A 72,089-nucleotide genomic window follows, 5' to 3' on the forward strand; every position below is an offset into this window, starting at 1 on the left:
TATGGGATTCTGACAACTAAATAGAAAATTATGAATCTCCATGATGTACAATGATAGCAAAAATAGATGCTGCAGTGTGGGCAGAGAGGAGGGAAATCTAATCCATACTTGGCATGTCCAAGAAAATCTCAAGAGGAAGTGACATTTAAATAAAATCTTGAAGATTTAACATAAAAATAATAATAAAAGTACAAATGAAAAACAAGTTATGATTCATGTCAGATGGAAAACACATGCAAATTCCTGGAGGTAAGAACAAACGTGGTTCATTTCAAAACTTGATAAGCATGAGGAGAGGAGGGCAATGTGACAAGAGATGATGCTACAGGAACAAAAGAAGGCTGTATTTCGAAGCTTGGCTGATAAACTACTGGGAGGTTTTAAGCAAAGAAATGACCTCATGAGATCTTCAGTTTGGAAAAATTATATTGGCTTTGATGTGCAGGACAAAATAGACAGGACAAGGAGAGGAATCTAGGGTCCTGTGAAGAGCTGCTGTAAAAATCAGTATAAGAAACCATAATCCTGACTGGCAGTGATAATGAAAAAGGAAGGGAAACAGGCTCCAAGAGTAACCCCAGAAGCCCACAGAATGGGATATGACTGGAAGTGAGGGGAGAGAAAGTGAAGTGGGGAGGGGTCTCTGCCTCAGCATTTCTGTTTTCCCAGAGGACTAGGGGAACTTGGATCATCCCTTGGTCTCTGAGATGATCCCAAGGATGGGGCAAGCAGGAGTGGGGAGTTTTCATATACAGGTTTGAGGACAGCAGGGAATGTTTGGTAGTGTCACCATGATGAATGCGATTGGGGACTCACCAGGAAAACATTAACAGGCCACAACTTAAAATTGATTGCCCAATTGTGATTAAACATGGAGAATGGAATTCATAGTGGAACAAAGAAAGGGCGTATATGCTCTTTGTGTTTTCTGTGTATTCATCTTTTTAACCCTAGGAAACGTGTTCCTCTTTCTTTAGTGACTCTTTTTAAATTTTTTTAACTGGCAAAGAAAATTGTATATATTTATGGCATACAACACAATGTTTTGATATGCCATATGTGTACACTGGGGAATAACTAAATCAAACTAATTAAAATATGCATTACCTCACATACTTGACATTTTGTGGTGGTGATAATTAAAATCCACTTCTCCTGGCATCTTTCAAATATATGATACATTATTATTAACTATATTCACCATGTTATACAATAAATCTCTTGAACTTATTCCTCCAAATTTTGTATCCTTTGACCAAAAGCACCCCAATTCTGTCCCCAAAAGGGACATACAAGGACACTATGCATACCACAGGAGAGTGCCTTCCCTGGATTTTGAAGAATGGTTTGAACATAGACAGCTATGCCTGGGTTTGCATATCATATCATCTCAGTCTTTGGGAGCGTTTTGATGAATTTTATTCATTAATCTCCTCAAGTGCCTTCTATGTGAGAGATATATTGCTTTATTAAGAGAATCCAAATATAAGTAAGTCACTGTTCCTGTCATCAGTCTTGGTGGAGAGTTAGCTGCAAAGAGAAAATTCTTAGACACACAGCAAAAATATTACAAAAGAAAAAGGTATGGGGTGCCAAGAGACCCCAGGAAGAGGAACACTGAAGTGGAGTTAAGATATGTTCTCTAGTAATATATTGTCTAAATTGAATCATAAATCATTAGTATTTCATAACTTTTATCATGCATCCCTTGCATGAAAAATATGTATTTATAGTTTGTAGGCATGCACTGCTATCCACATTGAATAGATAATAAAACACAAATTGCACACAAAAAGTGAGGCCTACTGTTAAGACTACTCTGTGTATAATGAGGATAAAAGAGTGATGAATGCATATGCTACAATTCTGCAAGTAGTGTAGGACTGGCACTCTAATCCAAGTCATCTCTTGGTTGGAAGAAAATACGAATGTTCACACCTATCTTGTTTTTCCACACTAAATGCAACATTACTCCCACATCCTGAGACACACACAAAAAGGTTAAAATGACACATTTTAAATAAAAAACCACATTGTGGGTAGAATTCTATTTTAATCTTCCTAAAAACTTATGATTTTTTTGGCTAATGTTTCATCTCTTTGTCTTCATTCCATGTGACTGAGAAAAGCTCGACCCGACTGTGTTCTTTCCTTGTCCTTTGCACTTTCAGTGGTGGTATTAAATTACTGTTAGTCTTGGGCTTCCATTAAGGACATTTTTATGGCCATGGCCCATTTTTTGAGGATCATTTTGAGTGAGTATGACCCACCAATCCACTTAACTGGGAGTAAATAAACTGCAAAATGTTTCACCATGCAGTATGCAAATAGGAGCAAGTCTTCTCCTCTGTCCTCTCCTCATTGTGGAACTGCCTCTCCTTTTCAAAAGCCCTGGAGGACATCAAAGGCAAATTTGTAACGTTTTACTTTTTCCTACTTTGTGGCTAGAAATGAATAAATAAAAGTTGTAGAATTTTCTTCCACTTTTAAATGGATCATCCTTTGAAAACCCTAGGATGTATAATATGCCAACCCATTTTAGAGACCAATACAGTACAATTTAGCCAGGCCTTGGACAGAGAAAGCAATGTGTGCAAAGGTCCTTAGGCAAGAAAGAACAGAGTTTCCTTGGAGAAGTACTATACTATGTATTTTGGAGGCAGAGTTCCTAGGCTTGGTTTTAGCTATGACTATTTTTTATTTATTTTGTATTTATATATGACAGTGGAATGCATTATACTATACCTATAGAGCACAATTTTTCATGTCTCTGGTTGTATACAAAGATTATTCATACCAATTCGGGTCTTCATACATGTACTTCGGATAATGATGTCCATCACATTCCACCATCATTTCTAACCCCATGCCCCTTCCCTTCCCCTCTAACCCCTCTGCCCTATCTAGAATTCATCTATTCCTCCCATGCTCCCCCCTCTCTACCCCACCATGAATCAGCCTCCTTATATCAGAAAACATTTAGCATTTGGTTTTGGGGGATTGGCAAACTTCACTTAGCTTTATCCTCTCCAACTCTATCCATTTACCTGCAAATGCCATGATTTTATTCTCTTTTATTGCTGAGTAATTTTCCATTGTGTATATATGCCACTTTTTGTTGTTGTTGTTGTTTGTTTGTTTTTATCCATTCATCTACTGAAGGGCATCTAGGTTGGTTCCACAGTTTTGCTATTGTGAATTGTGCTACTATAAAGGTGTTTGCATTATCTCTGTGTTACTTTTTTTATTAATGAAGGCATTTGATAACATTATGTTTAAATTCCATAATATACATCATAAGAATACATTAGGATATTAATTTATGTTATTTTCTTTTCCCTACATCCTTTTAATTGAATTTTCTTCCAAGATGTAAAAAAGTTTCACCATCACTTTAGGGGAAAATAAGATTGTTATAGTGAGTTTAAAAATAATCAAGACCTAATTGGTGCTTGATTTATTTTATTTTTAGCCCTAGAAACTTTTAGAATATTTTTTTAAAGAAGCTCTTCACAGCCAAAACAATAAATTTGGAAAGCGATGAGAGGGAGAATTAGATCATTTCACTCACACCTCCTTGGAGAAATAGAGGTGAGTCACTGCATTGATAGGGAAAGGTTGTGAATGAGGTGTTGTTACTGAGAGACCTGAATCTGAGACAAGGAGGTAGAGAGGAGCGGAGTCTGCATACAGAAACTCAACAACAATTTGGTAGGCAAAGGAAAGCCCAGCCAATACCAGAAAACACTAATGCTCACTCAGTATAACCATGACAGCTTTACCTGTATCCCAGGAGTGTGGGCCTCCATTCAAGAGCTGCCTATGAGAGAGGTTGCTGAGCTCCATGCAGGTGAAGCTCTTTGAAGATCCAGATTGTTCTAAGATTCCTCAAATATAACATGGAGATCCCTGATATACAGGAAAAAAAAGGGAATGTCGTAGAAGGAAAAATCCCAGCACTTGGGTCAACTGGAAATGATCATAACAATAATGGCCAATGTTTTACAGAGCACTGACCATATTGTCAGGCACTGTACTAATAAACACATTATGTACTTCTCATCATTTAACCAGAGTCTTGATCTCTACACTTCACAGCTGTTAAGATTTACACTTCCCTACCTCCCAGGCAAGATGAGACTATATATTTAAAGTGTCTAAATCTGTGTCTGAAGTATATATTACTTGTTTTTTATTATAACTTCAATATCATTGAAGAAGAAGGGAGAAATGGGGAACAGGTTGGCTACCTCCTGTAATAACAAATGGGTAAAGATTGCATCTGAAACTTCAAAGGTTCAGATCTCAAAGTTCAGAGAACTTGTTTCATTTTTGCCAGATGATATGAGTTCTTTTTTTAATTCACAGATAGTTCAGTCTTCATATTTCATGTCTGAACATAAGGAGGCAGATCTGGAATTCAGAGATTCTTTGCTTGCTCAATGGTCCTTGTTTTTAATCTAGTAAAAAGACAGTAGATGAGTACTGAGGTTTAGTATTCTCACCGGGTTTACTTCCTCTGTCTACAAGATCTCTTGAATCATCTTTCTACCCTTCCTCTGAATTTTCCCTTTTAAGGTATTTCTCTCTTCAGAGATACCCATTGACTGGAGGTAATTTTAATTTATCTTTGCTCCCAAGTAGGGACTGGACAATAAATTGGCAAGTAAAGTCAGTGGTATAAAGCTGAGAAATTAGCCTGCTATGGCCAAACATCTAAGCCATGTCCTACAATTTGTATCTGACTTTTGGGTGTATCTCTCAAGTAATTTCAAAGTGGGGAGGGAAAGAAGATGTTATTTATAGTTTACAAAAATCATATGATATATGCCCAGCAATAAAAAGGAAAATGCCAGAAGTATTTGTTTTAATGTTTCAAAATTACAATAAAATATTACAAAATTATATTAATAATGTAAAATAGTTCTATAAAGTAGTAATGGTGGTGGTATGAATTTCTGCAGTTCTGGAGCTTGGGGTCTAGTAGAAGAGACAGCTATCAAATAGTCAAAAGTAAATGTGAAACTTCAATGACACCATTCATTAAAGACCATGACTTGAGCTCATCAACAAAGCCAGGTTCTTCTTTTCAAAGAAAGTGGAAGCTGGGTTTACATCTGATGGAAATCTTTCCAGTTGAGAAATTGAGCATGTATTCAATACCTACATCATATTCCTGCTTAACTCATTTCAAAGCTATGCTCACTCTCCTTATAAATAAATGTGTGAAAAATGGAAATAAAAATACAGATCTACAAATATAGATTGCACTGAACTTCAAAGTCCCTTTCCAAAGTAGCTAGCAGGGCAAAATGTTTAATCCCAAAGCTAGTTAGGAAAAATCTTGCTCAAAATATCACCATCAATAGCAAAATAAAAGATTGACAGCCTGGATGTGCAGGAGTTAGAATTGAGGGTTAAAAAAGCAAAACAATGCTGTAGCTAGCAAGAGGGATATGGAAAACATTAAAGAAATTGTTTGACTAATTTCTATATTTCTGACATATGTGTGTGCTTCTGAATTCTAAACTGTTCTTTGTGTTTGGCATAGCCTTAAAGAATGTTTTCATTAACTTCTGCAGAGTTACCTTGGCACATAAATGCTAAGCTCTGGTTATTTTCTAAGATGAAACAATTCCTGCATCTGCATATGCAGCTGTACCCAGCAAATTGCTGAACCCTAAAGCAAACTGAAGAAAAGAAAAAAAAAATCACCTATGTAGAACAAAGCTGGAATCTTTTTCAATGCTTACAAAAACAACTTCTAAAATAAGTGTTAAATATGCCAGAAGGGCACCATGGTTCAATTGTGGTATTTATTTGATCTTTTAAGGTATTGTTAATGTTCTTACTTCTGAACTCCCCATATAATTGCAAGATTTTGATTATATAATAATTTATAAATGCAATAAAATGCTATTTTGAAAGTATTGTGCCTCCTGCCTGTTATTACTCCCCAAAGCATCTAAATAAACTTGATCAGCGAGCATTTGCTCCAATTGCTATTTACCAAATGAGAAACTTGAGCTAGAAAAGAAAGTTTAATAAAGTCAAATTAAAAATTGCTGTGCTGCATTCTATGCAAACATGACATTTAAATTAATAGCATCTCTCCCCATCCCTTAGGACATATAGTGTAATTTATAAAACTACAGATGGTATATATTCATTTCTGTCTTTCTTTTTCTGATTCAAACACATTGTTATTGAGAATTTAAAAGTGTTCTTAAAGTTGTTGTAATTCATAACCACCATGTTGAATTTAAAAATTAATAGGAATTTAGTAAAAAGCTTCTTATAACTGTAAGGATATCAAGCATAAAAACAGATGCCACATTATCTTTACTCCATGAACAAATAATGCCTTTGATGCTCTTCTCTTCTAAACTAGTTTGGATCATATAAGAGAGGCATATGTAACATATTTTTCACCACTGTCAAAAAGTATCTCAGTTTCTGGGATACTCTGTGAGCTTCATGAACAAGAAAAATATTGCATATAAATGATATCACATTCTATGCTTTAGCTGGCTATTCCTCAATCCTTTATTGATTGTAGGCCATACAACTTTAGGCAGACAAAAGAAAAATAATACCTATCATGTTGAATGCCAGTCTGTGGTGTTTATGAGTACCTCCCGCTGTGTTAAATGACTCACACATCTGTCAGGTGTGCTGCATTATAGCCACAGGAAAACCTCAGTACAGGTTGTGTGCCAGGCAAAATGCTTTGTCTCAGACCTTGTCAGTCCTGCTGATGGATGAGTTCAGTATTCAAATGAATAAGATTCTAAATATGTTTATACTTTGCCAGATCTCCAAATCACATCAGGAGGCACAAAGCTCAGGCAATTGGAAGGAATAAGATCATCAAAGGACAGTGCTTCTCCTGACTCATACAAATATGTGGGTTTTAAACTATCCTGGTGAGATGGTATCCTATCCCTTTGTAATCCTTTTTTTATAAGCTTCATTTAACAGACTAATTTCCGTTTACTCAAAACAAATTAATTCCAAACAATTTGCAAAGGCTACTATACTTTTTGAAGAGCTTTACTTACTGTTAGCTTTACATTTTGCATAGCACAATGTCTACAATCAAAGGGTTCAAAGACATATTATTTAGAGAATTATATTTTAAGCTGTGCTAACAGTGACTAAATCAGATGAAATTGTTTTAGTAGTTTGGTATATATATGCTCCATTTAAATAACATATCAGTGATAAATCCAACCACTTTCCTCATGACCTTTCATGTTCTAATTTTAAAACTAATGGTTTTTGAAATTAGTTTTGGGATGAATATTATAGCAAATATATCCTCTATTATATATCAACTACTTGCCTTAATAATTATATAATATTCATTTTATATTTATATAAAGGTATAAGTCCTGTCCCCATAACAATATTGTAAAAATGTTTCATACAATTGACACTCAAAGTTGACTGTTTTTAAACTCTACATAATAGCTAACACTCGAATCCTAGTAAATTATATTCCAAATAAGGCTAAAAACACATCAATAATGGGGAATACTGAAATGAACAAACAATGAAATTATGAAGCATCAGTTAGAAAATACAAATCAATCTCTCCTCTATACGACATTGGGAAAAAATCACAAGCAATATAATTTTTTTCCAACAAGACAATAATCATCTCAGTTAATACCCTGCAAAATCACAAAACATGTATTTAGTCTTCACAATTAAACCAACAGTGTTGTGAGGCTAATGACTTAGTAATGCCCCCAAAATAAAAATTCTAACAGCACCTGTGGATAGTAGGCATGGCATCAGTCATATAATCATGAAAGGAGCTTTCTCTGAGACATTTATTTATTCATCCATTTATTCATTTATTCATACTATGATAAACACTGGCGAAAGCATGCTGAGTATGACAGTCTCTTGTCATTTTAAAATTTCTAAATCTCTAATCAAATTTTACCATTTTCTGGTTAACACAATTCGTGAGTCAAAATGTATGCATTTCAACACATATCAGCAAAAAATATTTATGTCATGATGGGACTAGTTTTTAAAGGATTTTTACTAATTATTTTTACACACATACTCAACTCACTGTAGAACTTTTAGGGGAAAAAGGTACAGATAGAAATTACAAGTATCCATAATTCATAATCCCACCCCTGCCACTTCACTGCAGAATCCTAAATCAGGTGTCATGTATATGTACTTCATATCTGATCTTTGTATTCTCTATGACTAGTAGAAACATGAACAAAGAACTTGATGAACCACTCCAGAAGAGAGTCTATGTTCATGGACGTTACATACATGAAACGGTGGCCAACTTCATTATTCATTCGACAAATAAAAATTTAAATGACGTAATATTCTCCAGAACAGCTAAAATAAAAAAATAAAAGAGAACAACAAACATTGGCAATGACTAAGATAAACTAAAACTTGCCTACTTTGCTAGTGGCAATAAATATTGCTACCATCACTCTAAAAACTATTAGAGTAACCTAAAGCTGACTATTTGCACGCCCTATCATTCAACAATTTTCCTTAGAGTATAAATATACCCAATAAAAATAAGGTATACATGTTCACCAAAACAAATATATGAGAAAATACACAGCAATACTGTTCTTAATATATCCAAACTAGAAACATTTCAACTAACCAGTAATAGAAGAGATAAGTAAATAGCAATATATTGTAAATGAAATTCTCTTCAACAACAGTAATGAACAAACTATATATAGAACATCATGTAATTTAATAGCAAGAAATAAATAACCCAACTCAAAATGTCCAAATAACCTGAATAGACTTTTTTCAAAAGAGAATATACAAATGGTCAGTGGGTAAATAAAAAGATGATCAATATCACTAATTGTCAGGTAAATGTTAATCAAAATCAAAAGGAGATAGTACCAGACACCTGCTAGCCTGGCCACTATCAAAACCCCAAAACACAAGTGATGGTGATAAGGATGGAAAGGGAAGCCTGGTGCACTCAGTATTGGGTTCTGAATTCTGTTAGACCCTTGGAGTTGAGCCAGGTGCCACCCAGTCAGCACCATGAAGACATCTGCAAGGAGAAAAAGAAGCCCTGCATCTCTTCCACGTGCATGAGTCCAGCAAGACACAAGAAGTCAAGCAAATCAAATATCATGCACAGAGGGGCAGCAAGGATAAGAAGAAGCTTAGGACCGGTGGATCTAATCACCACGGATGGCTCATGAAATCTACCCTGGATGGGTGAAGTCTCCACACCATCTTCACCACATGGTGCCAAGCTAAGGAGCCCTGAAAATGCTCTGTCCTAGGTTTATATGCAGCAAATATCTCATCATGAACAATGCAAACCAGAAAGCAATACAGTTTCATCTTCACTGTGATGAAAGAAAAAAAAAAAACATGTTATGCAAGAATTCTATACTCTGAAAATCTACTTGAGAAATACGAACATTTAGGGAAAGTAAAAACAGAATTCATTGCCAACTGATCTTTGTTATAACAAATGTTAAAGGAAATGTTCCAGGCAGAAGAAATATGTACCAGAAAGAAACTTGGATCCACCTGAAGAAATAAAAAAACACTGAAATGGCATAAAGGTGATATGAAATTCATTTGACCTGTTTTAAATTACTCTAAAAGATAAATTACTAACTACAACAAAACAAGGATGCTATATTATCTATAGCATCTGTACAAGAATTAGGCAGCTATACCACAATAATAATAGCACAAAGAGAGAGAGGAAGAAATTCAGAGTCTCTAATGGACATATTCTCTAACAACAATGGGTCAAAATTAGAAATTGATAGGAAAAGCACAGCCTGAAAATTCCCCCAGATATTTGAAAGTTAAAATAACACAGTTATAATGGGTCATGAGGATGAAAGAGTCTACAACAGGAAATTTTAATACATTTGAAATTTAACGAAAATGAAAACAGTGTATCAAAATTTCTATGATGCCATTAAAGTGGTTCTTTGAGGCAAACTTATATTTTAAATTTATATTAAATGCTCATATTAGCTAGTATGAGAAAATATTTCAAATCTATATTGTAAATTTCTACTTTAAGTATCAAAAATAAAAGAGAAAAGTAAATCCGAAAAGAATAGAAGAAAGAAAATAATAAAAATAAATCAACGAAATTAAATGTACACACACACACAGAGAAGAGAACTAAATGAAGCAAAAAGTGTTCCTTGAAAAAAATCAATAACACGCTGGGGCTGTAGCTCAGTAATAGTGCAGTTCTCCAGTATGTGTAAAGCCCTGGATTTCATCCCCATCACTGAAAAAAACAATCAATAAAACTGATAAGCCAGGTGAACTAAGAAAACAGAAAGTACAGAAATTAAAAATATAAGAAACAATGTGGTAGACAACTGTACACACAAATATTTAACAACTTTTAAAAAAATGTCAAATTCTTTGAAGTATCCAAACTCCCAAAGTACACTGAAGAAGAAATAGATAAACTTTGAGTATTTCCAAATCTATTAAAGAATTAAATTTATACTTTAAAAATCTCCAACAAAGTCAACAATGATCTTAAATGGCTTATTGTTAATTTTATCAAACACTTAAGGAAGATATGATAATTTTTCAAAACTTCTTCCAGAATATAGAAGAGAAAAAAAACATTCCCCTAACTCATTTTAAGAAACTGATTTCAAAACAGGACAGAAAAACTTACAAAAAAAAAAGAAGATATCCCTTGTGACTATATATACGAAAATTCTAAACAAAGTACAAATGCATTAAATATAACACTACGTTAAAAGATTAATAATTATTACCAAAGGAGGTTTATTTTAAGAATTTTTCTACATTCAAAAGTCAATCATTTTACATCCAATTCTCATTCATACTCTTTATGTTCTGGAGTCTCATGGAACCCTATACTGGAAAATGCTGAATCTTTGCTCCTAGGGAAATACTGGGTTAGGTTTCTGTCAGCCTCTGGTCACATTTTCAACAACTGATCAATATATAATATTGTACTGTGTTTCTGACTTAAGACATCTTATTTAACATATATTATTGATTCATGAGCTAAACCATGTGCAGTTGCATATGCATACCTATAATCCCAGTGACATCAGAGGCTGAGGTAGGAAGATCACAAGAACAAGGCAAGTCTCAGCAATTTAGCAAGATGCTAACAACTTACTGAGGCCAAGACTCTTACAAAAAAAAAAAAAAAAAAGGCAGGGGTGGGGGACTGTGATATGGCCCAATGGTCAGTGGTTGAACATTTCCAGTACAGGAAGGAGAAGCAGGAGGAGGAAGAAGGGGAGGAGTAGAAAGAGTGGTGGTGGTGAAAGGAAAGGGGAAGAACCATTCTGTTTAATAAGAATAATCAGTGGTCAGCTATCAGAAGTGATGGTCCCCAATTGAGATCTTATTCAAATACAAAGACCCTGCCTTGAGGCTCCTCAGTGGGAACTCCTCCGGCCATCTCCTTTGTCCCAGTGGCAGGAAAACTGAAAGTGGGGGTGAACCCAGATCAGAGTTACAGGAAGGATTAAAATTGAGGCTAAAGGACACAACCAGCAAGCTTGATACTTTTTAAATTCCTATTTAACACATTTTGCTTCATGCTCTACCCAAAACCATATATAAGCCCCTAAGCTAGCACGCCAAAATGGGTTTTTCTGCTATCAGGCCCCCTCCCACATGGCAGGAGTTCTCTCTCTTCTCACTTACATAAATCCTACTCCCTGTCATTCTTCCCATCTGTTATTATCTGTGGATTTTATTCTTCAAATTTGTGAGGCAAGAACCTAGAAGGAAATTGGCAAAGCAGGAAATCCAGTCTCATCCCAACACTCTGGTTTCCCCCATTATCTCTTAGGAGGCAAAAAGCTGTTTGACAACTTCCCCTTTCTTTCCAGATAAAGTTCTCAGCAAGCTAATAATAAGGGGTCATCAAGTTGATAAAGGGCATCTGCAAAAATAAACAAATAAAGCACAGCTTTATACATAATAGAAAAAACTAAATATATTCCTCCTGTATGACCAGCAAAAATGCAGAAATTTCTTTTCTCACCACTGCTATGCAACATATTCAGGTTGTCTTAGCCAAAGGAATAAAGCAAAACCAAAAATGAATAATACAGATTGAAGAAATAAAATTGTTCTTATTACTAGAGAATAAGACTGTCTAATAATAAATCCTGAAGAATATTTATATTTTATATATACTTATATATTATAATATGTTTATATATACTTAGTTTATATATTTTTCTTTAATCATGTATATTCATGTATATTTCTGTATTTTCTATTTTTAAGCAACTAAAACTAAAATATAAGTTTATCAAGGTTTCAAGACACAAGTACAGTATGTAAATACCAATTTTGTTCTGTGTAGTAGCCATAAACAATTGAAAAATGAAAATTGTCAGTTACAATGATATCAACTACTCTTATAACAGATTTAAATTTATAGACTCTCTATAAGATCTTTATATATAAAATTATAAAACACTAACAAAAGAAATCAAAGAAGGCCTAAGTTAATTGATCAATATATACCATGTTCTTGATTTGAAAGATTCAATATTGGTAATATATCAGTTTTCCCCAAACTGATATACAATGTAATTCCAATAAAATTTTTAGCTGTTCTATTTTAGGAATTTGTCAAGCTGGTTCTAAAAATCTACATGTAAAGTGAAAGGAAAAAGAATAACCAAAACAATTCCAAGAAAGAGCAACACATTTCAATGATTTACACAATTGATGTCTATAGTTACCACAAAGGTGCAAACAGTAGAAAAGGTAATATAGTCTTAGAGGGAAAGAGATAGACATAAACACCAAGGGAGAATGACACATATATGGCTTATTAATTTCTACAGAGTTGCAAAGTCAATCCAGTGCAATAAGTTCTTTTTCCGGCATGTGGTTCCCACAGAAGCCAAAGACTGAATCTCCATTCCCACCTCATGCCTTACACAAAACGTTTATTCAAAATGGAGTAAAACTTATAGTCCTAACTAAAAACCTACAACCATGACACTACAAAACTTTACCATACCAAATAAGATTAGTCAAAAACTTTTCCTTATTAAGTCCTTTCTGATTCTTCGTTCTGAAACTCTTCTATTAATATGGATGTGCTAAAATCTCCAATGACTCTTTCTCCAGTAAGTGTGCCAGTTTTGCCTCATATATTCTGAATCTCTATTTTAGGTGCATATATAAATTATTATAACTTTCAATGTATTGACCCTCTGATCATGAGGAAATGTCCCTTTTCATCTCTTATAACCCTTCTTATTTTTTTTTCACATTACTATATGCACTCCAGCTTTCCTATCTTATTATTTTCATAGTATATTTTTCCACTAATTATAGCCATCCTCTTTGTGTCTTTGCATCAAATTCTATAGACAGCATATGGCTGCTTCTGGGTCTTGTTTTTCAGCCATTCTGAAAAATCTATCTTTTGATTGTAACTTTCATCCATTTTACTTGAATATTATTATTATTATTATGGTTTTATATTACTATGATTTTATGTAGGTCTGTCATATGAAGTTTGTTTCCTATATTTGCCTTATTTATTTGTTCTCCTTTCTTGCCTTGTTTTATGTTAATACAAATTGTTTTTCATAAGTATTTTGTTATAATTACTCTCTTAGCTTCCTAGCTCTATTTCTTTGCATAAAATCTAATGTTTGCCAGAATTATAATATCCATCTTTAATTATCACATTTTTGTCTTAGGGCTAATGTTCACATTAGACAAAATACTGAAAATTTGCCGCAGTATATCTATAGTTATCCTCCATTCCTTAAGTGATTGTTTCTTCATATATATGTATTATAAACCCAATAGTTGAGTGATACAATTTTTGCTTTAAGCCACCATGTCTTTTAAAGAATTTAAATTAGAAAAAAACTGTAATCTTTTATATTTACCCAAGTATTTATTGTTTCCTGTGCACTTTGTATTTTCCTATAGAACTGAGTTTATCTACATTCTTTTTTTGCAGCCTAAATAGCTTCTTTTTTTTCTAAATAGCTTCTTATAAAGATGCTATGCTACATTCATTATTTATTCTTTTAACAATTTGAGTGTGTCGCTGTAATATCTTCTTTGCTTCTTACAAAAAATCAATCATCAATTTTACTGATATTTCATCAAATTTGATATTCTTTTTGTCTGCTTTTAAAACTTTTCTTCATCTTTAACTTTTAGTAGTTTGAATAAAATGGACATGTGATTTTGTTTTGTTTTTATCTTATTTGAGATTTCATTAAAAATTCTTTGACCTGAAATTTACTTGTTTTTTAACCAAATTTTAGAAGACTTCAACCATTATGTTTCAAATACTTTTTTGCATCTTTCTCTCAGCTCTCTGAAGCTCTGTTCCTTTAAAAAAATAATAATAATAATCCTTCCTCCCTGTATTCCTTCATAGGTGATTTCTATTGATCTAATCTCAAGTTGCTCTTTTTTTCTTCCACCTCTAATAAATTTTTGAGCCTATCTCTGAATTTGCCCTTTTTCTTATTGTGCTTTTCAACTCCGAAATGTTTTACTGCAATAGCTTCAGTTTTTCTGTTCATTTGCACTTTTTCACTCAGAAGACCAATTTTCCTTTAGTTATTTGAACAATATTTCCCTTTAAATTTTTGAGCAGACTCATAATAGAAGTTTGCATATCTTAATCAGCTAAATTCATTTTCTGAACCCACTCAGATTCAATTTCTATTGATTGCTCTTTTTTTTTTTTTTTTAAGAGTAGGTCAGGTCACACTTTGCTACTTCTTGACAGGACTAGTGATTTTTAGTTGAAAACAAGACACTATGAATATTGCAGTATGTTGTGTTCTGAGGACTTTTGTTGCTCTTATTGTTATTGATATCTTTTCTATTTTCTGTGGTGGTGATTGTTCTAGTAAACAATTTCCTCGTCCATATTCCAAGTACAAACTTTGACTACCCTGTATTTTGCAACAGCTGGTATCTCTGCTTGGATTTTAAAACTTCCCAATATTCCATTTCTTAGCCTGGCTCCCTGAGAATCCTCTGTTCATCTATTCAATAGCTGAGCAGTTAAACAAGTATTTGCACAGAAATATATACACAGATTTGGGAGCATGTCCTCTCTAAGATCACACTATTGTTGGAAATTTTCTCCCTAAATTTCAGCTGCTTTGCCAGCTTCAAATTCCATCCTCGGATGCCTCAGGCCAATAAAACTTCAGTAGTCTGCAACCAAACTATGCCCAGTTTGGGAAATGCACTCAGTTAAAATAGTAGCAAACTTACAAATCTCACCCAGCGCAGCTCTCACTTTCAAGATGAGCTCCTCTCTGATCTCTGCCTGTTTCAGGATCATCCCTCCAGGTTCTTCACTGAGCATCTATCTGTAGTTCAGCTGTCAGAGATTTAGGCAACTTGTATTCAATAGTTCCCTGGCAGGACTTCCTTCTAAAAATTTCCAGCCATAATTTCAGCTTGAGTTTTCTCGTTGTTGCTTATTTGGGTGTTTTTGTTTGTTTGTTTTTGTTTTTGTCCTCTGCAGCTGGTAAGTCTATAGTTGTCTGCTTCCATAGACATAGTGACCGTGGAGACCCCACAGGTAAAGCAACAGCAGACTCACAATTTTCACCTTCTACAGTTAAAGTTTCTCAATATCACAATTTCCTCCAGCTTTTATCTAATTTTTGATGCTTTCTAATACCTTTATTTGGTTTTTAAAATATGCTTTGTACTGATTTTAAAATTGTTACCTGTCAAAGAGCTTGCATTAACAGTTCATTCGGGCTGGGGATGTGGCTCAAGCGGTAGCACGCTCGCCTGGCATGCGTGTGGCCTGGGTTCGATCCTCAGCACCACATACAAACAAAGATGTTGTGTCCACTGAAAACTAAAAATAAATAAATAAATATTAAAAAAAAAACCAGTTCATTCTACTGACAATACTATAAGTTCGATTTAGACCTTGATTTTTTTTCAATAAAGCTCATCGTGTTTTTATTTGCAATCACATAAGTAAAACATAGAAATATTAAGAAACAATAAGAAAATATGACAAAATTTATGCCCCAAAGTGACCTCCTAGACAACTGACAAAATGCCTTGAAAGATACAAATCACCTAAATCCCCAAATTTGTGGAGAGAAGAATGAATCATTTTTAACCACTTAAAAAAACTAATTATATGTCTGGAGTTTAGGATACCATTCAGTACTAGGTTTATAGATTTGGGAGTTTCTGTAGCTAGGTAAGACTAGAAAAATAGAGATCATATCCTGTTGGGCCTTGTACAAGGAATGACAGAATTGTCTTTATTCTCAGGACAATGGAGATCACCACTGCTTTTAACCAAAGGGGTAGCATGAGGTTTGACTGTTGAAAAGCTCTAACTGCACTGCAAAGAACTGATTGGAGCAGAGAGAAGAGGGATGCAGGGAAATAGGTTCAACGACTATTTTAGTACTTCAGATGAAAATGATGGTAACTCGTACTCCAGTGAATTTCATGAAAAAAGTAGGAAAATGCATAAGCTATTGAGGAATTAAAATCAAGAAGCCTTATTGATGGATTTTTCATTTAGAATGTAAAAGCAGTTTCTTCTGCCTGAGCAACTAACACATGAGCTTTTCATTCCTTGCAGTAAGGAATTTGCACGTTGTACATTCATCAATTTTTAATTCATTTGTCTCCTTGAGAGGTGTGTAAGTTGAGAGAAATTTTTCTTCTACATTTGAAACACTTGATCTCAAAATTAGCATGAGTATCATATTTAGATACAAAAAAATTGACAAAAGCACTTCACATGTCTAATCATATCACACTATTTAAATTATGATTACAAGAAGCATGCTAATATTGTCACACCTGTATCACCTCAAATTTTTCCACTGTAAAATGTCAGCAAAAGTTCAGCATCAGGTACATAACCCACTCTGTTTCCGGTTCTTATCTTTTTGGCATTTTACAATCTCTCTCAGCTTCTCTTGTCTCTAAGAGAACATTTTTGGGGAGGGAGGGATTGCCAGTGATTGAACTCAGGGGCACTGGACCACTAAGCCATATCCCCAGCCCTATTTTGTATTTTATTTAGAGACAGGTCTCACTGAGTTGCTTAGTGTCTTACTTTTGCTGAGGCTGGCTTTGAACTTATAGTCCTCCTGGCTCTGCCTCCCAAGCCACTGGGATTACAGGTGTATACCACCATGCCCGGTGGAGAACACTTTATCTTTACTGCTTCTTCCACAATTTCTCTAACAGCATTCACATGTTAATAGATGAAATATCATGCCAAGTAATAACCTTTTGCTATAAGAAGAGAAATTTTTAAAAATATGACTTTCTAGTATATAAATAATCATAACAAAGACAGACCATAAAAAACATTTAGCATAAGACCCTGGCCAAATTTATCTATCTTCTCTTTAAACATTGATAGCATTCTGTGATTGTTGCTTTGTGTTAACTGATATTTAAGATACTATTTGCTTTTGTTGCTTTTCCTTCAAAAATAAATGTATTCATTCTAAAAGGAATCATAATACAAATATTTTGCAAAATGTCTAATTCTAACAATTAATTCATACAGTAATTTTAAAATGAAAAGACTAAAAAAAGACAAATTCTGAGCCTTTAAATTTAAAGGTAACCATTTAGTTAAATTACAAAATTCAAGAAATGCTAAGCCTACTAAATGTGAACTTTAGATTACATACTAGTGTCAACCACATTTTACCATGTGATATATCTCACACATGTGTATTTTCAGTGCTACATAAAGGAAATATCATTCATTACCTCAAAAATATGTTCTATTTAGAAAACCAGGAGCCTTCCCAGATACAAATTTGAATTAAACAACAACAACAATAAAACATTTCTAAGAATCTTAGAAGAAATAAAAGATGCACCAACATAATTGCACAGTAATTTCAGATTGTACTTAAACTGAGATTCACAAATTTCACTTATTCATTCAAGTTATAATATTATATTATAAAGCTCTTTACAGACTGACCAATTCAGCCTGTCCTTGTTAATCATTTTATTCTAGAGGTTGAGAAGTTTGGGGAAAACTATTTATTTTATAAAAAAAAAAAAGGGGGGGGGGGGACTTGTTCTGTCCATTTATACACAAATATAAAATGCAAAAAATGCCACCAGATTTCAGAATGAGGACAGTTAATAGCCACAATCGGGGAAGACTCAACGTGAGAATTCCAGGTTTAGGAAGACAAGTGACATTTTTAAATAAATCATCAAAAGAGAAGAGGACAGGAGCCATTAATAAATTAAAAAAAAAACAGTCCTTTTAGAAATCAGCAAGATCGCCTAAGTTCCTGTAACTCAGTACATGTGTGTACAAAGAGCAAGCAATGCAGTGAAAGGAAGGAAAAGCAACAAGGGAAAGGCAGGAATCATTAAGGCCAATGCAAGTTGAATGTAAGGCCCTGGTTGGCAAGTCACAGGTTATGGACTTGCTTTTTTTCTGAGCATGTATATGAAAGTCTTAGAAAAATTGATCTATCAGCAGTCTGACAGATGAGGGCCAAAACAGAAACAGAAACACAGTAGAAAACCATTTGATACCTTCATTTGATAATCTTAAAACTAAACTTGATTGAAAGAAGTCCAATTCACTCCATCTGATTTTAAATATGAGTTTTAAATATGAGAATATAACTACTTCAAATGGGCAGGAAAAAAGATAAAATGCAAACTGTTATAGATTGAGAGGTTGTTGTTTTTTTAGATCATCTGTCAAAAATTGAGCCTTTTGACCTACCCAAATTGAACCAAGAGGATACAGATAACCCCCACATTGAACCAAGAGAATATAGATAACCTAAAAAAGACTAACAGCAAGTGAGATTGAAGCATTAATTAAAAGCCATCCAACAGAGAAAAGCCCAAATCAGATATTATCAGCTGAGTGCTACCAGAATTTTAAAGAACAAATGCCGATCCTCCTCAAATTATTCCGTGAAATAGAAAGGGAAGGAACACGAGTATTACCCTGATAGCAAAATCAGACAAGGAAACTTCAAGGAGAGAAAACTACAAACCAATATTCTGGATGAACACAGATTCAATTATATTAAATAAAATATTAACATTTGTATTCAAAAACACGTGAAGATGATTATACACTGTGTTTCGAGTTGATTTCATCCCAAGGATCCAAGGTTGTTTCAGCACATGCAAATCAATAAATGTTATTTATCATGTAAGTGGAATTAAGGACAAACTATGTGGTTATGTCAATACAGGCAGGAAAAAAAACCTATAACTAAAGCCATAATCTATTCATGTTTAAAACATTGAAGAAACTAGGGATTGAAGGAATTTGTCTCAGCATCATAAAGGCTATAACCAACCTAAAGCCAACATCATACTGAATGGAGAAAAATTAAAACCATTTTCTCTAAAATCAGAAACAGGAAAAGGATGTCCACTCTTGCCACTTCTTCTCAATATTTTATTTTTAAAAAAATCTAGCCAGAGCACTGAGGAAAGAGAAGAAAATTATAAAGATACAAACAGAATAAGAATTCAAATTATCTCTGCTGAAGACATGGTCCTATACTTATAAGACCCAAAAAACTCCATCTGGAAACTTCTAGAACTGATAAACAAACTCAGCAAACTAACAGAATGAAAGATCAACACACGAAATCAATAGCTTTCCTGTACACTAGTAATGAACCTACTGAGAAAGAAATCATGAAAAAATTCCATTCACAAATGCTTAAAAAGAATGAAAGAAAGAAAAAAGAGAAAGGTGATGGGGGGGGGGGATAAATTTAACCAAGGAAGCAAAAGAGTCCACAATGAATATTTTTAAAAGATTGAAGAAATTGAAGACGTTAGAAGGTGGAAAGACTTCCCATGTTCTTTAATAGGCAGAATTCATCTTATCAAAATGGCCATATTGCCAAGGCAATTTATAGATTCAGTGCGTTCCTTATAAAAAATCAATAACATTCTTCACAGAACCAGTAAAAAATTCCTAAAATTCCTATGAAAGATCCAGAATGAATAGTTAAAGCAATTCTGAGCAACAACAGCAATGCTGTTCCATCATAACATGCAATCTCAAATTATACTACAGAGTGATAGAAAAAAAAAAAGCATAGTACTGGCATAAAAACAGACATGAAGACCAGTGGAATAGAAGATACAGAGGCAAATCCACATAGAAACAGTCATCTGATCTTTGACAAAGGTGCAAAAATATGTGTGGTGGAAAAGACAGCCGTTTTAACAAATGGTGCTAGGAAAACTGTATATCCATATGTAGAAGAATGAAATTAGATGTGTATCTCTTATCCTGCACAAAAATCAACTCAAAGTGGATTAAAGACTTAGAAATTGGACCAGAAACATTGCAACTGCTAGAAGAAAACATAAGGTCAACACTCCAACATATTGGCATAGTCACTGACTAACTCCTTAGCAAGACCACTAAAGCTCAAGAAATAAAACCCAGAATCAAATGGTTGCTTTGAATGGGACAGCATCAGATTTAAAATCATCTGCAAAAGAGACTATTAAGAGTATGCAAAGAGACTCTACAGAGTGGGAGAAAATCTTTGCCAGCTACTTTTCTGACAGGGAATTAATATCCAAAATACATAAAGGATTCAATAAAATTAACACAAGAAAGACAAATAACACAATCAGTAAATGAGCAAAAGATCAAAACAGCCATTTCTCAAAGAAGAAGTTCAGATGACGAGCAAATATAGTTTAAAATTTTTCAACATCAGCCATCAGGGAAATGAACATCAAAACTACACTAAGATGTCATGTCCCTCCAGTTAGAATGGTAATTGTCAAGAATACAAATAACAAATTTTTATATTCAGTATGCATAGTTGGCTTTGGGTTTGTTATAGCCTTTATGATGTTGAGGCAAATAACAATAAATACAAAAACTATGGAAATCGGTATGGACGTTTCTTAAAAGAGGAAGAATGGATACACCCTATGCTCCACTTATTTTGCTCCTGGGTATTTATCCAAAAGAACTAAAATCAGCATATAATGGTTATTGAGACATGATATTGATGCTTATTGAAATACAATTCACAATAACCAAGTTATGGAACCAGCCCAGATGTCCATCAACAAATGAATGGATAAAGAAAATGTGCAATATATACAAATGGAGTTTTACTCAGCTGTAAAAAAGAATGAAATTATGTCATTTGCTGGTAAATAGATGGAACTGAAAACATAATACTATGTGAAATAAGCCAGGTTCAGAAAGTCAAGTGTTGTATGTTTTCTCTCACATATAGAAGCTAAAGAGAAAAAAAAATAAAAGGAATTTAACAAGGGGGATCACATAAAATTAGAAGGGAGAACAATAGAGTAGAGAAAGGAAACAGAGGGAGGGGGAGGGAGAACAGGAGGGAGAGCAGGAGGAAGTGCTGAGGAATACAATGTACGAAATTATACAAAGTCCATATGTGAATATGCCACAATGGATCTCACTTTCACATACAATTATAAAGCACTATTTAAAATAATAATTATAATAGAAGGGATATCAGTAGATTAAAATGGTCAAGGGGAAGGAAGGAGTGATAAGGAAAGATAAAGGGAAATGAGACAGTTCACACTATGTTATGTGCATGTACAAACATGGAAAAAGGAATCCTACTATTATGATTATAATGCACCAGTTAAAAATCAATTCTTTCTTATTAAAGGGCCTAATTCACCAACTGTATCATAGTAAAACAGAAGAGTAAAAATAGCTTTTAGGACAGAAGAAAGGAACATGAAGAGAAAGAAATGACCAAGTGGTAATAGACCCCAGCAATATGAGCAAAGTCTGTTTTTTGGAAAGAAAGGGGGGAAAATGCAAGTAGGAGATGAATGAGATCAGTGTAGTTCAATACCCGTGAGGGCATTCTGTCTGCAAGAAAGAGTCTAGACTAAACAGTGTACAATAATACATTAGGATGCATGTATTATGGAAAGAGAGAGTTCATGAAAAAGGTGAAATTAAGCTATAGGAATTTATAACAAGAAAAGTAAAGCACCAATAACTGATTATCTAAATCTCAAGGAAACTGGAAGATTAGCCTGTTTTCTTCCTGAAGTCCCCAGGTATACAACGCAAGGACCACAGCACTGAGGGCATATGAGCAGAAATAAAATACATCCGGAAATAAACTATTTCCCCAAATGCTAGTGAGCTATATACACTGAATTGCAATATTTGACTTAAATACTACATAAGTCTGAACATAATTTTGTCTCACATTATTCATTCTTGTGTTGAATTTCAAAGATATTGTTTTGCTATTTCCTAAGAAATTTTCATATGATTTAAAGGGAAAATGTCTCAATCTGTCAGTGCTCCACCAAATATGCCTGAACTTGTGCTGGTGTTTAGTTCAGATCATACATATTTGATTGAGCCTCTATCCTCTAAGAAGCAAAGGAAAGAAAGGGGATTTCTACCTGATTGGCATCCTGAAAAAGATGGTAATATAAAATATATATGTCATGTGTTGTTCTGCCATACGCACTTCTAACTGGCATACATTATAAGATCAAAATTTTTCAATCACTTCCTAACTCAGAACATCCAAGTATAATGACCACAGTCTCTGGTCCATCACTTCGTAGTACTCATGCATTGCTATACTTATTTTTAAGAGGAATCACTTGTTAAGAAGCACATATTAACAATGTTAGCCAATTTCTTGCTCTGTTTTGTGCTGTCATAACAGAATCTCTGAAACTTGATAATTTTTAAAGAACAAAATTTATTGGCTCACAGTTCTCAAGGCTGTGGAATCGAAGATAAAGGCCTTGGCATCTGGCATTTGGTAAGAGCCTAGAGTCAGTTTCCAAGATGATTCTTTGAACACTGTATCCTTCACAGGGATGCGATGCTAGTCTTTACACCAAGAGGAAGAGAAAGAGAGAGGGGGCCAGGGGAGACCACTCCCATCAGCCTTTTTAGAGTTAGGTTAATCCATTAAACCTTCCCCATTAAGGTTTAATGGATTAACTGCCAACACTGTTGCACTGGGGATTGAGCTTCAACAGGAGTTTTGAAGGGGACACAAAAGCATAAGAGACAAAGACCACAATGACATGAGAATTATTCCCATTTCCCATGATGAACCAAGCTGCAATGGTTGAAGGAAGTAAGAGAATACTGTTGGCTGTCCATGAAATGAGAGCTGAACATGAGTTAAACAAATCATTGAAAGGAAAGCATAGGCTTTCACCTGCAGGGTACACAGAACATATAACTTAGTGGAGGCTTGAGAACCAGAGGGCAAGAAAGAGGTATTATCCAGGGAGGAAAAGTGGAAAGAAACCCTAAAGACTGAGTATTTTCTGTAAAGGAAATTGAGTTAACCCGAAAGTAACTGCATTTTAAGCCTGTAAATGACTGAAATAGATGAGTTGAAATCTTTTACACATATCTACACATCTTGCACCAGTCCTGAGAAAAATGAACTAGCACATATTTGACTGCCATATAAAACTCACACTGATGAGAGATCACACTTAGAAATATACTTTAGTCAATAATTTCAAGTATACATGGAATCAAGAGTTTCCGGTAAAGCAAGCAGAAGTCTGAATCATCATAGACAGCTCTCAGGTCCTGCACCACAGGCCCAAAATAGATGAGATTCGGGGAATTCACACAGCTGAAAGTGCATAGATTATCAAATATGTCATTTCACACTCCAGAGTGTTGAAAAGACTTTTGTGACATTCTCCAGGAAGCCACGCCTTAAACTCTGGGTTCTACTTCTTACAATACTTACTCAGGGACATCCTGCTAAGAGCAATTCAGAAATAAAAACACATTATTTATTTATCCAGAGGTCCTGGAGATTAGATCAGGTCACAAGCTTCTTTTCTTCCACATGGTCTCCCCTTCCACACCCACACAGGGTTGATTGTAAATCAGATGCTCTTGTCTCCTTCCCATGAAGCAGGTAGAATTGTCATAGGCAAATAAAAAGTTTTATTTCTACACCTATGTGGAGTTGATTTCCATTTCATATGATTTTACTAGTTTATTCTTAACAGTGATTTGTCTTCTAGTTTAAATACTATTTTGGAATCATTTCATGACTTGCAGGCTGCCCATATATACTATGTATTTTTTCCACAAAAATCCCCCATATTTCTCATGATTTTAATTTGAGAACATATTTTGGAAATTTTATAAGGTCCTCACATGTAGAAAAAAGATGCAAACTAACATCAAGAGGGAAAAAAGCATATTTGTGTGGATAAGAATTCAGTGATCTTTCATGTTAAAACCATTATTAAATCAGCCATTTAAGGATAAACAAATCACTCAAAATCTATGAAAATGTTTTCAATGCAACATAGCAAGTGGGCAGCTTCTATTGTCTAAGTATATAGGAAGCATTTACTTTAAGACTGATGATTCTAAAAATTCTGTAAGCATAGAGTTACTAAATTAGATAAGAAACATTCATAAACAAAAAAATCAATGTGTGATTCAAAAACTAAATGTTAAAATCTAAATATACATTAGTTAAAATCTCTTGTTAAAATTTACTAAAGCATTGCATATTTTTCTTAAAATGCTTGGAATCAATGTTACTAATTCTTGCTTTTAAAGAGTTTCTCTTTTTCTTTTAATGTATCTCTTCGATAATTTGACTGTTTTGTATAGTAAACAAAGCTCCATTACTGCTTATTCCGTCATTTCCTATAGTTCAAAAGAACCTTTTGAGACTACTGGGTTTTTTTGTTTGTTTTGTTTGTTTGTTTGTTTACTGCTTTTATTGATTCAAGTGACTAACAAATACTTTATTTTGGTTTTAACCATGCTTAAAATATGTTAGTTGGATTCTCAGATGAAATAATCTGACACAGGCAATTTCAAATCTGTGAGGATGACATAAATTCAACAAGATTTCAAATGATTTGATAATTATTAAATTGTTTAAAGGTGCTTGGGTTAATCATATTATCTTTCTACTTGAAAATTTTATGCTTAAATGTTTATACAATGTTTTAAAAATTAAAAGTAGACTATGATTCCTGTCAGGTACCTTCTCAGTACTTCACAACCTTCATTCTAGTCACCTCAAAAATACCTTCATCATGTATTGCCAAGAATTTTGTTTTTTAGCCCTGACTTAAATGTTTTAAGTAAAATACATGTGGTGAGATGTTAACCTTGCTGTTTGCAATGATTGGGCTTTTTTTCCTATCCCTCTGAGTCTCTTAATGCTGTTTACAAAAAAAAAAAAATTATTTCCTAAACACCTCAGGAGCCAACTTCAGATATTCCAATTTTGCAGTTACTACTTTAGAAGAAGAAGGAAAGCTGAAAAACTTGTTCAAGGTCACAAGGCAATTTGCTGTAAAAATCAGAGCAGGAAACCAAACTTCTTGGTCCTGGAAATGAATTCTAATCATTGGAGGTTGACTTGATTGAGAATAAACTTGAAAAGTTGCTTTGATTTAAACCGAATTCGATTATATACAGGCCTATACTTTTCCATGCTAGTGTTCTCTTTGGTAGTTATGCACTAATTCAAATGAATCACTCCAGATTTAAATAGAAAATATGTTTGGCAATAGCTACAGGCTTTATGGATTTATGCAGAAACTCTCTGGCAGCTCTCTCTATCAGGCAGAGCTTTATGACTCATATCAGTCATCATGAGTAATGCCTGTCAATGTCACCAACATAGACCCTGGCTGAATAATCAATGTTATGCACCCTAGTGAGGTCAAGTCGTGGTAGTTAATAAGATTGATGTTGTCATATCCATGAAAACAGTGAAGTTCTGATAATTATTTTTAGAGCCAACAGGGAGTGTATTTCCTGTTCTGATAGTTATAATCATTCTCTAATGAATAAATGACCAAATTTTGAGTCAATACATTAAGCTTTGACTGAAATACATATATTTCAGGATTGATTCCAAGGTCATTTTCATTAAAATAGATTTCCCAGGGGAACAAAATGTCATGATACTGCCCTCAAAAAAATGTTGAGATAAAAAATGTATTTGTATTTCCCCATTTGTTCTTAATTAGTATTTTATAGTATATAATATTTTAATTTAAAGTTCATATTTTATCCAGGGCTCATACACACCATGAAATTATTTCATACCTTGCCTGAAAAATTAAAATGAAATGGTATTAATTTTCTCTATTTAAATGATGTGGTAGTTTTTATTACTGTGCAACAAATTATTACAATCTTAGAGGCATATTATAGTACCCATTTATTTGCCCATAGTTCTACAGAAATCCTGCTCTGAGCCCAGGTTCTCTGCTCAGAATATCAACGAGTGAAATCAAAGTGTCAGCCAGGCTGAGTTCTTGTCTGGGATCTGGGAAAGATCCAATTCCATGGTCATTTTGGAGTTGACAAACTTACCTCCTTGCTAGTATAAATGGAAGCCCCATTTTCTTACTTGCTATCAGCCAGGGGCACTCTTCGCTCACAGATGCTACCCAAATTCATTGCCATGTGGCCCCTCCACCTTCAAAGTCAGCAGCAAAACAAGACAAAGCCTTTTCATGGTTTGCATTTGAGACTTTGCCTTCTGTGATAAACCAAAAAAAAAAAAAAAAACCCTCTACCTTTAAAGGTTTCCATTGATTAAATATACCCTTCATGAGTTAGTTTCTTATGTTAGAGTCAACTGATTTGGAATTCTAATTGCATCTGCAAAATTCATTTATCCACAGTACTTAGACTATTGTCTGTTTGAATAATTGGAAGAAGGTGTGTATCCTCTAGGGGCTGGGCTCTTAAAAGGACTTCTGACTCCTGCTCATTACAAATGGAATTGTATGAAATGAAATTTTAATATTTCTTCTGCATCTGTATATTTAAACCAAATTATCCATGACATTTTCCTATATCCTCTGTTACTACCATGATCCTTACAAATATTGAGAGTTGGGATTTTGATCCATTTTATTTATTCTAGTTGATTTTAAATTGTTTATTATTCTCCATTGATCACATACACAATATTTTTTTGCAATGTAGACTCAGATTTAGCAATGCATTTTTTTTGCCAGTGTATTAATACAATTACACTAAATCTGCACAATTACTTGCCAGTCCAAAGGCCTTCTAATCCATTTTGCAGATACCCTGTATGACTACTTATGACAAATTATGCTGTGTACAAATCTGTAAAAGAACAAATATAATTTGACTCTGGTGAGTTTGGCCTGCTACTGTGCTAGTCCACTGAGCACTATCTGTAGTAAATGGCCCTTGTGATCTCCATCATAGGAACACTTTCTTTTCTTGTAAGAATTCAATTTACCCTTGCAAAAGAATAAATCTGATCATTTTATCAGACAAGTTACTATTATTTTCCTCATTATTTCATGGAAGAATAATTTTTCTGAAAAAGTATCAGGTAAGTTCCAAGTCTATCATGACCCAAAGATCCTTTGACTCATCAAAATGGATCTCAGAGTAATCATATTTTAGAGCCATGATCAATGTTGTGCTGACACTAAGTAGTAGCTGACATAGTCTTACATATTCTAATACCCCAAATGAAGCATGATATTGTCATAAAAATAAGTATTTTTAGAACAATGTAGTTTCTAGGAAACAAGTTTTGACCAGGTCCAAAGGAACTAAATTTTATATTTTTAATTGTTATTTCATAATGCTGTGCATTTGATCATGAGCAGTGGGAGCAGAAATCATTAAGAACCCAAGCCAGGAAAGTTATATATATATATATATAACTAAAATCCAAATACAAAACTAAAGTCAAACACAAAGTTTAATGATTGAAATGAGTTCGGAATCCAAGGTCTCAAATCAAGATAGAATACTCAAGATTAACAACTCAGTGAATCAGAATCAGTATCCAAAGATACAGACTGGAAAGACATCAGGTCAAAATCAGAATCTGCATAGTATAAAGCTTTAGAATCAAGGAATCTTGACTGAATATAAAGAAAGTAAAATCATAAAACCATAAATCATATTGCTCTTCAACCCTTCAACTTCTCTTCATTGTACTTGTATCAAAACCAAAATCTCCTTCTATATTCACCAAAATTAATTTATGGCAATGGTAGCCACTCTAGGAATTAGTTATGCAAGAGATGAATATGTGAATTAAGGGCTTGAATAACTATCACAGAATCTGGAGTGACAAAAGTCAAGTAAGCTTCCATTAAAATATGGGCTCCTGTCACCAAAGCATGGGATACCATTGTCCTCAAATCATTGTTCATTGCTATGACCAAAATTCACTTAACTTCTAACATAGATCTTGTATCATAAGACCTTCCTGAACTTGTTAATTAATTATTTATTTATTTTGGAGATTTTCAATGTACATCATTTCATCTGACAATAAAAATAGTTTTATTGTTTCCTTTCCAAAATTTATGCCTTTAGCATCACCCTCAAATGTGTTTGCATTGATTCAACAAACTTTTTATATAAAGGGTCAGATTGTTTTTTCTCTCCATGAAGTCTCTATCACAACTAATCTGCTGTTCAACTGCACTATTGTGTTAAAAAAAACTATGTAAACAAAGAGGTTTAACAGAAATACAAGGAAAACATTTAGAAACAATGACAGAACCAAATAGGAGCTAGTTGATCCCAAACATATCACACAAATTAAAACCTCTTTAAATGTTGGGATGGGGGAGGTAGAAAAAGCAGGCATATTAGGGGAAAGAATTTAGTCTCTCTCCAATAACTATTTTTTAATTGCTTAAATTACTGATCCTCCTTTTGTGTACATGATATCCTATGATTCCCTCCCTATTTATTTTACTCCAGTTTCTGCCTGTTAGAGAATACATTTAACCTTTACGTTTCTGAGTTGAACTTATTTTGCTTAGCATGATGTTCTCCATTTCTATCTATTTACTGGCAAATGCCATAATTTCATTCTTCATTATGGCTCAGTAGAACTCCATTGTGTATATATACTACAATTTCTTGCCCCATTTGTCTATTGACAGGTATCTAGGTTATTGCATAATTTAGCTATTGTAAATTGTGCTGCTATGGACACTGAGGTGGCTGCATTGCTATAGTATGTTGATCTTAGATCTTTTGAGAAAATACCAACAAGTGGGATAACTATATGACAATAATGATTCCATTCCTAGTTTTTTTGTGGAATCTCCATACTGCTTTCCAGAGTGATCCTACTAATCTTCAGTCCCACCAACAAGGATTTGGGTCTTTTCTCTCTTTCCTTAGGTTCATTCGGCTAAAGGTTTATCAATCTTATTTATCTTATCAAAGAACCAAGTCTTTATTGCATTAATACTGTGTATTGTTTTTTATTCTCCATTTCATTAATTTCACCTCTGATCTTAATTATTTTCTGTTTCCACTGATTTTGATTGTTATTTCTCCTTGTGAATTGCTTTCTAGTATCATTCCCTCTCTTCCTAATAATTCCATTTCTCTCTTTCCTTAGGTTCATTCGGCTAAAGGTTTATCAATCTTATTTATCTTATCAAAGAACCAAGTCTTTATTGCATTAATACTGTGTATTGTTTTTTATTCTCCATTTCATTAATTTCACCTCTGATCTTAATTATTTTCTGTTTCCACTGATTTTGATTGTTATTTCTCCTTGTGAATTGCTTTCTAGTATCATTCCCTCTCTTCCTAATAATTCCATTTAGTATTTCTTGTGAGCCTCGTTTGCTAGTAACAAATTCTATTCATCTTTCATTACCTAGGAAGGTCTTTTTATTTTGCCTTCATTTTTTAAGACTAATTTTTTTCTGGATATAGAATTCTTAATTAGTAGAATGCTTTTTTATTGTGTTTTTTCTTTGCACTTTATATATGCTATGCCATTGGTAAATCAGCCAGTAAGTGGGCTATTTTCCCCCTTTTTTCTCTTCAATCTTTTGCTTTTAAAAAAATTTTGATTTTGAAACTTGTATTTCTTTGTGTTTATCCTACCTGAGATTCTTGAACTTAAAATTGCATGTTAAAACTTTTCATTGATTTTAAGTTTTTGATCATTTTTTCTTCCAGAATTTTTCTGCCCTTCCCCCACATTTCTTCTTCTGGTATTATCATTATTCAAATACTGGTATACTTAATGATTTTCCACAGCTTCCTTAGACCCTATACATTTTTCTTGAGGTTTTTTTTTCTTTCTATTCCTTACTTTAAATCATTGCTATTGGTCTTTCCTCAAGTTCATTGATTCTATCATCTACCATTTCAAATCTGCTGCTAAGTCTCTTTAGCAAAATTTTTCTATTACTATCCTGTTCAAATCCAGAATTTCCATTTCATATGACTTATAATCTCTTCATCAAGTTCTTTATTGAGCCAGCACCATCATTCAGTTCTTTAACTTTATTTTCTTTTGTTTCTTTGAACATAATTATAAAATCTCTTTTGAAATTTTTGTCTTATATAGTCAGAATTTGGTCAACCCATACATAATCTAATTACTTCTTTTATACCTGATTATTTATGACACTTTCTCATTTATTTTCCTTTCTCATAACTTTTGGTTGAAACCCAACATTTTCCATAACATATTGAAAACACTACAGATTCTGAAATTTCCCTCCTGAGGTCTATAGTTGTTGCTCTTTGTTTACGTATTTTCTGGACTAAATTTGAGGAACATATCTCACAGTGTCTGAATACTAATGTCTATTCTCGGGAGGGCGGGCATATTTTTATATGCGTTTTTAACCTTTAAGTTTGACTTCTTAGGGGCTGGCTCAGTGTCTGCACAGATTAGTGGTCAGGCAGTTATTGACCATAAGTTGTGCTCAGATACTTCCATACATGAAAGACTTTCACTTTCTACTCAGGGATTTGTGTGCAGGTTCAAGAACATGTTAAAATTTGAGAACTTTTCAGGTTTTCCCCAGGCTTTACTTTTCCATCAGGCATCTTGTGTCTTAGCTGTGTATACACACATCTTCCCAGACCACATGTCATATATGAAAAGTCTGGACACTGGTCAGTCTCACATGCCCATTCACAGAGACTTTCAATGAGCCAAGGATGTGTGGAAAGCCTATCAAGCCCTCCTATGGCTATCTCATTTCCTAGAATTTGTCGTTAAATTTCATCTAGGTTACTTTTCTTCCACAGGCTGCAGCCAGGATGATGGTCTCTGGCTAGCAAAGCTGTTGTTTTTCCCTGGTGACTGGCCATCAGATCACTATTTTTACTGACAACACTGCTGAGTGTTGTGTTTTCTCTGCTCCAAATAGAGACACCTCCAATAATGAAACTTGTGGTTTCTCTGGCCTTTCTTGTCATTGTAAAATTGCTGTACCATCCAAACCTGAAGGAAAGAAAATAGTTCTGAGGAAGAAAACCATTGGTTCCCACTGTTCTTACCTGAAATTCACTAACTCTTCATAAATTAATGCTTCTCATTTTTTTTTTTTTGCATGTCTTTGGTACATGTCTGGAGTTTTAAAATGGATTTTGTTTTTGTTTTTTTACTATTCTGTTTTATGGTTACTTTTTGAGAAGGGGATTTGCTGACCTTCTCCTGGTACTATAATAAAAGTTCCATCAAAGGCATGACATTTACTTCTAAGGTCAAGGGCTAAAATCAAGGGCTATCTTATATCCAAGGTGCTTTTGGGCAAAGTACTGCCATGTTTACGGTTTGTCTTCATTTAAATGAGATTCTGAGAGGAAGCAATTTCCAGTTTCATTACCCAGCTGAATGAGAACAACTCAGTGGTGAAAACAAGTACCAATTAGTTAAATGAAAAGTTCAAGCTTCGAATCTTTCTTCGGGGCAAATGACAATGATTTGAAGGGCAGCTGTAGGAGGCAAAGTATATAAGCAGGACAAAATAGATACTGTGAAAGTTGGTCTTGTCTGTTTTTCCTATATTGCTCATTATGAAGCAGAGATCAATACATAAATAGTATATGTAATTATACATGTATATTATATGTTACATAGAGGTGAACTTGTAATATAGAATCATAATTTGGTTGTAGCTTGGATTAAATGCAGGTTATTGAATTGACTTGAATATGCTACTCTTTATAGATACGGTGATTTTATTCATTTATTATGTTTAATCCTATTAATTGAAAATATAACTTGTTAAGGGTTTTTTTTTAAGTGTATCTGACATCTATCTATCAAAATAAAAAATGCTGTTGGGTAAAAAGTAAACAAAGTTATATGATTGCCAAGAAAATTAAATATTTCTAGTAATTCAATTTTTAAAATGGAAAAAATAATTTAAATTGGGACCAAAATGAATTTTTTAAAAACTATTAGTACCACATACTGCCAAATATGTGAGAAAATCATAGGATCTCCCTACATGTCAGAGAAAGACTAAATTTCTATAACTATTTTGGAGAAAAATTTCAGATTATCTATTATAATTTTTTAGAAGCACTATCCATATTAGTAATTCAATTTCATTTAGGGAAATAAATACAAAAAAGTGTCAATAACAATAAAGGAAACAAAATATATCAAAATATATCAAAGCAAATAGATTTAAAACATAAGAATAAGTAAAAAAATAAGTCATAGAAAGATGTTTAGGATGTTAACATTTATACTATTTTACATTATACATTTATATGGTATTGAGAAGAAGTAGAAAGGAAATTTCATATCTGTTAGTAAAAATCGTGAATTTAGAAATTCATAGATTAAGACAAAATAATACAGGAGTTGGGCTATATTTCCCTATATATTTCTGGTTCTTTTAAATATCTAACCTTTAAAATGTAGCAAGGTAATATTAAAGACACATGGTGCTATCAAACATTACCTTTTGGTGAACCCATTCATATTACTAGCTTATTAGCTAGTAATGAATACATTTGCAAATTATTGCCTCAAGGAATATGAACAGGTGATGGAATATTCAGTAAGCTCACCTATATGAATTTTTCCACAGCATTGATATTAACACACTACTAACATTTACCATTAGACTATTTGGGACACTATATATGATGCAAAAGGAATTTTCATACAAAGCCAATTATAGCAAAACAGCATATTTCATCTTGAAAAGATTCATGCCTTAACAAGCCTTTGGGAGGGTGTAGGTTTCTCTTATTCCTCCATATTTCCAAATGAAATACTGCAGAGTCAGCACCTTCTTTGATTGACAATTGCCCTCTATTGCTCATCCCTTACCAACTCCTGCCTTATCTCTATAATCCTTATTCCACTGTAACCTAGAAAACAAAAATCAAAGAATTGAAAAAGCAATTTAAATACTTTAGATAGATTAAATAATAGCTAACTTTTTTAGTTCCAAAGTGTGTTTTTTTTTTTAAATGGCATGTGGAAGGCTAACCTGTGTTAAAACTCTGGATTTCTAGCTTCAGAAGCTGAGCAAATTTGGGCATTTGTATTTGTTGTATATTCAAAAAATGATTTTTTTCAGAGACATAAAGATTTATTTAGGAAAACAGATACACATTCAATGGAGAATAGGGGAAATCTCAAGAGAGAGAAGCCCTTATAGGTAAAAGAAGGAATATACATTCTAGGAGAATACAAGCCATCTCCAGAGCTGGGAGAGCCAACAAATATAATAATTAAGGAAATAGTTACTACTAACCTACTTCAATCCCTCTGTGGGAAAAAAAATAGAACATTATACAAATATATGGAATATAAAGTTGAAGGGTTTCACTGATATGCTTCTAATGCTCAAAGTAAAGTTATAAATGCAGACTATGAAATACACAAGATTGATCCTAACTTAAGTAATCAGTTTTATGTTCCTTGACATTTATTTCACCTCCTTTACTAAAACAGTCCTCTGGTCATTTTTTATATGAAAAATATCCCATATTTATAAATAATCTTTTCTCCCTATCTCAAATAATTAGATGAAGAGATGATGTTCTTATAAGAAAGGTCAGCTGGGCTAAATGCAGGAATCACTCTTCTAACACTCTGTAATCCATCTCCATGGTGCCCTCTATAATCCATATCAACAGTCTTGAATCCTTTAGATTAATTAGTTGTGTGGCAAAAGCATTTACTATTCACTGTCTATCCATGTGCTCTCCCACATTTCAGAGCCCTCCTGTCATTTGACATTGCTACTGAACTAGCACTGCCCAGCTGACTGTGTCCAGGAGTGATATGTGTCCATTCCAGACTGAAGCATTTAAGAGCCAATGGACAGCCCTTCTTCTCTCCATTTCCCTGACATGGCCACAGTGGAATCCATTTATTAAGAGGACAAAGATTCAGGATTAGAAGAGCCTTCATCTCTAGATCAACCCTTAGAAGGCATCAGACTACAAGAGAGAGAAATTACCTTTCACGTGTTAAACCACAATTATTTCAGTTTTGTTGTCTTAGCAGAATATAGTCACAAGATATAAACAAAAATTCAAGATAGCAAGAGAGAGAGAGAGAGAGAGAGAGAGAGAGAGAGAAATTTGTGGTAAGAACATGTGTAGCTGGAAATAACTGAAAAGTCATCAGTCTTAGAAACAAAACCATTTCCACATCAGTTCTTTTCCATTATACTTACTTCAAGGTCCATTTAGGAAATTTGGAGAATTGTAAGTAGCCAATTTCACAAACTAGTTGCCATTGCCATATATTATATGGTCATAGATATGCAACATCATGAAAATGTAGTGTTCCTTAAAGACTCTGGGTCAGCCACTTCCAGGAGATTATGGTGTCACACAGCTAAGGAAAGGCATAAAGAGAGAAAGAAATTGGCAATTTCAGAAGAAAAAAAAAAAACTAAAACATATTCCAAGATAATGGCAACTCTCTTCACATAAATTCTCTTTTTAAAATTTTAAATTTTTCTTTCTGATACCAGAAATTGAACCCAGAGGTGCTTAATCAGTGAGCCACATCCCCAGCCTTTTTTATTATATTTTATTTAGAGACAAGGTCTTGCAGAATTTTGCTTAGGGCCCCGCTAAGTTGTTGAGGCTGACTTTAAACTCACAATCCTCCTGCCTCAGCTTCCGGCGATACTGGGATTACAGGCATGTGCCACCCTGCCCAGCTATTCAACAAATATTCTAATCCTGTTTTCCTTTAAGAGATTCATATAAAATATACAGGTATATAAAGAAGACATCCACTCTTCTAAATATAGGGCTTCTCTCTTGATTCCCAGATAAAAATAAGAGTATTCTAAATTTGAACTCAAAAATACCTTACCCATGTCTTCCACTTCCACATTTACTTATCAATTAGGAATTGAAGAAAACCAGAAAAATAAATAGAAGAAAAAAAATTAGTAGACTGTGTTTACTATTAATTTTTCTTATGTGTATTCTTCCTACAAAACTTTTGTAAAGAAGGATTTATGTTCTAATATTTCCCACATTAAAGAATTAACATTAAGAATAAGTGTATGCACCAACCTTAAAAATGAAGTATCATGGTGTCATTAACCAATTACTCAATCCAAAAATAATTATTCAACAATTATCCTTTGTAAAGAATTTCCTGATACAAATTCTAATTATGAATTGTTTTAGAGTTCAAAAAATGTTTAAGAGGAAGTAAACCTTTCCTTTAGATTCCCAAATTGGTGCCTGTTGTGATCTGTTACACTCCATTTTTAACTGAGATCAAAGTTTTTAAAAAGAATCACAAGGATTTTACTTTTTTCTAGTTTATAAATTTAGTATATTTGGAACAAAAGGAGAGAAGAGAGTATCAAGTTTCCGGTTAAGAGAACTATATTATCATAAATGTTATATTCTATAAATTTGCAAATTGGTTGTCAATCAATTGAATCACAAAGATTATGTTGCCTACTAATTTGGGCCATTTCACATAATTATTTTTAATTTATTTTAATAATATTATACCATAGATATTTTGGGAATTCCAATTTCTAGTCTTTAAGAAGAAGATATTTCTTCATGTGATAAAAATCCTTCTGAAGACTTTATTTCTACTTATATACAATTAAGATGATATGCTAACATCAAAAGATCTTTGAGTCCAATAACACCTAGTTTTCTGCCAAGATCAATTCTACAATCTTTAAGTGACAATTTTTTGTTTGAAGAGGTCACTGCAAAATCATATTTGTCTAATTAACATCTTTCCCTGTTTTGGCTCTCAATAGTCCTGCTATTAATTAGAACTGTACTGCCAATGTTCAGCTTCTACCATCTATGAAGGCTCTAACTATGCCAAGCCAAGTCATAATTTCCCTGCCTTCCCAGGCTTCTGCACCCTGTGATTGTCCCCACCAACACACCACCATTCCTAATGTCTAATGTCAGCCACTCCCATCTCTCTTTAGGAAGTTATCTCCTGTTAAGTAGAATAGTTCTTTCAATATGTTTGGAGATATTACTACCTTTTGTATGGCACCAAAAAATGATAATATTAACCCTTCATAGTTATATTTCTGTTAATGAAGCTTTTTTCATATTCACAAGAAACTAAGGAACAATTCATGTGCCACCATTTGTCAAGCACTCTGCATTTCTCACCAACACCAATGCCCAGAATAAACTACATCTTCCAAGAACATTCTCATTAGATGAATAGACAAGCTTCAACTTAATTCATTGTGGTCATGCCCAGAAAAGTAAATTTGATCCAAACTTTCCTCAGAATAAAACTATCTTGTTACTTTCTCTCATACAATCATTTTTACCTGACATGGTTAGAAACAAGTCTTTACTATGCCTTCATTACCTAGTTAATAAAATTTCAAGGTCAAGATATTTGTGAATTATTACAGTTTTGTCTACTTGCCATAATCATAACCATTTTCCAAGTCTGGAAATTTTGTGAATCTATATTTCCCAAGATTTTTACAAGAATTATATAAGACAGTACACTAAAAGAAATATGCATTAAGTATGACCTAGTATGTAGAAGAAATAAAATATTAGTTAAGTCACTATCACTAGTTATTATTATTCCAATTCCTTCTCCATTTGTAGTGTCAGATCCCATTTATGATTTATCATTTATCTCTAAGTAAATATATCTAATTCCCTTAACTTATTAACATTTGATCAAACAAAAATTCATTAATTTAATTTATGCTTTAAATATCAGAACCTAAATTAGCTAAATATGATTTAAAATGTCAAATTAATGATATTATTAGCGAAATTAAAGTTTTGTTGAATTGCAGTATTTCTCTATTATAGTGGATTGAGGGTAACCCTAAAATTTATGTCTACCTATGACTGATACCTTATTTGGAAAAAGTATCTTCACAGGGGCAATTAAGGATATTGAAATGAGATCAATTAAGATTAGGTAGGCTTTAAATCCAATGAAAAGTGCCCTTAGAAGAGAAAATAGACAAGCAGGAAGGTGAAGGGAAAACTGAGGCAGAGATTAAAGTAACGAATCTTCAAGAAAAGAATACCAAGATGGCCACCAGAGACAGGAAGCCACTCAGAAATTCCAGAAGGTGCCAACACTGCCAACACCTTTATTTCAGACTTCTGACTTCCAAAATCATGAAAGAACATGTCCAAACCACCAAATTTGTTGTAATTTGTTACAGTAGACCTAGGAAAATAATACACCTATTAAATCCATGTTATTAAGTGTGTGTATATTTCTGAGTGAATTTTTTTATTTACCATATCTCTGTTATATGCTCAAAGAAACAAATCACTGAATTATCTTTAATATAATTGCCATTGTTATTCTTGTAGCTATTCTTTACAAAAACTTGTCATAATTCAGATATTCTATATACACACTTTATTCCCTTAACTTCTACAATTAATATGTAATGTATATAACATTGTCCACATTTTATAGGTAAAAGAACAGACTTAAAGTGGTAAAAATAACCTGCCCAAATTTACACAGCTAGAAGGTAACCAAATGAAGTTTCAAACACAGGTGTGTCCATCTGTCTCCAAAATCTCTTAATGGATGATGCATTGATGTATGTAATTTACAACAGATCCTACATTATTAATCAACCTGTGAATTACTTGTGAGGGTAAATGTCAGGTACATGCTGCTTCCTTCTCCAGTCCTCCAACCCAGCTTTTCAGTCCATCTCATATTTGTTCCCTTCACACAGAAACATGCTTGCAAAATGATGCCTTCCTTCATTCCCTGCTCAAGGCCATCTTAGGCTTAGTGAATTCCGCATATGCACTCTCTTTCTTCCCAGCATTTTTCTGTTCTTGACCAAACAACTCAAGAATATCTTTCCATGGCTCCTCTGACCTCCATTTCTCTCCAACATGTTTTTTTCTTATTCTCTTAATTAACAGTGATTAAAGTAAGGATAAAACAATTTTAACAATCCAAATTAATCTTAATGGGTTACTTATGGGCTGAAGAATATGCTCTCCCCCAAAGTCATATCTTGAAACCATTTCTACCAGTTCCTCAAAAAGTGACTATTTGGAGAGAGGGTCTTTTTAAAAGTCACTAAAGTAAATAAGGTCATATTGGTAAGCCCAAATCCACCATGACTTGTATCCTTGTAAGAGAAGATTAGGACCCAGACATGTGCCCACATAATCAAAGACAATATAAGGTCACAGCAAGAAGATGGCCTTTCACAAGCAATGAGAAAGTCCTTGAAGAAATAAATAGCTGTTGGCACTGTGATCTTAGGTCTTCAGCCACCAGAACCATGAGGTAATAAATGTTTGTTATTTAAGTCACCCATTCTGTGATATTATTTTATGGCCTAACTAGTACAACAATTTAGCAATCCACATGTTTAAAGGAATATAAGTGTTAATTAGGAAATGACATATTCATTAAAAAGCCACAACTGTATTTAGTATGTATTATCTACAAAAATGCTCATAAGTTCTTTTCAGAAACTCCACAAATTCCTCCATTTAATTCTATAAACAAGTTCACTTCTCCTTGATAACTAAAATTAAAAAAGAAACATTTCTTATTCAATGCTAATTTTAATTATAATCTATACTTCTGCAACTGAATTGTTTCCAACTGTTTTCCTTCACTCTGAACTGAATTAGTTTCTGAATTGAGCTGGAAAACAAAATCTCAATTATAACAATGTTTATTTGAAAAATGTACTGTGAATTTCAAACAACCAACTTAACATCAAACTTTCTGTATATAACCAAATGTGATTTGAGAACTATTTTAGAGCTTGTTGTACGTAAGACATGTATATAAAATTATACTTAAATAATATGTATACATAGTATATATTAAATATATATTAGAAGTCAATTAACTATGTATAATATGAGCACTTTTTTATTAAAGGGACCATAGATCTCTCTTTTTATTGGCACCCTCTTTAAATTAATAATGTTAATAATGCAATTCCATCAGAAACTCTATTTAGTCCAATGAAGCTTTGCTATTTGTTTTTACTATCATCTTGTAGCTTACATAAAAATAGTGCTCTTTGTTTCTTCCTCTCTCTCATCATCTATCTGTAGAGTACTTGCTTGGTGCACACAAGGCCCTGGATTCATTTCTCAGCACCCCAAAATCAATCAATCAAATCAATCAGTCGACCAATCAATGGCATACAGATACAGCTTTTGAGTAGATCATTGAGATGTTTCCTACCAAGGTAACTGCAGATGTCACTTACTATTCTTAATATTGAGGGCTGCATTTGTTTTTTACCATTTAATGCTTAGATATGTGTTTTGTTTCATGGTTGATCTATGGCATCATTAAATGCTTGAATTGTCTTTAAAAGGAAATTGCTATCATTGGTGTTAGTTATTGAACACTAAATTAACCTAGGTGACATATGAGATACTATCCTCCTTGCCCGGAAATTAAGTGTAAAGCCACATCCATTTCAAATGGTAGAGAAAAATCACTCTATATTTTTAAAAATCTGTCCTTATTCACACATTTTTACAAAGGCCTCCTCCTCACTAAAGTTACTAATCTTGAGAAATTAAAGAGAAGAACATGAGGCAATCAAAGTATGGAAAAGATATGTTCTTATTTCTTTCACTTGTTATTTTAATAGACACCTCCTACTTTTGTGTCTTTCCTGAAATGCACTCAGGTTTCACTTCTCTGCTGTCACCATATTGTGTTTTTAAAAGCAACATATTGATTTAATTTACATGCATTACAGTTTTCAATAGTGGTAGAACTCTTCATTTCTTCTCCATGTTTCACATTAATCCATTTACATCTACAGAAAATGGACCTGCAACAATGGTAATGATACCTGTCTCTGCATTATCTCAAAAACGCACTTATGTAACTAAGAACAGGAGAAAATTTATGTTCAGATTATTGACATTTAAGTGTACAGAAACCAATACTACTATTATTTACAAGTGGCATATTACTTTCCTGAATAAATGCAGAGACGTTTGTTAATTATAGACTGCAAATGTGGAAAAGAGACTCTTATACCTATTGAATGCCCATTTTTTTTAATGATTACCTTTAAAGTAAGACAAGGATCTTTGTACTTCCTTGGTTGTAATAAATGTATGTTCTCTGACATTTTATATAACATAAATATAATCATTAATTTTTTTAAAACTTGTTGGCATCAGAAATATATTTTCCTATTCTAACATTTTCAAAGTATATGGGATTTAAACATGACAAAGTTTTACTTTAACTCTTTTCTCAGACTACGCCTCAAATACAACAAATAGTCATTAAAAGCCTATAGTATACAAGGTACTATTCTGAAGACTAAAGGGCTTGGAGATAATTGGCATTATTCTTGTTCTCTGTGACAGCAAAACTGACACTGAACTTCTCTGCAACTATGAATAAGTATGTATAATCATCCTATAGCTGATGGGGAGCTAATGGGGTCAGATAGCAAAGGTAAAAGATTGCTAAACTGGCTTAGTAGGATTTTTTTTTAAACTTTTGATTGACATATAATATTTGTAGATATTTATGAGGTACAGCATAATGTTTTGATTCAGGTATATATTGGGTAGGAATCAACTCGTGTAATTAGAAATATTGATCAAACTAGATTCTACAGGGACAGAGAGAGAAGCTCAGGTTAAGGACCTAGAAAAGAAAAGCAAGCACTCAGATTAGCCAGACCAGTTTCAATGAAAGGAAGATATGTTTATGTCAGTAATGTGTTCACAGAAGCCAAGCATTAAGTAGTTGTGAAGTTGAAAAAGGAGGACAGCCTTCAGTTTTTTAATAAGTAAAGAACAGATTAACTTAATGCTTAACTCAAAAGATTTGAAAAGTAAAATAAGTCAAGAAAAAAAGAAATCAAACATTCAAACATATGAGAGTAATTAGAAGGTAATAAAATACTAGAACTGGAAAATAAAAACCAAGGTCTGATTTTTTTCCCCAGATATCAATAAGAGAGGCCAACATCTATCAAATCTGATTAAGGAAAAGGAGAGAGAAGATGAAAATATGACTATAGACTCAGGAATGTCTGTAAATCATAAAGTAATATAATAAATTATGTGAAATTAGGGGTGGAATAAAATAGTCAGTATTTCAAAAGTACACAAAAACAAAGAATAAATTAAACATTTATCTTCATAAAATATTTGAGGCCTTCTGCCCAAAATCAAAATAAAAGAAACAAGAGATCACTACTGTCAAAACTAAACACTTTTCATGAGGACAGAGTTAATGTACAAATAAAAGGAAAATAATGAGTACTTCTGTATTAAAAATGAGAAAGTTTGGGAGATCGAGATGGTGGAATAAAGAAGGTTATTTTCCAAACTGCTCATGACACAGGACCAGGAAAGAGGACAAACAGCTTCTCTCTGAGGTGAGTTAAAAAAAAAAAAAAATCCTCTACTGGGATTTAATACTGGATTCTCAGAACAACCTAGGGACACAAAGGCTCAATAGAATAAAATTTTTTAAAAATAAAAGAAAGAAAACACCCTACCACCAGCACCAGCCACTGCTGATGCAGATAAATTGAGAGCAGGCTGGAGACACAGACTAAGAGAGCCCACATTTTGGGTGGCACCAAGACATGTCTTAAAGTAGAGAGAATGGTGATGGAGGATATTGTGGAGCTGATCCAGTGGGTGATCAGCACATTGTTTTCATGTGAGAGGAACACTGCACTTCTTGGAATGACCTGAAGAGAACAAGGTCAGCTGCCATCATTTTCCACTGTAGTAAGGCAGCTGGCTGGCAGGTGTGGGTTCAAACCCAGGCACTCAGAATTGTGTAATTCCAGCTGGGTCCAAAAACCTGACCTGGCAGAGGCCTGCCATGCAATACAGAGTGTGACTAGAAAACCAGGTGAAATGAGTTACCCCCTAAAACATGAGTTACTAGAAATCTTCAGGAACATTATAAATTTGTAGGATTGAAGCTCTACCACCTCAGATCCTTACTGACAAATGGGTAGACATAAAAACAACCTGAAAAAGCAGAGGAACAAACAATGCCAAACAAATCAGAATACATCATTAATAGAATCCAATGATATCACAGTGGAGGAAACATCAAAAAAGGTATTTAGAAAGTTCTTAATTAAACTGATCTGCCAGGTAAAAGACAAAGTGAGGAAATGGCAGAAAGAAAATCCAAAAAGTGAAAAATCACTTCAAGAAGGAGATAGAAATCCTGACAAAGAATCAATCAGAAATTCTTGAAATGAAAGTATTGATAAACCAAATTAAAAACTCAATGGAAAGCATCACTAGGAGACTAGACCACTTGGAAGATGGGGTTTCAGATAATGAAGACAAAAATATATAATCTGAAAAACAAAGTTTGGAAAAAAATGTTAAGTGAACATGAACAGAACTTGCAAGAACTGTGGGATAAGTTCCAAGATAGTGAATTGGAGGGAGGGTGCATTCCTTGTCACTCTGTGTCTCAGGATTCAGGCAAAGGAAATATTGTTTCTCTGTGAAATAGACAGTCCTCGCTGCCCATGGATCCCCTGTTGTTTGACCCGTTTGCCCACCAGATCTTTTCCAGTATATTGTCAGCCTTTTGCATGCAGATTGCTCACTGACCACTGTCCACTGCCTGATGGTTGCCGGTTTGCCCACCTTTTGCCTGCCCATTGCCTGTTACCTGCTGTCCTCCAACCAAGTTCTCACCATTTGCCCACAGATCACCCACAACCACTGGCAGAGCCCCTGCAGAGCACCCGCTATCCTTGCTGCCTGGAAGTCCATTGTCAGGATACCTGCACATTTGGTTACACGAGGCCACAGTCATCTTGGGATACTGGCCAGGGCCTGGAAGTCCAGGGTCAAGGGGCATACAAGTTTGCCATCACCACCACCGCCATCTCAGGGCATGGCTGCCTCAGTCTGGGGACACCACCTGGAGATATATTGTTGGGGTACCTGCAGGTCTAGTTGCACATGAAGTCTTCCTGCTGGGTGTGCTAGTGGCTGCCATCTGGCTGCCTCTTTGAAGGGTCGCTTCGTTGTGTGAGCACAGCCCTGGTGGTGTCTCTGCAAGTTGGAATGGCATTGAGATCTTAGGACTACAACAAGGCAGAGGCTGTTGTAGGGAATCTGAAGCCCAGGTCTGTCAGAGTGCAGCTGAATCTGCATGGGCCAATCTGGGCTTAGCAAACCTGTGTAAAGCCAGAGACTGGAGGCAGTTCCCCCATGAGCACAGGTTGGAGAAACAGGAAGAAAACGGGCTCTCTCCAACCCAGTGAGCCCTGAAGTGCATGGGGACAGAAGGGGCCAGCTACAACATGTGGGAAGACTGAAAGAAGAGGTGAGAGCATCTAGCTATGGCTCACCCAGCCAACCAGTCCAGCACCCCCAGGACTGCAACTACGTAAGACAACAAATATCAGACAACCCCACCTATCATCAGAGAATGGAAGCTGAGAAACATTTTGAAAGCCAATGGAAGCAATTGTTCAATTTCCTTTTATTTCCCCCTCTCTCACATCTCTACCATCTTTCAATCCAAATATTTTTCATTCATCAATTTATTGAGGAAAAAAATGTCTGAATAGCATTGTGTATTCTTATATTTTTACTATTTTAAAATATGTATGTATTTTTTCTCTCATTTATCTGTCTCCCTAGATTCTCTCACTTCTCTCATGCTAACAGCCAATCTCTATTAATTCCCCCTTCACTCTTACTAAAATTTTTTTTACCTATATCTCTCTCCTTCTCCCTCATAAACATCACATCCTATACTACTTCAGTTTCCTCTTTGTCCATCATTTGGAATGGTAAATCCTTTTTAGGAAACTTACTGTTTATATTGTAGACAATAATTGAACACATCATTTCTGTTTATTCCAACAAAACTGTAGACACCTTAATAGGAGCTATTTGGTTTAAGGTTCTATATTGTTTGCATTGGGTGCTGTTAATATTGGTCTCCCCCTTAAAGGTGAGGTACTGGAAGACTTCAGCGTCACTATAAGACTATAGGGTAGAAACTGTACTGCCTCAGAACCAAACATGTAGGTGGGAAGACACACAAAAAACATGAAAAAACAAAGTGCTTCAAACAAACCAAGATGTTCCAACAATAGAAACCATAGACAACACAGTAAAGAATGTCAGAGAAGGAGTTTAGAAGGATCATAGTTAGACTGATCTTTGAAATAAAAAATGGTATCAGAAAAAAATATAGGAAGTGAAAGGTCACTTCAATACAAAGGCAGAGATTATAAAAAAGGAATCAAGCAGAAACCCTCAAAGTGAAGAAAACAATAAACCAATTAAAAATTCAATGAAAAGTATCACCAGCAGACTAGACCACTTGGAAGACAGAACCTCAGGCAATGAAGACAAAATATATACTCTTGAAAATAAAGTTGACTGTACAGAGAAGATGGTAAGAAATCATGAACATGCCTTTCAAGAAATTTAAGATTTATCAGAATAGACAAAGATGTGGAGATACACACCAGAGGAATGCACAATTTTTTCAATGACATAATATTAAAAAATGTTCTAAATCTAAAGAATGAAATAGAAAATTAACTGTAAAAACCCCAAATGTACGAAATCACCACAAACCCACACCAAGGCACATTATAATGAGAAGACTATTAGAATAAGGATAGAATTTTCAAGACTATGAGAGAAAAAAATCTCTTTTTTATAGAAGAAAACTAATTCAGATCTCAACTGTTTTCTCAACCCAGACCTTCAATGCCATGAGGTCCTGGAATAACATATATCAAGCTCTGAAAGAAAATGGGTGCCAACTGAAAATTTTATATCCAGAAAAACTAAGCTTCAGATTTAAAGATAAAATAAAAACCCTCAATGATAAACAAAACTTAAAAAAAATTAAAACCAGGGTTGGAGTTGTAGCTCAGTGGTAGAGTACTTGCCTTGCATGTGTGAAGTACTGTTTGATTCTCAGCACCATATATAAATAAATAAATAAAATTAAAATATTGTGTCTAACTAAAAAAGAAAATAAAGAAAAAAAGGGGAAAAAAAGAATTCACAACTAGAAAGCCTGTACTACAGAATATTCTCAGAAAAATATTTCATGAGAAGAATACAAAAAAAATAAATAAATAAAAACATTGAAAATCAGGAAAGGCATGTACTACACTAAAGGAATGCAGAAAAAGCATTTGACAAAATATAGCACTGCTTTATGTTTAAAACACTAGAAAAAATAGGTATAATAGGAACATAACTTTAACACTGTAAAAGCCATCTATGCTAAACCCAAGGCCAATATCATTTTAAATAGAAAAAAATTGAAAGCACTCCTTCTAAAAACTGGAACAAGACAAGAATGCTCTTTCACCACTTCTATTCAACAGAGCAATTAGACAGATAAAAGAAATTAAAGGGATACAAATAGGAAAAAAAGAACTCAAACTATCACTATTTGTATATGACATGATTCTATATTTAGAAGATCCAAAAAAATTCCTCCAGAAAACTTCTAGAACTAATAAATGAATTCAGAAAAATTAGCAGGATATAAAATCAACACCCATAAATCAAATTCATTTCTGTACATCAGTGATGAACCCACTGCAAGAGAAATTAGGAAAATTACCCCATTCACCATAGCCTCAAAAAAATAAAATACTTGGGAATCAATCTGACAAAAAAGGTGAAAGACCTCTACAATAAAAACTACAGGACACTAAAGAAAGAAATTAAAGAACGATCTCCCATGCTCTTGGATAGGCAAAATTAATATTGTCAAAATGGCCATACTATCAAAAGCTTTATACAGATTTGATGCAATTTCTATTAAAATCCAAATAACATTCCTCATAGAAATAGAAAAAGCAATCGTGAAATTTATTTGAAAAAATAACAGACCCATAATAGTCAAAGCAATTCTTAGCAAGAGGAGTGAAGCAGGAGGCATCACAATACAAAACCTTAAACTATACTACAGAGCTATAACAACAAAAATGGCATGGTTTGGGCACCAAAATAGACACGAAGGTCAATGGTACAGAACAAAGGACAGAAAGATACACTCACCTATACACAGTGATCTCATACCAGAAAAAGGCACCAAAAACACACATTGGAGAAAAGATAGCCTCTTCAACAAATGCTGCTGGAAAGACGGGTAATCCATATGCAGCAAAATGAAATTAAACCCCTCTCCTCTCACCTTGCACAAAAATCAATTCAAAGTGGATCAAAGATTTAGGCACTGTAAGAGAGACCCTGTGCCTATTAGAAGAAAAAGTGGGCCCAAATTGCCACCATGTTAGCTTAGGAACTGACTTCCTTAAGAAGACTACTAAAGCACAAGAAATAAAAGCAAGAATCAATAAATGGGATGAATTCAAACTGAAAAGCTTCTCAGCAAAGGAAATAATATCTGAAAAAAGAGCCTACAGAATGGGAGAAAATCTTTACCACACACACTTCAGATAGAACTCTAATCTCCAGAATATATAAAGAAATAGAAAACATTTAACAGCAAAATAACAAAAGAGACTATAAACAGATTCACAAGAGATAGGTCAATCACAAGGGAGCTTTAATACTAATCCTATTGTTCTCAAATAAAATAAGTTTAAAAAATAAGAGTGGAGGATGGATTCAAATTAAAAATCTTCTCAGCAAAGGAAACAATCAATAATGTGAAGAGAGAGCCCACAGAGTGAGAGAACATCTTCACTATGTGCACATCAGATAGAGCACTAATTTCCAGGATTCATAAACAAACTCAAAAAACTCAACACCAAAAGAATAAATAATTCAATCATTAAATGGGCTAAGGAACTGAACAGACAGAAGAACAAATACAATTAATCAACAAGCATATGAAAAAAATGTTCATCATTTCTAGTGATTAGAGAAATTCAAATCAAAATTGCACTAAGATTTCATCTCACTCTAGTCAGAATAGCAAATATCAAGAATACAAGCAATAATAAGTGTTGGTGAGAATGTGGAGGGAAGGTGCATTCCTACATTGCTAGTGGGACTGTAAATATGGAAAGCATATAGAGATTTCTTGGAAAACTTGGAATGGAACCACCATTTCACCCAGCTATCCCACACCTCACTTTATATCCAAAGGACTTAAAATGAGCATACTACAGTTATGCAGCTAAATCAATGTTTATAGAAGCTCAATTCACAATAGCTAAACTAGGGAACAAACCTAGTAGCCCTTCAACAGATAAATGGATAAAGAAAATGTGGTATATATACAAAAAGGAATATTACTCAGACTCAAAGAAAAATAAAATTAGGGCATTTGCAGGTAAATGGATGGAGCTAGAGAATATTATGTTAAGCAAAATAAGACAAACCCAGAAAACCAAAGGCCGAATGTTTTCTCTGATAAGTGGATGCTAATCCATAATGGTGGCGGGGGGGCAGTGCAGCATAGATACCAAAGAATTAAGGAACTTTGGATTGTGCAGAGGGGAGTGAGGGAAGGGGAGTAGGCATGGGGATGGGAAGGACTATGAAATGAGACAGACATTATAACCCTATATACATGTACGATTATACTACTGGTGTGACTCTGAACCATATTCACCCAGAGGAAGAAACAGTTGTGCTCTACTAGTGTATAATGTATCAAAATGCATTCTACTATCAGGTATAACTGATTAGAACAAATGGTACCTCCCTAGAAGAAAGCTGTCTCCCTCTGCTTGAGGAGGACACCCAGAAAGACTATGCTCATTAATCTCAACAAATACTCAACCTCTCAACTTTGTTTCTAACAAATAACCAGGGACATCTCAAAATGACCAAAAGATGAAGTACAATCCCTGCTATGGGAAGAAACTGATTATTTTTAATTTTCCAAGGATTGGCTAATAAATAGTTCATAGAAACTGAGTTGAAAGTAAATCCAACTGATTTGGAAACTGTAGTTGAAATGGAGTATGAGACTATTGGACAACACAGAGGTGAGAATATGAGTTTATAAATATGTTGGCACACTCCCATGATTCCAGTAAAAAGTGTCCAGGCATAGGCTGAAGCCCAACACACAGCTGGAACAGCTCTGTGAAGGGTGAAAGAACAAAAATGTTACTAATGAAAAAATGAATTAAAGATGCTAACACTGCCTTGGCTAAATACTTAATAAGGAAAAAGGGGGCTCAGAAAGGTGGACATGTGGAACTGAATGCAATATGTCAGACCAAAGAACCTGAAAGCTGATTATGTTCCACAGGAAGGTCCAAAATCACTTTCCAGTAAAGCTATATAAGAAATGCGCTAGAGAAGAAACTATGATGGGCACCTGTCTTTTGTGAGCCAGTCTAATATAGGGGAATCTGCTATGGAACTGGGCTCTGTAGATTCAATGAAGATATAGGATTTTAAAATAACAGGAGAAAGATAAATGTATTTAACTAAAGCAAGGTTGCAGGGAAAAACAAAGCTGGAGAACACACACTATCTGATTTCAATTCTTACTATAAAATAGCAATAATCAAGCCAGTGTAGTACTAAAGAAAAGTATATAAATCAATGGAACAAAACAGAAGATTCCAGAAATAGATTCATGTTAAAGTCAATTGTTTTTTTTATTAAATTACAATGATGATCCAATTAAGAGTTTAGTTTTTTGTTTTTTGTTTTTACCAAATGGTTCAGGAAAACCTGGATATCCATCTGCATTTTAGCATATATGATAAAATGTTTGTGACCTTAAGTTAGGCACATATTGCTTCAGTATGACATTCAAAGCACTATCCTTATAAGAAAAATACAATAAATTGAACTTTATGAACATTAAGAACTGTAGCTCCAAAAGAGTCTACATACCCAAGCCAATTTTGAGCAAAAAGAACAAAACTGGAGGCCTCCCACTCCCTGACTTCAAAATATACTACATGGGCTGGGGATGTGGCTCAAGTGGTAGTGCACTCACCTGGCCTGCGCGGGGTGCTGGGTTTGATCCTCAGCACCACATAAAAATAAAATAAAGATGTTGTATCCACTGAAAACTAAGAAATAAATATTAAAAAATTCTCTCTTCTCTCTCTCTCTCTCTCTCTCTCTCTCTCTCTCTCCTTCTTTCTTAAAAAAAATACTACAAAGCTACAGTAATCAAAATAGTATGGTGTTGTCATACAAATAGACATGTAGACCCATGTAATAGAATAGAGAAACAAGAAGTAACCCCATCCATTTACAGCTAAGTAATTTGTGGCAAAAGTGACATAAACAGAGAAAAGACAGATTCTTCAATAGATGGGGCTAAGAAAACTGGATATTCACATGTGAAAGATTAAAATTTGATCCATATATCTCATTCTATTCAAAAATCAATTCAAAATAGATCAAAAATATGAAACTATGAAACTATCAGAAAAAAATACAGGGTAACACTTCAATATATGGACATAGGTGACAGAACCCAAAAACACAAGAAATGAAACAAAAAAATAAACAAATGGTATTATATCAAACTAAGAAACTCTACACTGCAAAAGAAACATTAAAAAAAAAAGAAACAACCTTCAGAATAGAAAGATATTTCTGCAAACAATTCAACTGACATAAGATTAATATCTATAAAATACAAGCAGCTATAAAAACTCAGTGGCCAAAAAGCAAATGATTTAATAAAAACAGAAAATTAATATAAATATACACATTTTAAAGAAATTCAAATGTTCAACAATTTATTTTTTTAATTTATTTTAAAATTATGTTTCTTTATTAGCTACCAAGAAAATGCAAATCACACCCCAGTTAGAATTACTATTATAACAAATTCTGGCAAGTATGTGGAGAAAAGAGAAACCTTGTACAAGTTTGGTAATGTAAGGGAATAATAAAGGGAGACAGGGAGACAAGGTGCAGAGACAGGAAAATGGCTCCTTGTCCAAGCAGCCAGGTTGATTTATACCAATAGGTTACATTAGGTCATTAGTACCATAACCATTATTGTTTAGAGTACCAGTAAGGTTGCTTATTCTGCAGTTACATTTCACAGTTTCAGTATGCAATGTCAAGAGCTTTGTACAGTTCTTAAGAAAATCCATTGTCTAAAGTTACTGTTAAGTGGGCAGATCCAGGAGCACCTGAGCTTGGTGAAACATTGTAGTTATCTAGCAAGCAAGTTCCTTTATTCCAAGAAGTTATGTGCCAAAGATCAAGGTCAAAACTGATAAAACTCTTAACACAGAGCTTCCTTTCCTGCCTCTAAACTTTGTCTCTGTGTCTCCCTTTATTATTTCCTTACATGATGGAAATATAAATCAGTATAACTACAATATAGAACAGTGTGGAGTTTCCTCAGAAAAACTAAGAATTGATCTACCATATGACCAACTATCTCATTTCTGGGTATATATCCAAAGGAAATGCTATCGGCAATATCAATTTCAAATATCAATATCAAAACACTTACATGTCCATGTTTATTGCTGTACTATTCACGATAGCTAAAAAAATAAGCCTGGATGTCTATCAGGTACATAGATAAGCAAAAATGTGATATTTATATATGAAAAGAATGGCACTCTTTCATTTGCAGCAAAATGGATGGAGGAGGTAGAGGGTACGATGTTAAATGAAATAAGTTAGATGCAGAAAGACAATAACCTCATGTTTTCTTTCACATGTGGATGTTTTTAAAAGTTGATCAAATAGTGAGATGCTGGGAAGAGGGGGGAGGGAGGATAGAGGGAGACTGACAAATGGGTACCAAAATAATTACAGATAGAATTAATACGTTCTAGTGTTTTACAGCATGGTAGGGAAACTATAGTTCATAATGACCTATTTTATCTTTTATGAATAACCAGAAGCAACCCAGTCTCCAAACACAAAATAATACTAAGAAGATGGACATTAATTATCCTGATTTGACCAATACATAACATATATATGTATTGAAGTACCACACCATACCCCATACATATGAAAAATCATTACATGTTATTTGAAATTTTTTAAATGTTTAAGATGGAAATGTTAACTATCCTAATTTGACCATTAAGCACTATACATGTGTCTGAAATTATCACACTTTACTCCCAAAATTCATACAATTAAAATGGGAATAAAGTGGGAATATAAATTTTAAAAATGTTTTGTACAAGATATTCAATATGTTTTGTAGGTATTCTGACCATGGAAATGTACAGGGAAGCAATCCTCTGGAGAGCAAGCTCCCAGGGGTTAACAGGCACTCTGTTTCCCATGCTTGGAATGTCCAGCAGTTTCCCCTTGAAGCTAGTAAGATAACTATACAGCTGCAGTATCTAGTTTTTTATTTTATTTTTATTTTTTTTGGTAATATCCTTGGAGAAAAGGGCTCTGTGTTTTACTTAGCCTGGACTTTGATCTCAGTAATCTAGCACCTGGGATTAAAGGAATACTAAATAATAAACGTAGTCATGGTTCTAACAACCTAATGTAACTTTTGATATAAATAAACGCGGCTGCTTGGAGGGGCAGCCACTCTTTCTTTCCCTTTCCTGCCTCTGCATCTTGTCTCTGTGTCTCCTTTTATTTTCCTTACAATATTCAGCAGAAGAGACTTACCAGTACATAAACCTCAAAGGTTTATACTTACATGGAAGAAATGAGGGTATAATTTTAACGCAAAATTGTTAAAATATAATAAGAAGCGAGTACCATAAAAATAGCTATATAACAAAAAAGTGATGTTTAACAACATCGATAAATCTCATATGCAGTGTGTTAAATGAAAATATCTAAAATCAAAAGGCTATATTGTTTGATACAACTTTGTAAAAACACAAAACTATAGGGAGAGTGGCTGCCAGAGACTGGGACTGGGACTAAAGCAGATTAAAAGGGGCTTGGGTGAGGAGGGATTTGGTGTTGATGTACTCTTTCTATAATTTGATTTTGTTGAGGGTTACACAACTGAATCCATTTGTCAAAATGCACAAAGTAGTACACTAAAATGATTGAATTTTACCATATATAAATTATACTTTAATAATTAAGTGAAAAAAAAAGCCACAGGGGAGCAAGTAGTCATTCTAGAAAGAGCCAAGGACCTTGACTCACAGACAATTGTATGACATCTAATAGACCATGAAGTTTTAGGAGCAAAGTAGTTATAAAAGAAGGGTAATGTTTAAGACATATAACAGAAATTTTGTGAGCAGAAGGCTAATTTCAGACACCATAATTTTAAAAAATCACAGTTTCCAGATCTGATTACATTACATTCTTGATTGAAGAGAAAAATCACACATTGCCACAGCAATAAATAGGTGGCAGGTACAAGCAACATTCTGTGAAGGTGCCTAATGGCCTTTTACCAAAATAAATCTACAAGATATTTTCCCAGGAGGGCTTAGGAGATGGGGGAAGAGTGGAACTCAGGTATTTCCAGGACTTTACATACAAATTTGAACAGACATTGATACTAGGTGAAACAAAATCTCATCACTGTATAATCTAAAGGGAAAATGGAATCCTATGCCAAGTCTATATCACTTTGGGTCTACTGCATGGGATCATTTCTCTAGTTTCCCTAATTTCTGAAGGTAAAATCAAAAGGAATATATTTCCCAGCTAACAGGTTTCCTGACCTGAAGAATGAGTCATTATGGTAGAAAATACCAAGTGGAAGCCTCTGAAACTTGCATGTTGGGCTACAATAGTAAAACATGAGCAAACCACATCCTGAATCAAATATTAATATCACTTTCAAAGTCTTGATGGTTTTAGGACTGGTGGTTTCCTATACTACATCCTTCAGTGTGTTCTGCAAAAAATCAAATGGATCATGGCATCATGATAACTATGGTAATTTTTTCCATTTTAACCCCAATTTGAAGTACTTTGCTAGATGTGGTATTTCTACTAGAACACATCAACTTGGCCTCTGATATATGATACGAGACTATTATCTCTTTAATCCCCATGAGACAGGGAATCGGAAGCTCTTCACATTTATTCAAATAGACAGCAGCACACATTCTTGTTTTACTCTAGAATTATGTTAACTCTCCAGATCTCTACCATTATGAACACATTTATCTTCTAGTCTGTGGAATTTTATTCTGATATATAAAATATTGATGACATAATACTTAGTAGGCCTAGTAGTCAGAAAGTAGCAAGATATCTGGATGATTTGGTGATGCACTAGAAAATGGAAGATGAGCCTAACCAATATCTAGGTGTCTGACACATTAGTGAAATTTTAAGGGCCTAATTGTCTGGAACATTGAAATATCCTGGGACATCTCTTCCTAGGTTAAAAAAATTCTTGCAAATCACGACTTCCTGTCACTGAAAGGAGTTGTAGTAATCTGTTATTTCTTGTACTTTAGAGCAGCACTTTTGAGGTGGGGTGGTAGGCAAATGGGTATTGAATACAAGACTGAACATGCTGAGCACATGCTCTCATACTTTCCCATATTGTCTCCAAGATTGGAGACAGCACTTTTCACACTTGGGGATATTGCTTCAGGCTGTCAGTGGGACCTAGAACAGAACAGAACTATGCAAAACTTTTAAGTTGAAGCATGTATAAACATTTCCTGTTTGGGGACTTTCATAACCAGCAGCACCCATGGAGCAGATAATTTAAATAGACTACCATCCCAGACACCACTTTTAGCAACCTTTTAACCAATGCTTTCCTTAGCTCAAACTTGTGTCTTCATAGAGTCTTCCCTAGAATGAACTGCTAAATGAAGAAACAACTCAGGACTAATCTAATTCATACATCAATCAATTAGTGCAAAATAAAATTATACTCCTGACACACAACAATCAAATACTCAGGAGTGATCCTAAGTGAAGGGAAGTCTTCCCACTAGACAGAGCTTTAAAGAGTAAAATTGGTTCTCATCTTGGTGAGAAAGATAAAGTAAACTGAGATAAAGATAAATGTGAACTACTGGAGTAATGCAAATGGGTTAGCTCCTTGGGTAAGGCCTTCTAAAAACCAAGATTAAAAGATCAGAAGGATATGAATGTACCTACAGGAGTGGACGCAAAGTGGACAGACCTTTGCATTTCACAGAAGTGACCCACTATGAGCCTCCACCTCAACCAGACATACAGAATGCATTTGGTGGATATTAACTTTCCTCTATTCTCAACCACTCCAGGGAACAATGGATTTAAAAAAGTAAATATATATTCAGCTAAAAGTCAATAGATTCAACTTACAGTTACTTGAGAAAGTGAATGACTTCTTAGGACAAATTACAATCTTATTAAAGTTTATCAAAGAAGAATTTAAGCATTTTTATTAAGAAACTAAAGTACTACTAAATGGTTATTATCAATTATAACAAGCAAGCCGGTTTTGCCCTAGAACACATTCAGGACACTTTTTTCTTTAATGATTCTTTTTTATCTAGACAATTAAAAATCTATCTTGTTAACGGGGGATATTATATTGAATGAAATAAGTCAGACATACAAAGACAAATACCACTTAATACTGTTCTCACTTAGCACGTAGAAGCTAAAACATTGATCTCACAGAAATAGAGAGCAAAATAATGGTTACTGGAAGATAAAAAGTGTGTGCATGAGAGTGGGGAGGAAAAGCTTCTAAAGTTCTAAAGCAGAGCAGGATAAATATGATTGACAACTAAAAGTATATTTCAAAATACCCAGAAGAGAGGAACTTACATGTTCTTAACACAAAGGAAGGATAAATGTTTGAAGAGATGCAGATGCCAATTGTCCTGATCTGATCATTACATACTACATACATGTACTGAAATGTCACACTTCATTCTAGAAATATACATGATTTTGTGTGTTAATCAAACAAAAGATTATATTTAAAAATCAATCCACTTTAAGAGCAGTCTTGTCTTTTCTTTTCCAAGATCATTTGTGGAATTTTGGTGTAAGATAGGGGTCAGCAAACTGAAGCTGACTAGTCAAATTTAGCCCATCAACTATCTCTGTAAGTTTTATCAGAACACAGACTTGCCCACTCATTTATATATTCTCTCGGTTGTTTTTGTGCTCTAATGGTAAAGTAGAGTAGTTGTAACAGAGACTGCGTATTCAGCAAAGACTAAAATATTCCTTTTATAGCTCTTTAGAGAAAAAGTTTGCCAACCTCTGGTCTGAAGTTTTGTGAGCTTTATAATATAGGGTAGATTAAAATGTATCCTAATAATGGCATAATGACAGACAAGAGAAAATAAAAACATACAGGCATAAGATATTTATACCATGTACAAAATATTTCAGTGTAATTTTTTTAAAGAGAGAGAGAGAGAATCTTTTAATATTTATTTTTTAGTTTTCGGTGGACACAACATCTTTGTTTGTATGTGGTGCTGAGGATCGAACCCTGGTCGCACGCATGCCAGGCGAGCGCACTACCACTTGAGCCACATCCCCAGCCCAATTTCAGTGTAATTTAAATATAGATTATTACAAAGTTATACATTATAAACTTCAGAGAAATTATAAAGACCTACCTACCAATAAGGTAGTAATAGAAAAATGAAATAATAATAAACAATCAATCCATGAAGCAATAAAGAAGCAAAAAGGGAAGAAAATGCCCATGGAACAAAGAACAAAAATCCAGCAAAATATCAAGTTGAAACCTAATTTATCAATATTTACATTAAATGTTTAAATATTTACCTCAAACAAAAGAAAGATTGAGTTAAAATTTTTTAAATATGCAAGTATAAACAAACAAAATGACAATTCTCAATCCAAACATATCAATAATTACATTAAAAATAAATATTTGAAACACCCTAATTAAAAGATAGAAATTGCCAAAATGGATTTAAAAAAAAAAAATAAGACCTATCTAGAAGTTTCAAAAAACCCACTGTAAACATAAAAGATAAATTAAAGGCAAAATATCAGAAAATACACATCATATAAACGCTATCAAAGGAAAGCAGGAGTAATTACATGCTGACAGAGAATGTAAACATAGAACAATGAATATTATAGGGCAAAATAAAAACATTATGTAATAAAAAGAAAGTTAATGTAACAAAATAGGACAAACTTATTTTGTATGCACAAAAAGTAGATCTCTGACACACATTTTTTTTAAAGACTTTTAGAATTGAAAGGGAAGAAAAATATATACATGGTAAAAAACAGCAACACTTGTCTCTGTGTGACTGACAAAACAAGTAGAAAGAAAATTCCAATTGGGCTGGGATTGTGGCTCAGCGATAGAGCGCTCGCCTAGCAAGGGTGGGTCCTGGGTTCGATTCTCAGAACCACATAAAAATAAAGGCATTGTGTTGTGTCCATCTACAAAAAATAAAAAAGATTCTCTGTGTCTCTCTATTTCTCTCTCTCTCTGTAAAAAAAAAAATTACAATTGGGTAATATATACTGAACAATGTTTTTAAAATATGACGTAATTGATAGTTATTGGGCATTTTATCCAACAACAGTAGAAAACACATTATTTTCAAGTACACATGGAACTTTACTAAAATAGAATATATTATGGGACATTCAAAAGTTTTCATCAAATCTAATTTTAGTCTAAAATAAAGATAAATAATAAAAATATACTTTTATCCACAAACGTTTGGAAAATATACATTTCTAAATAACATGAAAAAATCTAGAAAAAAATAAAATAATTTTAATTAAATGGAAATGAAAATACAACATATCAGAATTTGTGATATGAAGTTAAGACAATGTTTAAAGAAAACTTTATACTATTAAATGATTTTATAAGAAAAACAGTCTCAAATCAATAATCAAAGTGTACCTCCATAGAAAAACAATAGAAGAAAAAATTAATTCAACATAGGTAGAAGGAAATACATACTAGAAGTAGGAGTACAGATCAATACAAGAAAGTATATAAAATAACAAAACAATGAAACAAAAAGCAGATTATTGTGCAGTGGGGGGAACAGGAAATTCCATACAATTGATAAAGACATAAGCAGACTAAGAGGAAGAGAGAGACAGAGAGAGAGAATACCCTCTACCAATCTCAGTAATGAGTGAGGAGATATCACTACAGATAAATTTGATACCATAGAAGAAATAGAAAATCCTTGAAAACCATAAAGACTACATACATTATTATTATATTTATACAAAATCCCAGAAAATCAAAAGAATAAAGGCAAAATCATATCATCAGATGCTGGGACTCTAGGCTGTGGGGAAAAGATTCACTACAAAGGAACAAGGGGCTCCTTTTGGGTAATAAAAACATTCTATATCTAGATTTTAGTTGTGATTGGATGACTACAGAGAAAAAAAATCATCAAAATGTGCATGAAAATGGTGAATGACTTTTAAAAAATAAGGAAATAGCATAGTCATGTCAAGATGTTATACTTAGAACCAAAGAACCATCCTGCTATCCTAACAGGACCTTATCTGAAAAATACAGTTACATCCAAGGATAACAGAACAAATGATGGGAAGAACCTGCATCCTTGATGATACTTTTAATAGAATTAATTAACTAATGCTGGAGCTACTCTTTTGAAGGACTCCTTTCCATGTGCCATAAAAAATTCTTCACATTCAGAAATATGTATATATCTATAATCAGTCTTACAAAAAAACATTATTTAGTTCACGCCTGTAATCCCCGTGGCTTGAAAGGCTGAGGTAGGAGGATCATGAGTTCAAAGCCAGCCTCATCAACAGTGAGGTGCTAAACAACTCAGTGAGAGCCTGTCTCTAAAACACAAAATAGGACTGGGGATGTGGCTCAGTGGCCGAGTGCAGCTGAATTCAATCCCCTATACCCACCGGCCCCCACGACAAAAGACATTATTTACACATAGACAATTTTATTCTCACACTCTCACAGTATATTTACAATACAATACATGAGTAAAAAATATTTTGTGGTGATGTTTTAGCCAGCTTTTTCACTATTGTGACTAAAAGACATGACTAGAAAATGTTTATTTGGTGGCTCACAGTTTCAGAGGTCTTAGTCCGTAGACAATTGGCTCCATTTCTCAGAACTCAAGGTGACATTGAACATCTTGGCAGAAGAGTGTGGCAGAAGGAAGCACCTCACATGATGATCAGAAAGCAGAGAGAGAGGTCTTCACTCACCAGCAGATACAAATATATCCCAAAGTCACACCCATTGCTTCACCTGCTCCAGCTACACCCCACCTGCCTTCAGTTAACACTCAATTAGTCCCATCTGATAACTCATCTCTGATTGGGTTAAGGCTTTCTTAACCCAATCATTTCTTCTCTGAAACTTCTTGCATTGTCTCAATTGTGAGCTTTTGGAGGACACCTCATATCCTAATCATAACAGGTAACTTTGTATTTTTGCTGACATTACTCATGTCAATTTCCAAAATTATAAATTTGAAATAATCAAAGATTGTTTACTGATTGCTTTATATTGAAATTAATCTATTTTAAAATTAATTATAGATTTTGGAATTACATTTTAAATTGAAACTAAAGAACAATAAAACCATGTGGACACTAAAAATTTATCAGATAAATTTCAAAATACTCTAAAATTTTATTCTGATGATGCAAGTGGAATAATATCATGGGTTGGTGTGGTTGACAGTATTGTCTGAAGCTTAAAAGGGCTATTTCATTAAACAGAAACAAAAGTCTATATAATTTATATGAAATGAAATACATTTGCACTGGTTTTCTTCACATGTAAATGACCTTAAATGTTCTATGTAAAAAGTAACCATTTATCTGATTTACAAAACAAATATAAAGAATTTGGTAAGTTTTAAGTTTTAATGAAATCAATCATTGCAAAGAATTAAATGTTTTGTTTGCTTATATAGTATTTAAAAAACTAGAGAAAATCATGTCTTTTGAACCATAATTTTAATAAAAGAAAATTCTTTATTTCCACTAATAATTACAATATCAGTTTCTTCATTTTCTGAATCTCAATGTACCATGATTTTCATTAAATCATTATTTCATTAAATATTTATTTTAATGAGTGGAGTCAAAGAGATCATGAGCCAGTGATAAGAAAATATGAATATATTTGGATATTTTACAGTCCCCTACTGAAAATTCAACTATCTCATTTGCTAATAATCCTGAGTGCTTAAAGTTCTTTAATTTTCTCATTTCACTCACTTTCTTACAAGGTGTTCATAATGTGAACAAAAAACCAAAACATTTGAGAGAGCAGGCAGAAAAAAAAAAAGAAGCAAAAACCTAATAGCAAGACATTTAGCTTCCTGCATAATGAAAGATTCACAATTGTTTGGAAATGGTCATGCTGTTGTGCATGTAAATTGTTTCAAATTCACTATATCTGACAAATATTTATTGATTTAACATTACCTTATATAAACTGCAAATCATTTTTTAAGTATAAGTTTTTTCTTTCAGATAAGATTTGTGCCACTGCAGATAAAAAACAGAGACATGCTATTGCTGTGATTTGGGGGTTATTCAGATACATAATTTTATTAATTTTTTTAGAGTATATAAAGTAAGCTTTTATTTCTTAAAACATACTGTAGATATATGCTATTCAATTATCTTCACTGGAAGCAGAAGAAAATATTTTTGAAAATTATACAAAAGTAAAAATATTTATTTTAAATCTTTATTTTGAATAAAATAATCTTGAGCCCTGAAAAATCTTAGTGTTTTTACATGTGAATTTTATCTTATATGTCAATTTTTTATATGTCAATTTTATATGTCAATTTTATCTTACCTTATTTAAAGATAAGAACAATAAGAGCAAAAGCAATAATAGTAATGTCTATTTGGGGTATTCTTTCTAAATAGTACTTGGAGCATGATACTATTTACCTCATCCATTTATCACCACCTATAGATAATTAATATTGAACACTTCAATAATTTAAAAATCACTATCTTAATTATAGAATCTATACAAGAAGAAAACTGAAGCAATTACATAAAAACAATCAGAAAATCAAACATTAGAATATCCTTTCCTAATTTCTTTTTTTTCTTATATGGAAATGAAATTTTCCCTTTTAAATGATACTCCTTACACTTTTCTAACATCCTGTACATTATATCTGAAGATATTTCAAAGACTGTGTAGTCAGTGCCTTTCATTATCAATATACCCTATTTATAATTTTAAAATAAAAACGCAGGAAATTATCTATAATAAATAATAAAATTTTCTTGTATTGACCTTCCCTCCTTTTTAAATAATTCAGTAAAGAAACCATTAGGTGAGACTGAGAAGATGGGCATTCCCATGATCCAGTTAGTTGCAGGATGTCAAATCCCTTGAGTGGGATGTAGAGGGCACCTGGTGAGTGGGCACTGGCAGGTAGTACAGCAGGAGTTGCTAGAGCCTGACCTGAGAATGGCAACCTGGGGGAAAGGAATCATCAGTGGCAGGCTGTTGTTACATACCTACAGCAGAGTTGTAGTTGTAGGAGTAGGAGGGTGGCCTAAGGAACATGCAGGTAGAAGTATATTCAATGGTGTAGTTGAAAACCAATATATAAAAAAAAAAAAATAGAGCCCAAGCGTATTTCCATGTTGTAAATAACTGCTATGAATGCCAAATTCAAGCTGCTAATGGTTTAAAAACCACCTTGCAAATGTACTGAATATGATAGATGATAGCTATACAAATGATAGGGATATCAAAGTACATTATCCTTGCAAATTGGAATGATCTATCTCCACCAGGACACTGATGGCATCAAGTCAGTAAGCATATTGAGGGACCCGGTAGCCAACTAATCATTCTGGAAATTGGAGTTGCAATATGGAGAATGAAACTAGAATGGTGGTGAACTGGAGTTAGTGCTATTCATGGGAACTCACAACTTTCAATATAAATAGAGAAATAAAAATAGATTAAAGTGAGCAAATATTTATATATGTTACTGTGTGTGTGTGTGTGTGTGTGTAAGTCAGATGACTTCAGGTCAGCTGTCATTTGACTTCAGTCTTGTGCCACACTCCACACAAAAATGGTTTAACTTAGCCCAGGCAACCCAACAGACCTGTAAGAAATGAAAGTTATCTTAAGCCACTGTGTTTTGAAGTGATTTGTTATATATTAGTTGATAATGATAAAAACTTGGCTCAATGACAGTTTAATAAGATATGGGGAGCTTTATAGTTTCTGAATGCCTCCTCATAAAATATGTACTATATAAAAGGACTAAAATAGAATGTTATAGTAGAAAAACCTGGCCAACAACCAATTAATAAATATAATCAAACTTATCATCACCAGTCAGTAATGAGAAAAATCGAAACCATGTACCTCCTGAACTAATGCAATATGGAGAACACAGCATCAGACTGGCAGGGTAAATAGTTGATTTTTTAAATAATTAGCCCCAAATTTTCAAAATGTGGAAGTCATGAAAATCTAAGAAAGATAGGGAGACTGAATTTGAAGAGATTAAAAAAGAAAGTAATACCCAAAATGAACAAGTAGAATTTGAAATCTAAATACAATATTATTTATATTAGCACAACAAAAATTAAATACTTAACTATAAATCTAACAAAATAGGTATAAGATCTATATGGGAGGAAATAGAGATCTCTGATGTAAGAACTAAATAAATGGAGATATATTCCATGTTCATTATTGGGAAGATCTTTATTATCAAGTTGTCAGTTCTTCCAAACTTGACTTATACAATAAATGCCAGTCTTTTTCATTGGTATCAGCAAACTGATTCTAAAACTTATGTGAAGAGATAAAAGACCCAGAAGCAACACAATATAAAATGAGAACAAATCCCCAGCACCACAAAAATAAATAAATAAATACAAATAAAATGAGAACAAAGTTGGAGAACTGACAGTGCCTTCCAGACTTATTCTCCAGCTGTGGTAATCAAGACTGTGATATCAGGGAAAGAATAGATGAATAGACCAAGAAACAAAATGAAGAGCCCAGAGATAGAACCAATATAAACACAGTCAACCAATCTTTGACAAAGAAGCAAAGGCAATACAAGGGAAAAAAGACAGTATTTTCAACAAGTAGCACTAGAACAAGTAGACATCTGTGTGCAAAGAGTAAATTAATTCAACCACAGACCTTATTCCTATCACAAAAATCACAGGATCATGAACCCAAATGCAAAACACAAAAATATAAAATGCCTAAAAAATAGGAGAAAATCTAGACGAATTTGGATGTGGTAATGACTTCTTAGATACAATATTGAAGACATGACTCTTAAAATAAATAATTAATAAGCTGAACTTCATTAAAATTAAAATTGCTCTCCAGAAGACAATGTCAAGAGAATGAAAAGACATGACACAGACTATGGAAAATGTCTACAAAACACATATCTGATAAAGGACAACTAAAATGACCTTTAGTAGATGAATGAGTAAGTTAACTGCATTGCATCCAGTCTATGCAACACTGTTCGCTAAAAAGAAATGAGCCATCAAACAATTCAAAGACATAGAGGAAATTTAAATGCATATTACTAAGCAAAAGATGTCAGTCTAAAAAGGCTACATATTACATGATTCACACCAAATGACATTCTAGAGAAGCCAAAACTGTGGAAACTGTCAAAAGATCAGTATTTTCCAGGGGTTATAGGGAAGGGAAGGAAGAATGACTGGAGCACAGATTTGTAGGGCAAAGAAATTATTCTGTATGATACTTATTATTCTATCTATTATATCATACAGAAATTATTCTGTATGATACTTAATTATTCTATTGATAACGAATATAAGTCATCATATATTTGTCAAAACCCATAGATTGTACAGCACCAAGAGTGAACCCTAATGTAAACTACAGACCTTGGTAACAAAGATGTGTCAACACAAATTCTCTGACTATAGTAAATGTACCACCATGTGATGCAGGATGTTGGTAGTAGGGGAGAAGACATGAGGGAATAGGGGGTGTGTGGGAGCTCTCTGTATTTTCTGCTCAATGTTGCTGTGAACCTAACAGTACACTAAATATTAATGTCTACCTAAATTTTTTTAAAGGTTACAGATTATTAAACAAATGATCTTGGATTAATTTATTAATTTATTTTGTTATTATCAGCAAACATCACATTTGTCAGTGTTTCAATGTTATTTTTCTTTTTTCTTCTACCTTTTTTTACAGGAAGAAATAACATACAAAAGTTAATACATGCCTAAAACACAGGAGTATTGGACTCCCTATATTGATTTTCTGATTTTGGTTATTGATTGTGATTAGATAGGAGAATGTGTTTTCAAGGATAAGAGGATAAAGTTTTTTGGGTTTTTTTGTTTTTGGTTTTGGCTTTGGTTCTGGGGATTAAACTCAGGAACACTCCACCACAGAGCCACAACCCTACCCTTATTTTGTATTTTATTTAGAGATAGGGTCTCACTGAGTTGCTTAGTGTCTCGATAAATTGCTGAGGTTGACTTTAAACTCGTGATTCTCTTGCCTCAGACTCCCAAGCCACTGAGATCACAGGCATGCGCCATGGCGTCCAGCAAGAATAAAGCTTTTGTGGATGATGGGCCATCATTTTCAAATGATTGAGACACAGTTACTCCTACTGATCTTGTCATTTCCCATATATTTGAAACGATTTCAGGAAAAAGTGTTCAGCATTTAAAAAACTAAAAAGAATGATAAAATATTTATTGAATCAATACTCACAGTATAATATTTTATAGATGACATTTAAAATATAAGAAGCAATACATGAGCTAAAAAAGTTTCCAACAGATTATTTTTTCCTTTAATAATTCAAATAAAACAGTTTATAATGAATAATCCATAGGGGTTCAAAGTATAGATTGGTAGTATAGTACATGCTTAGCATGTGCAAGACCCTGAGTTCAATCCCCAGCACCAATAAAAAAATGAATAATACCTAGTTTTTACTTAATATGCTACATCCTTAGTGTTTGCTTTATTGATTAATGACAGGACCACATACTACATACAATGTCTTGTGAATTCAGAAATTGCATGGAAAAATTCTGTAGAATATGTCTCTCTAAAGTATGCCCTGCATTATATAAATGTAAGACTACATAAACCCCCTCTAAATTAATGGCAGCATACTCCAAAAAAATGCAAGTAATGGTTTTAACTTTTTAAACCACTCTAAATTTTCCTAGCTTTTTATGTAAGTTGTATACTAGATGGTTGTTTTAAAAGAAGAAAACAAAGATATTAGATGAAGGGCTTTTAACTTACTAGAAAAGGAAAAATAATTACCAATGACTTCTGAAAATAATAAAAATATAGATATAGCAAATAAATGGTATCTGTGTATAAAAGCCAGTATGAAATTTAAGTACATGCAAAAGATAACAGCAAAAGAGGAGCACACATTTTTTAAAGAATTTTCTATTTCCCAAAGAAGCTTTCAAAAATGATTCATCAAAAAGTAGAATTTTGTTGACAGTAAAATGAATTGGACATAACTTTCCTGTATTCAAAAATGAATACATGGGCTGGAGATGTGGCTCAAGCGGTAACGCGCTCGCCTGGCATGTGCGGGGCACTGGGTTCGATCCTCAGCACCACATAAAATAAAATAAAGATGTTGTGTCCACCGAAAACTGAAAAATAAATATTAAAAAAATATATTCTCTCTCTCTCTCTCTCAAAAAAAAAATGAATACATGACCAGTGAAATGCCACATCATGTACAATTACAAGAATGGGATCCTAACTAGAATAAATTATACTCCATGTATGTATAATATGTCAAAATACACTCTACTGTCATGTATATCTAAAAAGAACAAATAAAAAAATAAAAATAAAGACAGACAAGACTCAGTGTTCCCAGAATGAAATGTTGGAAATTGAGGTTATAATGTCATTGACAAAATGAAAATGAAAAGTCCAATTATATGACAGTGAAAGTGAGGACTGAAATTAGGTAGAGAATAAAATCACTGGAGGAGAGAAGTTTAAGGATAAGAAAAGCTGGAGTATTAAAGAGCTCATTTGTATGTTAATATTATTCAGAAATAAGACTGCTGCTATATAGGAGAGAGTGACAGTAATTTAAAAGTTAATGTATTTGAGGAATGGGGAAGAAAGAGACCTTGAAATCTGTTGGTGACTGAAATTAAGAGGAATACTTGGTTGTGCTTTGTTGGGTTTATCCCATGTCAAGGAATTCCAAGTTAGATGACTTTAGCAAGGAAGGAAAAGCAATGGCCTAAAACTAAATTAAAAAGTGACAAAAAAACCTTCCTACCTCAACACATAGAAAATTAGTGTAGATTGAAAATATTCAACACTAAAAGGTAAAGAGTTGCAAGGCATTGTCTTCACAAGAAAGTCTAGCTTTCAGGTAACCTAAGAAACTAAAATAATTACTGAAGGGATGTTTTAAGAATATAGGAGGGTTTGTCAATAATGTACCACAACATCTATAGGACATAATGGAAAATAGATATGGAAGGATAAGAGATGAATCAAAAAGATAGTCTTCAGAACTAGAGGGGAACAGAAGATAGAGGATGAGGAATTGCCAGGGAGTTGTGACTTCATGAAATAATTTAAATAAACAGAGAAATTAGGGATAAAAGCATTAATCCACCAAATTTCAAATTTCAAAGCATTGTAGTGACAGTGCTGCTGGTGTTGACAGAGTAGGGATGAGGAAAGGTCTGGAGCTCTTCCTGATGCTGAGGTTATGGGATGAGTGATTTTCCTCTAACGGTTGCCTCTTGACCTTAGTGACAGGTACATATAGGCCTGAGAAACGGTGGTTTTCTTTCAAGTTCTAGGAACTCTTTCTGAATTTTGCCAAATGGAGGTTTAGTGACAACGGTGTTTTAATATTTCTCTACATAAAGAAAGCTCATACATGAACCCAGAGGAAGAATAACTCAATTCAAGTTTGGGATATTAGCATTTAGTATTAATTTAAGTTTATGTAAATTGAAAATCAAATTTAATTGTATAATCTATGAGGTCAACAGCTGAGTCAGTGGTCAGATTTGGGCTATTTGAAAATATTGAAAATCAATTAAGAAACTTTTTCTTCTGGCTACAAGACAGTAATTGGTACTGTAATAAGCTCCTTACATAAGCAAAAAATAAAAAAAGTAGAACTTTGTTGAACTGAATTATACTTCTTTTATGGTGTGCTGATTTTAGTCTCAAGAAGTTAAGCATAATAAGAACAAGTCATTTTGTTTCCTATAATGTCTCCAGCACCAGAACAGTGCCTGCACAAAAATAGTTTTTTGATTGAATGAATAAGTGCATCACCTCTAGGGATGATGCACAATAATCTATTTGATGCTTGGAGCATCTAAGTGGTTATACTTCATCCCGGCCACCAAAATACACTGTTCTATGTTCCAAACTTTAATCAAAAAAAGATGTGCAAGGTCCCTTTTTTCACTTATAAAAATTAACAGAGAATTCCACTTTTCATGACCCCTATTCAATAGTATTTCCATCTATATTCTTTTGAAAGTTAAGCATTAGGGCTTACAGAAACAGGAACCAGAAATATGCAAAGTTGATATGTTCATTTCTGCCATGGATCAAACAGAGCATGATTGTCTTTGAGAAAAAGAAATTAAGTTACAAGGCACTGAGGCAGTAGTGAATTGTGGGAAGAACAGAGAAGGACAAAGAGGCAGGAGATTTTTAATCATAGGCTTTAATTTAAATCAGAAATTTCTGCTGAGAATTCCTTTGATAATTGCTTTTAATTCCTCTATCATTTGTCTTTTATGTTTTTAGCTATGTTCATTATGGGAAGATTTTAAATTTAAAATAATTGTGCATACTGAATTCTCTATTGCCTCAATTTTCATTTCATTATATTCTTTTAATATTATAATGAACAATGTATTCTGATGCATCCAGTTATTAAGGAACATTTGACTAGTCAAATACAACTTTAGAAACCTTAGGTTCTATTATTTTGGTATTCTATTTTAATGCATTCTTATAGCTTTTTATTGTTTTTATACCAGTTTTGGAATCTAATTAATTCTGCCAGCACAATAGCTTGTTAAAATGCTTTGAGATAGTAAACAGTGGAGATGTATGTTTTATATATATACATACACCACGGTTTGATTATTTTAAGTGATTGAATGATAATTGCTTAAAATGGGTAAACTTATTCAAAACAATTAAATCTGTTGTGTGCATAAAAAATACAATATCAAACGAAAAAATGTTGGGTGCTCCATATGAGGCTACTCCCCCACAAAAAATATCAACAGCAAGAAATATATTTTATATTATACTCAGAAGAATTGTAATCCAATTTCTAGTTTCAAAGAATCATACGTTATTTCTAGAAATTTTATTGATCCCAACTATCCACAGTATTAGAATGTAAGTTCAGCATAAATTAAAAACAGCTTAGATAGACTAATTATCTATGCTGATGTATTAGATCTTCCATTTTAAAATCACCAGGTATTCAGGTGATTTTAAAATGGGATCTGGATCATAGCTGCAGATCCCTGCAAGGGAGGCTAATATATAGTTTATTCTGAGTAGCCATAGCCCAACTAAAAATTATGAGAATAAATAGCGACCTTTGCCATAAGAAAATTAATACAATAAAAGCTCACAAATTTATGAAACTACATTCCAATTAAAATATTCATTTGAATCTGTGATTAAATTTAGAGCCTTTCTGTTAAGTGGCCAGAACTAAATTCCAAATTGGAAGTAATAGAGAACATTGGAATTTTTTTCAACATAGCTTTGAATACTGTACCAAGTAATGCTAGTCCAATGGAATTAAACTTTATTAGAATATGCTACACACAAATGTTATCATTAAATCACAGGAATGTGGGCCCACATTGCTTACCTATGCTGAACAATGATGATTATTCAGCCTCTTTTTTTTTCCTTTCTATGTTCTTTTTTTCTAAATAATTCCAGGTTATTTCATTATTCATATAGAAAGCACCTCCCCCAACCCTCTCGCTCTCTTCCTGTCTCCCTGCACACACATGTCTTCCCACATCCCAAAGGCAATGGACAATATAGCAAGAAAACCTATGGCAGCCACCTCATGATCATAAAGGAAGCTAGCCTTTGTGTAAAGGTAATGCTGTAGGTGGCAGAGTAGATTGACAGAACTTAGAGCCTGATGACAAGGCTGAGTGGTTGAATCACCAGCCTTGATATCATCCCTTGAAGGTAATAAATTATCTTATTTTTTAAATTGGCTTCAATTTTTCAATCACTTGCTTCATCAAGCATCCTGATATGTACTCCTAACAACTTTTAAATTTATTTTTGAAAACACTGAGCAATATGACTTCTAGAGTCTGAGTAAGCTATTGACAATTCTGAAGAGCAAAATTTTGCCAAAAAATTTCAAATTTTCATGAAACAAGTCCACATACATTCTGAGTAAGTTTTGATGGGACTAAAATAATACAACTTGAGCTTCAGATTGATCAAATGAGAACTTTTTAATTTTTTAAACATTAATTTGAGTAAAAATTTACCAGAACATTTAAACTTTATCATCTAAACAAAGGATCAATATGACCCTCTGAAGTTCAATTGAGTAAAAAAGTTACAGCCATTACATCAATGGCAAATGCTTATTTGTCTAGCATTTGAGAATTAAGTGTTTTCCTTCCAAGATGTCAATAAATGTATATTTTTAAGGCTTGTTTTTTTTTTTTTTTTTTTTTTTTTTTTTTTTTTTTTTTTTTATTTTTTATTTTTTCATCTTCCATACATTTGATTTAAATGAGTTATGCATTTCCATTTTTACCCCAAATACAGATTGCAGAATCACATCAGTTACACATTCACAATGTTTACATAATACCATATTAGTGACTGTTGTATTCTGCTAACTTTCCTATCCCCTACTCCCTCCCTTTCTTTCTTTCTTTCTTTTTTTCTTTCTCTTTCTTTCTTACATCAGGTTTTTCTTTTCCAAGACGAATCCTGGAAGCTTTTCTGGCCTAAAGAAATGCATTTCAGCCAGGCACAGTGGCACACACCTGTAATTCCAGTGGCTCAGGAAGATTGCAAATTCAAAGCCAGCCTCAGCAATTTAGTGAGGCCTAAAGCAACTTATCAATACTCTGTCTCTAAGTAAAATATTAGAAAGCTGGTTCAATCCACAATACCAAAACAACAACCAAAACAAAACAAAACAAAACAAAACCTGCATTTCAAATAGAACTTCAAATCTTCTCATTTTGCAATACTAATTGTCCTTAAAAGATCTTAGAATAGCTAGCATCTATTGAAAACAAGCAGCTATTTCCCTGGATAAACTATTGTATACAATTTGGGTCTTTCTACCCAACTTTCTATTTTTTCATTATTCTTGACTTGTTTATAATTTATTACACTTTATATCACAAGATACATCATTATAATTCTCAGTACCATTTAAGGTTTTGAAAAGACTGAAAGGGATAGATGTTCAAGACCTCTGAATAAGAAACAAAACAATATCAATATGTGATTGAATGTCAGTTGTTTAGTAAAATAGTGCAATCATTTCTAAGTGTAGTATATTCTGGGCTAAGAAAATGCCAACAGAACTAAATATGTCCTTCTAAAACAATGAAAGGAAATATATATTGGCTAATTATACCTACACAGAATATTTTTCAGGTCATGGCAATTCTGACTACAAATTAAGTGTAAAACAAAACAAAACAAAAGCATCAATACATTCTACCACACATGCTAGTAAATCATACAAATAAATTGTTATCAAGTTAAAAAAAAGGAAAAGTTGATATTATAGATTTTTTTTGGTTTTACCAAGAGTAAAGAAAATGAAATTACAGATGTTGATGAATGAGAAATTGAAGTATTGTATTTGAACATGTGTCAATTTTTCATTATTAAACTTATAAATAAGTCAGAACATATTAATCCATTTCACATATCTTAGTAATGTTTTCCTTCTTTTTTTGGAGGGTGAGTACCAGGGATTGAACTCAGGGACACTGGACCACTGAGCCACATCTCCAGCCTTATTTTGTATTTTTATTTAGAGACAGGGTCTCACTGAGTTGCTCAGCACCTGGCTTTTGCTGAGGCTGGTTTTGAACTTGTGATCTCCTGCCTTAGCTTCTCCTGCCACTGGGATTGCAGGAGTGCATTACCACGCCCAGTTTAGCAATGCTTTTCTATGTCATAAGAATAAGATGTCAATAATATATTGTTGGCTTATGAACATAAAACTAGAATGCCAGGGATTATATCTAGCCACTACCACTTATTGACTGTGTGTGTGGCTTTAGGCAAATTAGTGGCTGGAAATATGTGGTGACACATGCCTGTAATCCCAGCTAATCAAGAGGTGGACGCAGGAGGACCACAAGTTAGAGATCAGCCTGAGCAATTTAGCAAGACCCTGTCTCAAAATTAAAAGGGCTTGAGGTAAATCCAGAGTAAGCAAGGTCCTGGGTTCAATCTCCACCAATATGAAAAAATGAAATACCTAATGCATTTCTCTGGGCCTCAATTTCCTTATCAGCTAACTGGGAATGGATGATAATAATCATCATGATAATAGGGGTGTTACAAGTATTTAAAAAGTAAATATAGGTAGTATGTAGAATATTACATGTTCTCAAAAAATGTGAATTATTATGAGCACACTTCATAGTCACAAGAATTGCCAATTCATTCTATATGCATCACAATGGTCTATTAAAAGTAATTCCTATCTTTCTATTTCAACTTTTAATCACCATACTAATATGTAATGATACATAAAATTCTTTTAGAGTGCCTGATTTAGAACAAAATTGATGCCTGCAGCTTTTTTTCATACCTTTCTGAATTTTTTTTCAACTATATGTATTTCATGTGTATTTACTTTTTTAATCATTTTGGGTACACCATTCTGCCACATAATTTTTTTACATGCACTGCCTCTTAAAACTTTTTCTCTTACAATACATCTAGATGTCCATCATTGTTTAAAGCTTGGCATTATGTAGGGTTATTATAGTTTGTATAATCCCCAATCAACAGACATTTGTATTATTCCCATTTTATTATTTAAATTGGACTGTAATTAAAATTCAGTACATATATAATTGTACCATAATTCTAATTCAGTATATATGTCTGTATTTGTGCATAAGTATTTCTACAGAACAAATTCTTAGAATAAAAAATTATAAATCAAGGAGCTCCCCCTCTATACTTTTCTTCTTGAGTTCAGAATTCTTTCAGCAAAGTGGAAATTAGCAAAGTTTGTATTATATAATCAGAAAACAATAAAGAGTATGTTTAAAATTTTTTAAAGATATTTTTATGTTGAAAGAAAAACAAATTGCAACCTCTGTGTGTGCATAATTTTTGGCTTAGAACACATTGGGTAAGAAAGACATGAGAGGGGCTGAGGTATAGAGCACTTTTATCTCCTGGCTATATATTTTTAAAATAATATACATACTAATTACCTTCAGAAAATGTAAGTGTAGCTCAACTAGTTAAGTGGTCTTTTTGAAATACATTTATTACATCCCAGGCACAATGGCACTACACATCTGTATTCATAGTGACCCTGGAGGCTGAGGCAGAAGAATCACAAGTTCAAAGCCAGACTCGGCAACTTAGTAACCCTGTCTCAAAAATAAAAAATAAAAGGGGCTGAGGATGTGGCTCAGTGATTAAGCACCCATGAGTTCAATCCCCAATCCCACAATAAAGTAAAATAAAATATATTCATTATTTTTGACACATTCATACTACTGATTTTATGCCTCGTTAGAGATAAAAATACTGTTTATATTATTCAACCAGTTTATGAAGTATTTTGTTTTGCTTGGTTCAGATTGTTTTTAGACAATAATTTCTCTTTGACCTAAG

Source organism: Callospermophilus lateralis, chromosome 3 (genome assembly GCF_048772815.1).
Source record: "Callospermophilus lateralis isolate mCalLat2 chromosome 3, mCalLat2.hap1, whole genome shotgun sequence".
NCBI lineage: Eukaryota > Metazoa > Chordata > Mammalia > Rodentia > Sciuridae > Callospermophilus > Callospermophilus lateralis.